Source organism: Thunnus maccoyii, chromosome 20 (genome assembly GCF_910596095.1).
Source record: "Thunnus maccoyii chromosome 20, fThuMac1.1, whole genome shotgun sequence".
Classification (NCBI taxonomy): Eukaryota; Metazoa; Chordata; class Actinopteri; order Scombriformes; family Scombridae; genus Thunnus; species Thunnus maccoyii.
The window spans coordinates 1181615-1253703 of NC_056552.1; the positions used below are offsets into that span (position 1 = coordinate 1181615).

Below are 72089 nucleotides of genomic sequence, written 5' to 3' on the forward strand. Positions count from 1 at the left end.
AGACCAGTCAGTTTTTAATGTTTTCACTTTTATTCTTTGTTGCTGTGTTTTTATGTGATTCTATGTGAATATTATTATTATTATTATTATTATTATTATTATTATTATTATTATTATTATTATTATTGTTAAGTGTTGCCAGGTTTTGACTTCTTCAGACTTTTTTCCTTCTCTATGCACCTTGGTAGCAGGTGAAGTTTTTCTCAAAAATCTGACTCCTCACACAGTTAAAAGAAAGAATTGTAAATGAGAACATACTGTATGTTGTTATGTTACAGTAGCAGCAGCAGATGCAGTAACAGTAATACTAGAAGTACAACTGGTAGCAGAGTACTCATACATACAGTAGTACTAGCTACATGGTTTAAAGTTATATAACATTATATAATATGGTGTCATTAGCAGTAGTGTTGTGATCAGACACTTGTTGTTTTCTTGTGTTTTTGTAGGAGACTCCCTGAGTTCTCCAGAAGTTCTCCTCCTTTGACAAAGATCGGAACTCCTCCACAAACATGAACTGTGCCAGACTCTACTTGGTGACGCTCTGGTATGAGGACCATCACTATGCAAACCCCAGCAGGGTTTATCACTGGAGGGCTGATGATACTATACATGGTGTAGGAGTGGTGTGGTCCCACTGGAAGGGCTTTAACTACTCCTTGAAGACCATCAGCATGGATCTGAGTACTTTCATGGCCACAGATGTTAGGGCAACGGGTCTGAAGTCAATGAGGCAGGTAATCTTTGAGGACTTTGGCACAGGAGTAAGGGACTGTACATTTGTACTTTTTAATCTGTGTGTACACATACACAACTGTTGATTTTGACAGTACGACAAAAAATGTCCCTGCCAAATATGACACCAGACCTACGCCCTTTGTCAACAGGATGTGCTTTCAAATGACTGAATTTATCTGTTGTACAGGTGATGTCACAGACACAAACACTAGAACTAGAAACTAGAATTTAGGTTTATTTCTAAATATGTTGTTGCCTGCTGATAAATGAGATGTTTGTTGATTTGTGTCTTTAAAGGTTTGATTTTGTTTTTGCTGTTTGTTTCCTGAATTTGTTTTTTAACATTTGTTCATTTCTGTGGTTGTTACAGTTTGTTTTTGTTTTAATTTTGTCTTTTAACTTATAAAAAAGAAACTGTGGATGTCTATTGTGGATCAAAATGTGCACATGTTAGGCCTTTAATAACCTGTGAGGTTCAGTTCTTCTGAGGTTAATGTTCAGCTCTTGTTCTTCTGTTGGAGCATGAACTGACTCTGCACTGGACTAAACTAGCTAACTGTATATAAAGTAGTGTAAACTAGCTCCACCTCCAGCAGCTACAACAGTAACATGCTGCTCTAACACTGATGCTTCACTATTAATAATCTAATGATGTCATATATAATAATATATCAGTCAGAGGGACCAAACCACTACTTTTACTGCAATACTTTAACTACATCAAGCTCATAATACTTATGTACTTTTACTGCAATACTTTAACTACATCAAGCTCATAATACTTATGTACTTTTACTGCAATACTTTAACTACATCAAGCTCATAATACTTATGTACTTTTACTGTATTAGGATTTTTCATGCAGGACTTTTACTTGTAATGGAGTATTTTGACATTATTGTTTTGGTGCTTTTACTGAAGCATTTGTTTTTTGGAATTTGATGACCTGGAAATGAGAACAGGTTGGTCGTTTCAGCCCTAACCCTAACCCAAGCACTTCAGGCCTTCCTCCAAGCCTGTAGTAATGCCCTATATGTCCGCAGTATTGTAATCTCTGAAGGTGATTCAGTTTAGTCACTATTTCCACTAAAACAAACAAACAAACAAAAAGCTTTGTTTTATATTGTGGTGTATTTTCATTAAATGTCATTGGTGTGCTTATGGACAATATTAAGCTATGCAGATTGATTTTATAAGTTTACAAGCAATAAGGGCTAGTGTGATACAATTTGTATTGGTGTAGTTATAATGTCATGAACCATATTTAATCACAATGTACGTATAGAGGCATGGTAGAAGAATCATAATCATACACTGGAGAAATTTGAGTGTGTTTGTATTACAAGTCACTTTGCTTGGGTCTGTGTTAAAGTCTTCACCTTTTTTTAAAAAATACTCTCTGGAGGAGATCAAGAAATAAGGGTGTAAAATGACTAGTTTAACTTATAAAAAAATAAAAGGCCAGAAGACAACTTGGCAATAATGGTGTAAAATGATTCCCAATACTTATATAACAATTGGATATAACCAGGTAGAATTGAATATGCCAGTACATATCCTCAAACAGCTCAAAACCTGAAGAGTTTTGACCAACAACGAGTGACGGAGATAAAGATAACAGAATTATTGGCCAAAAATTAGGGAGAGTGGACGATAGGTGTGACCTATGCCGACCCAAGGGAATAAAAACTACACCCAGAAGGAAAAGCCTTCGGAGCGATTTGGTTCGTTGTAAAAGTGCTAATTTGCTCCCCTTTTTTGCCGGCATTAAAGAACCCTTTGCTGCTTGGACCTCTGACTCCCTTTTTATTTTCAAAAGATAGTTTTTTGATCCGGTATATTTTCCTTCAACAATCTGACACAACAATATCTTGGTCCTTCAAAGTGCTCTGAAACTAGGTCTGGGATGGCTTGTGTCCATGAAATGAGCAAATTAAAACTGTGTCATAGAGCTAAAGCAAATACATCATTGGAAAGGTTTCGACCTGGAGAGTAACATATGTCAGGATGAAGATTCTACATGGCTCCTGCTGTGAAATACTGACCTTTGAACCTTGACCTTTGTGCATATTTGAAGGCTTTTAATTCAGCAACATAAGTTTTCCAATTCTAGAAAAAACATTAATATTTAAAAAACCCTACAATTCCTCGGAGCAGTGCCACGCAGCTTGATACAAATCAGCACCACAGTTGTTCTTCCAGTTTGTAAAATAGGTTGTAAATATAGGGTCATAAAATAATATATCTACTGAATATATCAAATATCTAGTAAAGCCGAACTACTTATTAAACTGCATCTAGATCATCTATATCAAGAAAAAGTAAAGATGTTGGTTCATTTCAGATATTTTAGCTACTATTCTAGAAATGGGGTTGTGGGTTGGTGTTCAGTGTCAGTAGGAGTTATGCAGCACTTCAAACTGTTTCGTGACTATTTCACAAATCACTGTGAGACTTGGTTGGGTGTACAGTGAGAATAACCAGGGGGAGCCTGAGGAGCTCGTGTGCTGAGGGTGAGAGGTTGTGAGTTAAGTTATTGACCTTCACCCTCTGTGGCCTGTTCCACAGGAAGCTCCCAGTCCAGTGGCATATGGTCGGGTCAATGTTCATGTCCAAAAATTTGGTTTAGACTTTGAGTACGCTGATGGAATTAAAGGCAGAACTGAAGTCTATGAACAGGATGTGTGTGTAGGTGTTTGGTGATTCCAGGCGTTGCAGGGCGGGGTGGAGTGCTATGCTTACTGCATCTTCAACAGATCGGTTTGCTTGCAAAGCAAACTGATGGGTCCATCAGTGGGGAGGTGCAGGATTTCAAATATGACAGAATGATGCGCTCAAATGCTTTCATGGCCACAGATGTTAGGACAACTGGTCTGAAGTCATTGAGGCAGGTAATCTTTGAGGACTTTGTTGATTTAGACAGTACAACAAAAAATGTCTCTGTCAAAGTTGAAACCAGATCTACAGCCTTTGGTTAATAAGATGTGTTTTCAAATGACGCTGACAGAATTTTATCTGTTGTGCAGGTGATGTTACAGAAATAAACACTTATATTATCAACTTTAATATTTAAGGAAATAATTAGTTTATTGTTAACTGTTTATTGTTGAGGCTGCTTGGGTGGATTCCTTGAACATAAATCACTTCAGATTGTTCCTCAAACATATATAATAATATATCAGTCAGAGGGACCAAACCACTACTTTTACTGTAATACTTTAACTACATCAAACTCATAATACTTATGTACTTTTACTGTAGTAGGATTTTTCATGCAGGACTTTTACTTGTAATGGAGTATTTTTACATTGCTGTATTTGTATTTTTACTGTAGTAAAGGATCTGAATACTTCTTCCAGCACTGTCTATGCATTTACACATAGAACATGAATATAAATAAAAAACTTGTATATTCCTTTATCATTGAAGGATAAGTCTGGTCTATATTTTTCCTCTTCTTAACAAATCCCATGTGCATGTTGATGTTGTATTGGCTCTGCTAATGTGGTTTGTTTACAAGGAGAAAATCCAGATGTATACATTAAAATCCATGCAAAGTTACTTAAACTTAATAGGAGCAAATTTATAATAAATGTCCCAAAACAACAACTGCTCCTGTGACAAGTTAAAAGTATGATACACTAATGGTCTGTTACAAGTTTAAAAAGACATTAAATTCATGGATCTGTAATAAGATAAAACTGCTGTGATAAGGTTAAAAAGATCATACAGTCATGAGAAACAATTCATAAGGTGTTTGAAAACTGTTTAAAAACAGTAAAAACTCATCATGTTAAAAAGGGTTCAAATGCAACAAAGTCTTTAATTCATTTCATTGTTTATTTCATTCTTTATAGTTAAAAGTTAAGTTATATTAGTATTATCAGTGATCTGCAAAGTAGTCTTAGTCTGCCAGCCTGAGATCTATTGCTTTTGTCTCCACCCACATAACCAGAAAAATCAAGTAGTCTAAGTAAGACGTACAATAGACCTACTACATGACACTCCTACAGTACTACAGACACGCCTACTACATGGTGAGGCTGGTTAGGTTTAGGCAGACCCACTGAAAGAATCTCTAGGATATAAATACAGCTCAGAAACATCAGAGCATCCAGACTGATTGACATTAAGATTTTCATCAGATCACCTCAGCTGAACTCTGAAGATGAGGGTAAGTTTGTGACTTTATACTGAATAAATATTAATCAGTAGTTTCAGTATGTTGAAGGACAGGTTCACAACTTTTCAGGTCTGTGTTAAAACAACAGTCAGGAGCCCAAATGAACATTGAAACCTGTTTTTCTTGCTGTAATCATTCCTCCTGTTCATACTGACCATTAGAAGATCCCTTCATAATGAACTTACAATGGAAGTGATGGGAGACAAAATCCACTGTCCTCTTTCTGTAGAAAAATATATTTCAAAGTTTATCTGAAGCAAATATGAAGCTTCAGAGTCCAAATGAGTCAAATCAAGTAGATATCTTTCAACGTTACGGTCTTTTTAGTGCCAAAGTCCCTCTTTTTGTTACTATACTTCCACCGCAGCTCAACAGGGAAACACTGTCCGAGGAAACACAAAGAGGGAATTTGATGCTAAAAAGACTGTAAATGTGTCAGATATCCACTTGATATGACTAACTCAGACTGCTGAAGCTGAATAGAAGCTTCACATCAACTTTTAAATGACTGTGTGGACAAACTGTGGATTTTGGCCTCCATCACTTCCATTGAAAGCACATTTGAAGGATCTTTTAATAGTCAGTTCAAGGCAGTGCAAAGACATGTGGGGGGGGCAGGTGGTCAAGCAAAAAAAAACAACACTTATAACTGAATACATGAATTCACATTACACGTCTACAAACACACATAACATCAATTTTACAATCAATTGATGTTATGTGTGTTGGGGTCTATCTGTGCATGTGGCTGAGCCAGTATTAACAGGAGGAATGATTACAGCAAGGAAAACCTCTTTCACTGTTTATATGGACACCTGACTGTTGTTTAAAGACACTTGATAAATTGTGAAACCGTCCTTTAACAGCCTCTGTTCTGTGTCTGCTGCTGTGTTTCTGTTGCAGCTGGTTTCAGTGGTTCTCCTCCTGCTGGCTCCAGTGTTGACCTCCTGCTTATCTCTCTTCCTCCCGCTGGACTGCAGTGACATCTATAACCATGACAAAAGCCGACCCAGTGGAGTGTACACCATCTATCCCATCGGACCCACATCTGCTGTCCAGGTACACTTCATCCTCTCTGGGACTCAGTTAGAAGATGTTGGTTCAAAGATGAGTCACCATGTGAAGACAGTTCAGGTTGATTCTGCTAAACCAGCAGATATAAGTGGAGGTAGTCGTGTTACTGGTTGGATACACAGACTGTATATAAAGATTGAAGCAGTTCTGACACTTTTAAATGAAGAGGGCTGCCAGTCAGAGTCACATCTGACAAATAATAATTATAAAATAGAAAGAAAATAGCGCCGTCAAACCATAAAGCACTGAATGGTTTATGGCTGAAATACATTTCTGATCCGCTGCTACGTTATGAAGCATCCAGACCTCTCAGGTGGTCTGGATCACGTCTGCTTTCTGTCCCCAGAGTCAAAACTAAACCCCGGAGAAGCAGCGTTCAGTTTTTATGCTCCACATATCTGAACAAACTCCCAGAAAACTGCAGGTCTGCTGCAACTCTCAGTTCTTTAAATCACAGCAGACTTTTCTGTTTGCCTTTTATTAAACCAAACATGAGAGTTAATATCTTACACTGCACTGTAACTTTTATTCTCCTGTTTTATCTCTTATTCTATTTTAGCTTCTTTTTATTTCCAAATTTAACACTTTTTTAATAGTATTTAAATGTCTTTTTACATTGCCTTATTGTTTAAATGTGCTGTACAAATAAACTTGCTTTGCTCTACAAAACAATAAATCAAACAGCAAGTAGCAATTAATTATATGTCACCAAAAACCAGCACTGCAAAAACAAACAGACCACAACTCAGTTCACTTTTCAATAAGTGTATTAAATCAAATAAGCAAAGCAATGTTGGTGTGTGTGTGTCTGTGTGTGAGTGTGTGTCTGAAAAACTCTTCCCACAGTCAATCAATCTTGTTCACAGCCACAAAAAGAAAGACAACTCAAAAGTCTGCTTCAGGTTTTACTGCAGATCCCCACAAAACAAATCAAACCAGGAAATCAAACTGAAATATCAGCGTCTGTTTTCACAGTTCAGTAACAGTGATTATTTACAATATATACACCGGGTACTCACGGTACCTTCGGTCAGTCAGTAGTCAGTCAGGTTTGCAGCGGAGGTGTTACGCTGAGTTCTGTGTGCTCACCGAGAAGTGCATGCACCTCATGGGAGCACATGCAGCTAAAGGGAAAACTACCAGACATTGTAATGATTTTTAAGGCACACATTGTGCTAACTGAACAGGTATCATAATCAAGTAACATTAAATTTAGTGAAATATTGCAACAACAGTCCGATTGAGTGCGAGTCTCGGAGCCGGGAAGAGCAGCAGGTGAGCCAACTGTCAATCACAGATGTCAATCAACGCCCACACGTCAGACATCAAAGCTACTATAAGTCTTCAAATTTTATTAACGGAGCAATAATTTCCAAAATGACCATCAACGCACACCTATTAGAGGGTTTAAATTTAGAGACATGAGACCAGAAGGACTCGTTGAAAACATGATTGACTCAGTATTTCTAGAGAGAAGTTGAGGCTTTTTGAATGGGAGTCAGTTGGAGCAGCTGGATACTCTATCTTTAAAACACTTCAGACTCAAGACGTGGCAGCTGCTGATTGATTGAATGTAGTTTTAGCTAAAGGATCATATTTACTAATGAGTGTATTTGTGTGTAGGTGTACTGTGACATGGACTCAGTAGGAGGACGTTGGACGGTGAGTTTTTTAACTGAAGTCATCAATTCACAGCCAAGTGGTTTTCAGTATCTTGTGTGTTTATTGAGTTAATCCCCCCCCCCTCAGGTGTTCCAGAGGAGGATGGACGGCTCGGTGAACTTCTACAGGTCCTGGGATCACTACAAGAAGGGCTTTGGTATCGCTGCTGGAGAGTACTGGCTCGGTGAGAAATGAACCCAAACTAACAGTCATGTGACTTCATGAAACTGTTCATAAAAACAAACATTAAACTCTGATGTGACTTCATGTTTGTGTGTTTTCAGGTCTTGAGAATCTCTACCATCTGACACGGAGGAAGAAGGTTGAGCTGCTGGTCAACATGGAGGAATTTCAGTGGAAAAAAAGTGTTTGCTCGTTACTCCTCGTTCTCCATTGAATCAGAGTTCTACGGATACAGACTGCATGTGTCTGGATTCAAAAATGGAGGAGCAGGTCAGTTACTGTTAGCAGGTAGTAGTTTTGTTTTTATGATGTTTAGTTTCCACATGGAGACACTGAAGATTTCTGTCCTTATATTGGATTATTTGCTTGATTCTTTGAGCTAAAGACAGATTCACAAAGATTTTCAAGTCAGTAACAACAAATCTGTGGTCTGCTCATGTTTTATTAATTACATGGAAGCTTTTGTTTTTATAAACACATTTAAAGGTAAACTATGTAAATGAGGCGCAGCAGGTTTCAAGTGTTCATGTCCGTTGGACCTTTTGCAGTTCTTGTCTACATGACATACTGTATGTTGTTATGTTACAGTAGCAGCAGCAGATGCAGTACTAGTAGTACTAGAAGTATTTGTACAAGTGGTAGCCATAGCAGTAGTACTGAATTAGTAGTGAAAGTTGTAGTGTTAATAAGTTAATAGTTATATAATATTATTATTAGTTATATAATATTATATAATATGATGTCATTAGCAGTAGTGTTGTGATGAGACACTTGTTGTTTTCTTGTGTTTCTGTAGGAGACGCCCTGAGTTATCACAACAGACAAAAGTTCTCCACCTTCGACAAAGACCAGGACTCCGACATCCACGACAACTGTGCCAAACTCCGCCTGGGGGCATTCTGGTACAACTGCTGTTACAAAGCAAACCCCAACGGGGTTAATCGCTGGGGGGCTGATAAGATTATCTATGCCATTGGAGTGGTGTGGGGCCCATGGAAGGGCGCTAACTACTCCCTGAAGACCATCAGCATGAAGATTCGTCCTGTGCAGTAATTCTCCAGAACGAACGAACAGCAGAATATCTGTTGATCTCTTTCTTTCTTTCTCTCTGATCTAGTCTGTAACTTCACATATACTTCAAATAAATATTTCCAGCATCAATAAAAGTCAGGTGTAGAGTGTGTTTGTGAGCAGCTGCTGGGTGTAAAGTCTTGTGTCAAACAGCTGTTGGTGTAGAGAAATGATTGGACAGGTGGGGAACTTAGTGGAGGATCCAGAGGAACAAATACAGAGCAGCTTCCATCAGAAACATCACATGACATCACTGAAGTGATGAAGAACCAAATGACAGATGGAGTTGACTTGTACTGGAGCTAAAAGCAGCTTGAACTCTGCTGAAATGAACACGTTCCACCACTAGATGTCTCTGTTGTCTGTATTAGTTCCATCTAGTTGTATCCACAGACTGACTGTATATCTGAGCTTTCAGCAGGACACAAACTACACATGAACCCTCACACTGTCACATGATGCTACTGTTTGTTGAGTGTTTGCTTTGTATGTTCTTGGCTGCAGAAGGAGAGAACGTCACTGTGTGAGAAGGTTTTGGTTGGTTTTCTCTTCACACTCTGCTGACTAAGATGTTACCTTCAGTCTGCTAAACACACACTTTAAAGTCAAACTAACTGGTTTCAACAGAGTGTTTGGTGGAGGTTTGACTCTGATGTGAATCATTATCTGCTGCACGCTCACAATTACCTCACCTGTTGAGTCAGTCAGTGCAGAAATAAGAGGCTGAGGGAGATGAATAACCAGGTTTCTCATGTTCTTTGTAAACAGCCTGAATATGATCAAAACCAGAATACAAATGTGCATGTAAACATACTCAATGTCAGGTGAAAACACATGTGACCTGTCTGATGTCATGCACATAAAGCAACAGGTTTAAAATCTCTAATTGACCAGGGATCCATAACTATTTCAACTTTGATTTTAAGGACATTTATGAGCAGCAAATAATGGCTTTACAGCTGCTTAAAGGACAGGTTCATAACTTTTCAAGTGTGTGTTAAAACAACAGTCAGCAGCCCAAATGAACATTGAAACATGTTTTTCTTGCTATAATCATTCCTCCTGTTCATACTGACCATTAGAAGATCCCTTCATAATGACCTTACAATGGAAGTGATGGGAGACAAAATCCACAGTCCTCCTCCTGTGCAAAAATGTATTTCAAAGTTTATCTGAAGCTAATATGAAGCTTCAGCATCCAAATGAGTCAAATCAAGTAGATATCTTTCAACGTTACAGTTTTTTTAGTGCCAAAGTCCCTCTTTTGGTTACTATACTTCCACCGCAAGTCTGTGTTGTGGTTTTTCTGCTCTGGCGGCGACGTCGGCCATCCTCTTCATCCTCTTGATGGCTGTGAGTGTGTCGCTGATCACACTGATGGTTACCTGGAAAGAAGACACAGGTGCGAACACATCTACGCATTTACACATAGAACTGAAAGCATAGAAACTTGAATATTTCTTCATCATGTTCTGATATGTCTGGTCCATATTTTTCTTCTTGTGGACAAATCCCATGTGCATGTTGACGTATTGTTGGCTCTGCTAATGTGATTTGTTAACAAGGAGAAAAATCTAGAACTTAAAATCCACTGAAAGTTAAGCTTTAATAGTTTCAAGTCTCTGTTGATTTTTCATAGAAATTAACTGAAAATAATGGCTGCCTGACAGGAAGAATAACAATATGAATACTGAACGATGCTTTAGAAAGTGGTGATTTAGATAAGATGATTGATGATTTGTAACGAGCTACAACATGAAAGAGCAGCAGTATAGTTCTTTAAAACTTCCTCCTAATTAACTTATTATTCATCTCTTTTTATATTAATCAGATGTGGCTCTGAGCTGCTTCATCATGTGACTGACAGCTAAAGTAAATGAAGGGCGTTTATCCAACGCACCTCTCATTCATACACACTCCAGCCTGTTATTTGCACTGGGGATGGGGGGGGCATCCATTTAGAAAGGTTGGACCAACCAACCAGAACTTGATGTTCACATTTGGTTTGGATCGCCATGACAACACACAACCAATCATGACAGCTCATTTAGATTGTAAGAATCAGAGCTATTGATATGTTGATTGACAGTGAGATGGACCAATCGGTGGGTGTAGCAGCCTCACTTGAACAGCCGGCAGTGAAAGGGTTAATGTGAATCAAATGAAGTGACAGGAAAGAGTAAGATGCAAACTAGATTAGCAAGAATTTCTACTGTAGAAAAAATATTTAACAGTAAAATATTAAATAATTTTAATTTGCCTTAAGATAATACTGGAAAATGTGACGTTGAGTGGAAGAGATAATGTTTTACATTTGTGATAAACAATTTTCATTCAGCAGTAGCTCAGACTGTTGCTTGAATGTACTTCAGTTTGAACAGTCAGCTGTTATATGTTATATTTAATATTATTAGTAGACGGCTGGTAATAAACTTAGTCGTTCATTTAATATGCAGTATGCAGTAAGTACTGATTGAGTGTGTAGTCGGCAGTATGTTAGTATGTGATTTTGAACACAGCTGTTCTCTCTGTCTCCTTTTACAGAGATTCATGTCTTCATTCAGTCAGTTCGTATCAAAGCTCATTCATTAGTGAAGGTTTACTGTCTGTCAGAATCTAAATCCTGGTTGGATATTAGTTTGTTACTCAGGACTTTCTAAAGTTACCACCTTTATACACATCAGTCATTTCTTTGAAGAGCAGTTTTTTCTCTCACAGTCAAATATTACACAGTGTGAATTCATCCTCAGCTCAGAATCAAACCTCTGTGTCCTTCTGTTATAACTCTGAGACTCTGTCAGTTTGTTAGAGCAGCTCCTGACCTGAAATCTTTACTGCACATAATGTGTAATCTCAGTTTAAATTTAAACAATCAGTATGAAGCTTTAGACACAGAGGATCAATGAATAATTATCTCTATCACTCATGATGTGATTGGTCCACTGATGGAACATCATTCTTATAATATTTGAGATTATATGTTAATATTTCTGAGTGAGCAGGATCGTGGTGCAGCTGCAGAATGTAGTTTGAAAGTGAGTTTTTTAAATAGGGAGCAAAGTCTGAACGTGTTTCAACAGCATTTCAGTGACAATGTTTAAATTTACACATTTGTTGAAGCAGCTGAAATAAAATCACTGAATGATGTTGAGCTGAGATACAAATAGACGTCTAAACATTTAAAATTTATTGTATTTTAAACTTTATGCCTTTTCAAGTGCAAATCAGCAAACACATTATCACTGATCAGACTGTGAACTACAGTCATGTCTCTGTGTCTTTGATCTATACATGTTTTAAATCTTTAACTATATTTTTCATCTTCAGTTGCTGCTTCCTGTGTTTTGTCTGTCAGATTAAAGTTGAACAAATACAACAAACAAACAAAATGTAAGTCTGATAAATGAATTAATGGACGACACTGAATAAAACTTTATTGACACTTTTCCCACTCTGACTCAGGCTCTTTTTTTAAAGATAAATGTACATCGTAGATCATGCACTTTTATCTTTGTGCCAGCAGAGGGCGCCAAAGTATTATCCATCATGACTAAAGCCCTTTACAGACATGCAATCTGTAATATTGCAGCTTCTTCCATCTGTTCAAGTGAGGCTTTTTGTCTTTAACCCTCTGCAGTCCAGGTTCAGTTTGGTTTATTGTTGCTGACTTTCTCTGCATTCGTTTTTGTCTTTGTTTAGCACCTTTTAAACTGGCCTTGCCCCACATGCATGCTATCAAACAGCTATATTGATTGATTTGTTTATATATTACATATACATAAGTAAGTAAGTAAAGTTTATTTAGATGGCACCTTTCAGACAACAGTCACAAAGTGCTTCACAGTCAAATAAATAAAGATAAACAACAGATTAAACACACAAGAGGAAACAGACATAAAACACAAGTTAAAACATAAAATACCACATGCTACCTAAACGCCTGTCTGAACAGATGGATTTGAACTGCTTTTTAAAAGAGTCCAGAGACCTCATTTACTTATTGGGAGACTATTACAAAGCTTAGCTACTGCTGACTGGAAAGCACAATCTCCTGGAGTCTTAAAACGTGTCTGAGAGACCCTCAGAAGACCCTCAGAAGACCCTCAAGACCCTCAGAAGACCTTCAGAAGACCCTCAGAAGACCCTGGTTAGAGGACCTGAGGGCTTGGCTCGTGGTGTGGGGGTGCAGAAGGTCCACGATATAATGTTAAACCGGGCCATGTAGGGCTCTATAAGTCATCTCCAAGATTTTAAGATGAATTGTGAAATGAACAGGAAGCCAGTGCAGAGAGGTTAAAATGGGTGTAATGTTTGACCTTCTGTTGGATCGTGTTAAAAGCGTCGCAGCAACATTTTGGACGGTTTGTAAACGGTCCAAAGAAGATTTATTAAGGCAGGAAAAAATAGACAAAAAGACATGATGGCTTACATTCTACTTTTTAACTTGTTTTTGTTCATTTTATTTCTATTTTCATGTAAAGCACTCAGTGATTGTAATGTCTTTGTTGTTCAACACTTTGAGCGGCATTTCTTGTATGAAAGGTGCTATACAAATAAAGTTTATTATTACTATTATGATTATTATTACTATTAAAAGACACTAAATAATAAGCACATGACAGATCATAATGAACACTTTCACAGATTGAAGAGAACATTTTAAAACACTGAGTTTCCATGACAGAAGTGTCCTGTTATGATGGATACAGTGTCCTCTGTCTTAGCTATCAGACATTTTCTATAAATCTCTCCTAAACAAAAATCTCCACATTAAAAAGCCAACTTAACACATCAGACACCAAAACAAATCAGGATTCTTTGACTGAATCTTTTAAACAAATAATTTCTGGAGTCACTGTACAAAGGACAACAGACAACAGCGAGATAAAAAACATGTAGACGTTACTCTTCAGGAATACCTTTATATCTGCCTGCCTCAGCTGCCAAGTACCTGTTCTTAACTGGTGACAAGTGACAGGAAAGAGTCTGAAGACAAACTCACTGATGAGCAGCTGAGATTATACTGCTGTTACCGTGGCGACATCACAACAGTTATTGCGACATACAGCAGTGAAGCTGCAGAGCTGTTTGTGTGTTTGTGTCATTTGGGTCTGAGGAGCAACTTTCTGTTTGAAGGGGGTTAAACAGCGATCAGACCCTCGGACACCAAGCTGTCCCAAACCAGTCAGGTCCCTCAAACCTCCTCAACCACCAGGACCTGGTCTGAGAGGGTCCCATCATTCAGAGCTATGCTTGGTTTTAGATTGGTGGATGAAATAAAAGAAACATGATAGAAGAAATATGCAGACCAGTCAGTTTTAATGTTGTTCATTTTAGCACTTTTATTCTTTTTTGCTGTGTTTTTATGTGATTCTATGTGAATATTATTATTATCATTATTATTATTATTTTTATTATTATTATTATTATTAAGTGTTGCCAGGTTTTGACCTCTTCAGACTTTTTTCCTTCTCTATGCACCTTGGTAGCAGGTGAAGTTTTTCTCAAAAATCTGACTCCTCACACAGTTAAAAGAAAGAACTGTAAATGAGAACATACTGTATGTTGTTATGTTACAGTAGCAGCAGCAGATGCAGTAACAGTAGTACTAGAAGTACAACTGGTAGCAGAGTACCCATACATACAGTAGTACTAGTTGCAAGTTTAATAGTTATATAACATTATATAATATGGTGTCATTAGCAGTAGTGTTGTGATCAGACACTTGTTGTTTTCTTGTGTTTTTGTAGGAGACTCCCTGAGGTCTCCAGAAGTTCTCCTCCTTTGACAAAGATCGGAACTCCTCCACAAACATGAACTGTGCCAGACTCTACTTGGTGACGCTCTGGTATGAGGACCATCACTATGCAAACCCCAGCAGGGTTTATCACTGGAGGGCTGATGATACTATACATGGTGTAGGAGTGGTGTGGTCCCACTTGAAGGGCTTTAACTACTCCTTGAAGACCATCAGCATGGATCTGAGTACTTTCATGGCCACAGATGTTAGGGCAACGGGTCTGAAGTCAATGAGGCAGGTAATCTTTGAAGACTTTGGCACAGGAGTAAGGGACTGTACATTTGTACTTTTTAATCTGTGTGTACACAAACACACCTGTTGATTTTGACAGTACGACAAAAATGTCCCTGCCAAATATGACACCAGACCTACGCCCTTTGTAAACAAGATGTGCTTTCAAATGACTGAATTTATCTGTTGTACAGGTGATGTCACAGACACAAACACTAGAACTAGAAACTAGAATTTAGGTTTATTTCTAAATATGTTGTTGCCTGCTGATAAATGAGATGTTTGTTGATTTGTGTCTTTAAAGGTTTGATTTTGTTTTTGCTGTTTGTTTCCTGAATTTGTTTTTTAACATTTGTTCATTTCTGTGGTTGTTACAGTTTGTTTTTGTTTTGATTTTGTCTTTTAACTTATAAAAAAGAAACTGTGGATGTCTATTGTGGATCAAAATGTACACATGTTAGGCCTTTAATAACCTGTGAGGTTCAGTTCTTCTGAGGTTAATGTTCAGCTCTTGTTCTTCTGTTGGAGCATGAACTGACTCTGCACTGGACTAAACTAGCTAACTGTATATAAAGTAGTGTAAACTAGCTCCACCTCCAGCAGCTACAACAGTAACATGCTGCTCTAACACTGATGCTTCACTATTAATAATCTAATGATGTCATATATAATAATATATCAGTCAGAGGGACCAAACCACTACTTTTACTGCAATACTTTAACTACATCAAGCTCATAATACTTATGTACTTTTACTGCAATACTTTAACTACATCAAGCTCATAATACTTATGTACTTTTACTGCAATACTTTAACTACATCAAGCTCATAATACTTATGTACTTTTACTGTATTAGGATTTTTCATGCAGGACTTTTACTTGTAATGGAGTATTTTGACATTATTGTTTTGGTGCTTTTACTGAAGCATTTGTTTTTTGGAATTTGATGACCTGGAAATGAGAACAGGTTGGTCGTTTCAGCCCTAACCCTAACCCAAGCACTTCAGGCCTTCCTCCAAGCCTGTAGTAATGCCCTATATGTCCGCAGTATTGTAATCTCTGAAGGTGATTCAGTTTAGTCACTATTTCCACTAAAACAAACAAACAAACAAACAAAAAGCTTTGTTTTATATTGTGGTGTATTTTCATTAAATGTCATTGGTGTGCTTAAAGGCAATATTAAGCTATGCAGATTGATTTTATACGTTTACAAGCAATAAGGGCTAGTGTGATACAATTTGTATTGGTGTAGTTATAATCTCATGAACCATATTTAATCACAATGTACGTATAGAGGCACGGTAGAAGAATCATAATCATACACTGGAGAAATTTGAGTGTGTTTGTATTACAAGTCACTTTGCTTGGGTCTGCATTAAAGTCTTCAAATTTTTTTAAAAAATAATCTCTGGAGGAGATCAAGAAATAAGGGTGTAAAATGACTAGTTTAACTTATAAAAAAAATAAAAGGCCAGAAGACAACTTGGCAATAATGGTGTAAAATGATTTCCAATACTTATATAACAATTGGATATAACCAAGTAGAATTGAATATGCCAGTACATATCCTCAAACAGCTCAAAACCTGTTTTGAAGAGTTTTGACCAACAACGAGTGACGGAGATAAAGATAACAGAATTATTGGCCAAAAATTAGGGAGAGTGGACGATAGGTGTGACCTATGCCGACCCAAGGGAATAAAAACTACACCCAGAAGGAAAAGCCTTCGGAGCGATTTGGTTCGTTGTAAAAGTGCTAATTTGCTCCCCTTTTTTGCCGGCATTAAAGAACCCTTTGCTGCTTGGACCTCTGACTCCCTTTTTATTTTCAAAAGATAGTTTTTTGATCCGGTATATTTTCCTTCAACAATCTGACACAACAATATCTTGGTCCTTCAAAGTGCTCTGAAACTAGGTCTGGGATGGCTTGTGTCCATGAAATGAGCAAATTAAAACTGTGTCATATAGCTAAAGCAAATACATCATTGGAAAGGTTTCGACCTGGAGAGTAACATATGTCAGGATGAAGGTTCTACATGGCTCCTGCTGTGAAATACTGACCTTTGAACCTTGACCTTTGTGCATATTTGAAGGCTTTTAATTCAGCAACATAAGTTTTCCAATTCTAGGAAAAACATTAATATTTAAAAAACCCTACAATTCCTCGGAGCAGTGCCACGCAGCTTGATACAAATCAGCACCACAGTTGTTCTTCCAGTTTGTAAAATAGGTTGTAAATATAGGGTCATAAAATAATATATCTACTGAATATATCAAATATCTAGTAAAGCTGAACTACTTATTAAACTGCATCTAGATCATCTATATCAAGAAAAAGTAAAGATGTTGGTTCATTTCAGATATTTTGGCTACTATTCTAGAAATGGGGTTGTGGGTTGGTGTTCAATGTCAGTAGGAGTTATGCAGCACTTCAAACTGTGTTTAAGGAGCTTGTTTGTTCTGGATTGAAAATGTTTTTTCAGTCACATCATGCAGGTATTAAACTGCCTTCTCAATGCTTATCAATATGTTAAAAATTTCAATAGATCAACAGCTAACCTTCCTGCTCTCAGAGCGGTTTCTATGGTAACATACATTGAAATATCTTCATTAACCATGGGGGAAACTGATCTCCTCCGGTCAGCCAATCACAAAGCTTGAAATTTGGGAATTCAAATTCAATTCATCCCTAGGGCACTGTAAAATCTACTTTTTTATTGAATGAACATCAAACAGTTACAACTACATGGTTTTATGATACCAGTGTTCATAGCAACCACCATAGCAACGATAGAAAGCCTGCAAGAATCTCCGTAATAAGTCACAAATTAAATATCATATACATTCACCGAATGAAGATTATGAAAATAAATTGCACATTTCTTGCTAAAAATGTTATCAAAATGCATTTTAATGCCGAAACTATCTAAAGTATTGCATTTTCCATTGAGAATAAAAGGAATGGCAGCCATTTTGTTCGTTTGAGCAGAGAGAAACTGGACAGTCATGTGATGTGGACACAGGCCAAAAGAAGAGAATCGGCCAAAAACACAAAGCAAAACAAAACATAGGCATCTATCTATCTATCTATCTATGTCAGGTTGGGGAAGCAGGAGTGGACCCAAATGCAGAGGCCAGAATGCAGATTTGATGAAAAAAATCTCCTTTAATCGTGGAGGGTCATGAGCAGGAAAACAAAGCTGAACAGAACTAGCAGACCAAACAAAACGAATGATCCAACAAAGACTCAACTCAAAACCAGACCTTAAATACAGACTAAACTAATCAGGGAATGGGGAACAGGTGAAGAGACACAAGGGCAGGCTGGGAGTGATTGGCTGAGGGAAACACAGGAAGCAGGGCAGGGCTGACGAGACTGATACAGGGCAGGTGAGGAGGAGTACATGAACACACAAGGGAAACACAGTAACAAAACCAAAACCCAGAAAACACAATACTCTAAATACAACCCACACCAACCTGTCCAAGAACCATCATGAGCCTGAACTGAAGTATACAACACACCAGGGGTCCGTTTCACAAAGCAGGTTTAGTGAAAACTCAGAGTCTGTTAACCCTGAAATGAGGGAAACTGAGTTTTCCGTTTCAAAAAGGGAGGTAACTCAAACCAGAGAAAGAGGGATAACTCTAGCCTGTTTCACAGAGAGGGGTAACTTAAGCTCTCGGTCAGTTACCGTAGAAACAGACTCTATGAACCTAACCTGGTCGGGACCAGGTTTTTCTCAATGAACCTCGAGTTTCTCTCAGTCTCCGCCCTCTTTCAGAGCCAAACACTCCATTTGATTTCCTCATTCATTCAGTCAGCAGGCGAGTTTTGGCGTAGCCTAGTTCTGTCATTTAAAAAAATCCTTAAAAAAAAAAAAAAAAAAAAATCAGTGTCAGTATATTAGAAGTCCATTAGGCACAGTAAGTGGCGTCTTTTTCACTAACATGGCATGTTCTTTTGATAACGATCCCGTGGATGAAGGTACAGCATTACTGCGCAGAGAATTAAATATTTGTCGAGAGATGGTTATCAGACCGCGCATAGATGTTCTAGCATTTCCAGACAATTATCTTTTTGAGCGGTACCATTTCACGTCACAGTCCATCATCTACATACACAACCTAATCCGTCCTTACATTTGCAACATTACCAATCGTAGTCATGCTCTCACATCCCAGCAGATATTGTGTGTTGCGCTGCGTTTCTTTGCAAACGGAAGTTTTTTGTACAATGTCGGAGCCAGCCACTGGCCTTCCTATAGTCTGGCTTAGGGCCAGCTCCTCTGCCTCCGTTAGAGGTGGCGGTGCTGGACCACCACCCGTTTTACGGACATCTGCCTTCTTTCTGTTGGCTGAGTAGAAGTCTGTGTTAGTTTAAATAGGCTTAATAATTTAACAGAACATGATGTAGATGAGAAGACATTTATGTAGGCCTATGTGAAACCAGCATTACGTTGGGGATAAAACAACTGCACAGTCAAACAGCCACTTAATATTTACTTTACAATGTAAAACATGATCAAAATGAGGTACCCCCATGAGATTATGTCGAGGTCTCACCTGTTTGAACAATGTTTTTAAATTTCATCCTAAACTGCTGCCAAGTGCGCTTCTCCCTCGCGGGATTGGACCTAAATGAAATAAATTAATAGGCGACCATTCAAGCAGTTTTCCTCTGTAATATTATTGTGATTACAAAGGACAACATTTAAACTTACGCACTGACCAAGCAGCAGCCGTCTCCCTCTCTTTTGCAGCTGCAGCGGTGTTGCACTTCTTTCTGAAAACATGTTCAAACTCGTCGTATGAGCGAATCTCCTGAGTCCTAACTGACAGAAAAAAATGTGCTGCAGGCATGAAACCTACTTTCAACTGAAATACATTAGTTTGAAAATCATGCTGACTGTCATGAAAAAAAGGAAAAATCGTGTCCATGTACACAAATAGATAGAGTAAGTTTCGTGACTATTTCACAAATCACTGTGAGACTTGGTTGGGTGTACAGTGAGAATAACCAGGGGGAGCCTGAGGAGCTCCTGTGCTGAGGGTGAGAGGTTGTGAGGTTAAGTTATTAACCTTCACCCTCTGTGGCCTGTTCCACAGGAAGCTCCCAGTCCAGTGGCATATGGTCCAAAAATTTGGACATGAACATTGAAATTTACTTTGAGTACACTGATGGAATTAAAGGCAGAACTGAAGTCTATGAACAGGATGCGTGTGTAGGTGATTCCAGGCGTTGCAGGGCGGGGTGGAGTGCTATGCTTACTGCATCCACAACAGATCGGTTGGCTTACAAAGCAAACTGATGGGTCCATCAGTGGGGAGGTGCAGGATATCAAATATGACAGAATGATGCGCTCAAATGCTTTCATGGCCACAGATGTTAGGACAACTGGTCTGAAGTCACTGAGGCAGGTAATCTTTGAGGACTTTGTTGATTTAGACAGTACAACAAAAAATGTCTCTGTCAAAGTTGAAACCAGATCTACACCCTTTGGTTAATAAGATGTGTTTTCAAATGACGCTGACAGAATTTTATCTGTTGTACAGGTGATGTCACAGACACAAACACTTATATTATCAACTTTAATATTTAAGGAAATAATTAGTTAAAATGTTTATTGTTGAGGCTGCTTGGGTGGATTCCTTGAACATAAATCACTTCAGATTGTTCCTCAAACATATATAATAATATATCAGTCAGAGGGACCAAACCACTACTTTTACTGTAATACTTTAACTACATCAAACTCATAATACTTATGTACTTTTACTGTAGTAGGATTTTTCATGCAGGACTTTTACTTGTAATGGAGTATTTTTACATTGCCGTATTTGTATTTTTACTGTAGTAAAGGATCTGAATACTTCTTCCAGCACTGTCTATGCATTTACACATAGAACATGAATATAAATAAAAAACTTGTATATTCCTTTATCATTGAAGGATAAGTCTGGTCTATATTTTTCTTCTTCTTAACAAATCCCATGTGCATGTTGATGTTGTATTGGCTCTGCTAATGTGGTTTGTTTACAAGGAGAAAATCCAGATGTATACATTAAAATCCATGCAAAGTTACTTAAACTTAATAGGAGCAAATTTATAATAAATGTCCCAAAACAACAACTGCTCCTGTGACAAGTTAAAAGTATGATACACTAATGGTCTGTTACAAGTTTAAAAAGACATTAAAGTCATGGATCTGTAATAAGATAAAACTGCTGTGATAAGGTTAAAAAGATCATACAGTCATGAGAAATAATTCATAAGGTGTTTGAAAACTGTTTAAAAACAGTAAAAACTCATCATGTTAAAAAGGGTTCAAATGCAACAAAGTCTTTAATTCATTTCATCATTTATTTCATTTTTTATAGTTAAAAGTTAAGTTATATTAGTATTATCAGTGATCTGCAAAGTAGTCTTAGTCTGCCAGCCTGAGATCTATTGCTTTTGTCTCCACCCACATAACCAGAAAAATCAAGTAGTCTAAGTAAGATGTACAGTAGACCTACTACATGACACTCCTACAGTACTACAGACACGCCTACTACATGGTGAGGCTGGTTAGATTTAGGCAGACCCACTGAAAGAATCTCTAAGATATAAATACAGCTCAGAAACATCAGAGCATCCAGACTGATTGACATTAAGATTTTCATCAGATCACCTCAGCTGAACTCTGAAGATGAAGGTAAGTTTGTGACTTTATACTGAATAAATATTGATTAGTAGTTTCAGTATGTTGAAGGACAGGTTCACAACTTTTCAGGTCTGTGTTAAAACAACAGTCAGGAGCCCAAATGAACATTGAAACCTGTTTTTCTTGCTGTAATCATTCCTCCTGTTCATACTGACCATTAGAAGATCCCTTCATAATGACCTTACAATGGAAGTGATGGGAGACAAAATCCACTGTCCTCTTTCCCTTTATCTGAAGCCAATATGAAGCTTCAGCGTCCAAATGAGTCAAATCAAGTAGATATCTTTCAATGTTACAGTCTTTTTAGTGCCAAAGTCCCTCTTTTTGTTACTATACTTCCACCTGCAGCTCAACAGGGAAACACTGTCCGAGGAAACACAAAGAGGGAATTTGATGCTAAAAAGACTGTAAATGTGTCAGATATCCACTTGATATGACTAACTCAGACTGCTGAAGCTGAATAGAAGCTTCACATCAACTTTTAAATGACTGTGTGGACGCACTATGGATTTTGGCCTCCATCACTTACATTGAAAGCACATTTGAGGGGGATCTTTTAATAGTCAGTTCAAGGCAGTGCAAAGACATTTGGGGGGGCAGGTGGTCAAGCAAAAAAAAAAAAAACACTTATAACTGAATACATGAATTCACATTACACGTCTACAAACACACATAACATCAATTTTACAATCAATTGATGTTATGTGTGTTGGGGTATATCTGTGCATGTGGCTGAGCCAGTATGAACAGGAGGAATGATTACAGCGAGGAAAACCTCTTTCACTGTTCATATGGACACCTGACTGCTGTTTAAAGACACTTGATAAATTGTGAAACCGTCCTTTAACAGCCTCTGTTCTGTGTCTGCTGCTGTGTTTCTGTTGCAGCTGGTTTCAGTGGTTCTCCTCCTGCTGGCTCCAGCGTTGACCTCCTGCTTCTCTCTCTTCCTCCCGCTGGACTGCAGTGACATCTATCACCATGACAAAAGCCGACCCAGTGGAGTTTACACCATCCATCCCATCGGAGCCACGTCTGCTGTCCAGGTACACTTCATCCTCTCTGGGACTCAGTTAGAAGATGTTGGTTCATATATGAGTCACCATGTAAAGACAGTTCAGGTTGATTCTGCTAAACCAGCAGATTTAAGTGGAGGTAGTCGTGTTACTGGTTGGATACACAGACTGTATATAAAGATTGAAACAGTTCTGACACTTTTAAATGAAGAGGGCTGCCAGTCAGAGTCACATCTGACAAATAATAATTATAAAATAGAAAGAAAATAGCGCCGTCAAACCATAAAGCACTGAATGGTTTATGGCTGAAATACATTTCTGATCCGCTGCTACGTTATGAAGCATCCAGACCTCTCAGGTGGTCTGGATCACGTCTGCTTTCTGTCCCCAGAGTCAAAACTAAACCCGGAGAAGCAGCGTTCAGTTTTTATGCTCCACATATCTGAACAAACTCCCAGAAAACTGCAGGTCTGCTGCAACTCTCAGTTCTTTTAAATCACAGCTGAAGACTTTTCTGTTTGCCTTTTATTAAACCAAACATGAGAGTTAATATCTTACACTGCACTGTAACTTTTATTCTCCTGTTTTATCTCTTATTCTATTTTAGCTTCTTTTTATTTCCAAATTTAACACTTTTTTAATAGTATTTAAATGTCTTTTTACATTGCCTTATTGTTTAAATGTGCTGTACAAATAAACTTGCTTTGCTCTACAAAACAATAAATCAAACAGCAAGTAGCAATTAATTATATGTCACCAAAAACCAGCACTCCAAAAACAAACAGACCACAACTCAGTTCACTTTTCAATAAGTGTATTAAATCAAATAAGCAAAGCAATGTTGGTGTGTGTGTGTCTGTGTGTGTGTGTCTGAAAAACTCGTCCCACAGTCAATCAATCTTGTTCACAGCCACAAAAAGAAAGACAACTCAAAAGTCTGCTTCAGGTTTTACTGCAGAAAACAAATCAAACCAGGAAATCAAACTGAAATATCAGCGTCTGTTTTCACAGTTCGGTAACAGTGATTATTTACAATATATACAACGGGTACCGTCGGTCAGTCAGTAGTCAGTCAGGTTTGCAGCGGAGGTGTTACGCTGAGTTCTGTGTGCTCACAGAAGTGCATGCACCTCATGGGAGCACATGCAGCTAAAGGGAAAACTACCAGACATTGTAATGATTTTTAAGGCACACATTGTGCTACCTGAACAGGTATCATAATCAAGTAAGATTAAATTTAGTGAAATACTGCAACTACAGTCCGATTGATTGCGAGTCTCGGAGCCGGGAAGAGCAGCAGGTGAGCCTGTCAATCACAGCTGTCAATCAACGCCCACATGTCAGACATCAAAGCTACTATAAGTCTTCAAATTTCATTAACGGAGCAATAATTTCCAAAATGACCATCAACACACACCTATTAGAGGGTTTAAATTTAGAGACATGAGACCAGAAGGACTCGTTGAAAACATGATTGACTCAGTATTTCTAGAGAGAAGTTGAGGCTTTTTGAATGGGAGTCAGTTGGAGCAGCTGGATACTCTATCTTTAAAACACTTCAGACTCAAGACGTGGCAGCTGCTGATTGATTGAATGTAGTTTTAGCTAAAGGATCATATTTACTAATGAGTGTATTTGTGTGTAGGTGTACTGTGACATGGACTCAGTAGGAGGACGTTGGACGGTGAGTTTTTTAACTGAAGTCATCAATTCACAGCCAAGTGGTTTTCAGTATCTTGTGTGTTTATTGAGTTAGTCCCCCCCCCTCAGGTGTTCCAGAGGAGGATGGACGGCTCGGTGAACTTCTACAGGCCCTGGGATCACTACAAGAAGGGCTTTGGTAGCGCTGCTGGAGAGTACTGGCTCGGTGAGAAATGAAACCAAACTAACAGTCATGTGACTTCATGAAACTGTTCATAAAAACAAACATTAAACTCTGATGTGACTTCATGTTTGTATGTTTTCAGGTCTTGAGAATCTCTTCCATCTGACTCGGAGGAAGAAGGTTGAGCTGCTGGTCGACATGGAGGACTTCAATGGAAAAAAAGTGTTTGCTCGTTACTCCTTGTTCTCCATTGAATCAGAGTTCTACGGATACAGACTGCATGTGTCTGGATTCAAAAATGGAGGAGCAGGTCAGTTACTGTTAGCAGGTAGTAGTTTTGTTTTTCTGATGTTTAGTTTCCACATGGAGACACTGAAGATTTCTGTCCTTATATTGGATTATTTGTGTGATTCCTTCAGCTAAAGACAGATTCACAAAGATTTTCAAGTCAGTAACAACAAATCTGTGGTCTGTTCATGTTTTATTAATTACATGGAAGCTTTGGTTTTTCTAAACACATTTAAAGGAAAACAATGTAAATGAAGCCCAGCAGGTTTCAAGTGTTTATGTCCGTTGGACCTTTTGCAGTTCTTGTCTACATGACATACTGTATGTTGTTATGTTACAGTAGCAGCAGCAGATGCAGTACTAGTAGTACTAGAAGTATTTGTACAAGTGGTAGCCATAGCAGTAGTACTGAATTAGTAGTGAAATTTGTAGTGTTAATAAGTTAATAGTTATATAATATTATTATTAGTTATATAACATTATATAATATGATGTCATTAGCAGTAGTGTTGTGATCAGACACTTGTTGTTTTCTTGTGTTTATGTAGGAGACTCCCTGAGTAATCACAACAGACAGAAGTTCTCCACCTTCGACAAAGACCAGGACTCCAGCAGCAACAACAACTGTGCCCAACTCTTCATGGGGGGGTTCTGGTTCAACAGCTGTTACAAAGCAAACCCCAACGGGGTTTATGGCTGGGGGGCTTATAGCTCCATCCTTTATACAGGAGTGGATTGGAACCGCTGGAAGGGCGCTAACTACTCTCTGAAGACCATCAGCATGAAGATTCGTCCTGTGCAGTAATTCTCCAGAACGAACAAACAGCAGAATATCTGTTGATCTCTTTCTTTCTTTCTCTCTGATCTAGTCTGTAACTTCACATATACTTCAAATAAATATTTCCAGCATCAATAAAAGTCAGATGTAGAGTGTGTTTGTGAGCAGCTGCTGGGTGTAAAGTCTTGTGTCAAACAGCTGTTGGTGTAGAGAAATGATTGGACAGGTGGGGAACTTAGTGGAGGATCCAGAGGAACAAATACAGAGCAGCTTCCATCAGAAACATCACATGACATCACTGAAGTGATGAAGAACCAAATGACAGATGGAGTTGACTTGTATTGGAGCTAAAAGCAGCTTGAACTCTGCTGAAATGAACATGTTCCACCACTAGATGTCTCTGTTGTCTGTATTAGTTCCATCTAGTTGTATCCACAGACTGACTGTATATCTGAGCTTTCAGCAGGACACAAACTACACATGAACCCTCACACTGTCACATGATGTTACTGTTTGTTGAGTGTTTGCTTTGGATGTTCTTGGCTGCAGAAGGAGAGAACGTCACTGTGTGAGAAAGTTTTGGTTGGTTTTCTCTTCACACTCTGCTGGTTAAGATGTTACCTTCAGTCTGCTAAACACACACTTTAAAGTCAAACTAACTGGTTTCAACAGAGTGTTTGGTGGAGGTTTGACTCTCTGATGTGAATCATTATCTGCTGCACGCTCACAATTACCTCACCTGTTGAGTCAATCGGTGCAGAAATAAGAGGCTGAGGGAGATGAATAACCAGGTTTCTCATGTTCTTTGTAAACAGCCTGAATATGATCAAAACCAGAATACTAATGTGCATGTAAACATACTCAATGTCAGGTGAAAACTCATGTGACCTGTCTGATGTCATGCACGTATGGCAACAGGTTTAAAATCTCTAATTGACCAGGGATCCATAACTATTTCAACTTTGATTTTAAGCATATTTATGAGCAGCAAATAATGGCTTTACAGCTGCTTAAAGGACAGGTTCATAACCTTTCAAGTGCGTGTTAAAACAACAGTCAGGAGCCCAAATGAACATTGAAACATGTTTTTCTTGCTGTAATCATTCCTCCTGTTCATACTGACCATTAGAAGATCCCTTCATAATGCACTTAAATATTCAAGCATAGAAACTTGAATATTTCTTCATCATTTAAGGATAAGTCTGGTCCACATTTTTCGTCTTGTGGACAAATCCCATGTGCATGTTGACGTATTGTTGGCTCTGCTAATGTGGTTTGTCAACAAGGAGAAAAATCTAGAACTTAAAATCCACAGAAAGTTAAACTTTAATAGTTTCAAGTCTCTGCAGGTTGATTTTTCATAGAAATTAACTGAAAATAATGGCTGCCTGACAGGAAGAATAACAATATGAATACTGAACGATGATTTAGAAAGTGGTGATTTAGATAACAAGATGATTGATGATTTGTAACGAGCTAAAACATGAAAGAGCAGCAGTATAGTACTTTAAAACTTCCTCCTAATTAACTAATTATTCATCTCTTTTTATATTAATCAGATGTGGCTCTGAGCTGCTTCATCATGTGACTGACAGCTAAAGTAAATGAAGGGTGTTTATCCAACGCACCTCTCATTCATACACACTCCAGCCTGTTATTTGCACTGGGGATGGGGGGGCTTCCATTTAGAAAGGTTGGCCCAACCAACCAGAACTTGATGTTCACATTTGGTTTGGATCGCCATGACAACACACAACCAATCATGACAGCTCATTTAGATTGTAAGAATCAGAGCTATTGATATGTTGATTGACAGTGAGATGGACCAATCGGTGGGTGTAGCAGCCTCACTTGAACAGCTGGCAGTGAAGGGGTTAATGTGAATCAAATGAAGTGACAGGAAAGAGTAAGATGCAAACTAGATTAGCAAGAATTTCTACTGTAGAAAAAATATTTAACAGTAAAATATTAAATAATTTTAATTTGCCTTAAAATAATACTGGAAAATGTGACGTTGAGTGGAAGAGATAATGTTTTACATTTGTGATGAACAATTTTCATTCAGCAGTAGCTCAGACTGTTGCTTGAATGTACTTCAGTTTGAACAGTCAGCTGTTATATGTTATATTTAATATTATTAGTAGACGGCTGGTAATAAACTTAGTCGTTCATTTAATATGCAATATGCAGTAAGTACTGATTGAGTGTGTAGTCGGCAGTATGTTAGTATGTGATTTTGAACACAGCTGTTCTCTCTGTCTCCTTTTACAGAGATTCATGTCTTCATTCATTCAGTTTGTATCAAAGCTCATTCATTAGTGAAGGTTTACTGTCTGTCAGAATCTAAATCCTGGTTGGATATTAGTTTGTTACTCAGGACTTTCTAAAGTTACCACCTTTATACACATCAGTCATTTCTTTGAACAGCAGTTTTTTCTCTCACAGTTAAATATTACACAGTGTGAATTCATCCTCAGCTCAGAATCAAACCTCTGTGTCCTTCTGTTATAACTCTGAGACTCTGTCAGTTTGTTAGAGCAGCTCCTGACCTGAAATCTTTACTGCACATAATGTGTAATCTCAGTTTAAATTTAAACAATCAGTATGAAGCTTTAGACACAGAGGATCAATGAATAATTATCTCTATCACTCATGATGTGATTGGTCCACTGATGGAACATCATTCTTATAATATTTGAGATTATATGTTAATATCTCTGAGTGAGCAGGATCGTGGTGCAGCTGCAGAATGTAGTTTGAAAGTGAGTTTTTTAAATAAGGAGCAAAGTCTGAACGTGTTTCAACAGCATTTCAGTGACAATGTTTAAATTTACACATTTGTTGAAGCAGCTGAAATAAAATCACTGAATGATGTTGAGCTGAGATACAAATAGACGTCTAAACATTTAAAATTTATAATATTTTAAACTTTATGCCTTTTCAAGTGCAAATCAGCAAACACATTATTACTGATCAGACTGTGAGCTCGTTTTTGTCTTTGTTTAGCACCTTTTAAACTGGCCTTGCCCCACATGCATGCTATCAAACAGCTATATTGATTGATTTGTTTATATATTACACATACATAAGTAAGTAAGTAAAGTTTATTTAGATGGCACCTTTCAGACAACAGTCACAAAGTGCTTCACAGTCAAATAAATAAAACAAAGATAAACAACAGATTAAACACACAAGAGGAAACAGACATAAAACACAAGTTAAAACATAAAATACCACATGCTACCTAAACGCCTGTCTGAACAGATGGATTTGAACTGCTTTTTAAAAGAGTCCAGAGACCTCATTTACTTATTGGGAGACTATTACAAAGCTTAGCTACTGCTGACTGGAAAGCACAATCTCCTGGAGTCTTAAAACGTGTCTGAGGGACCCTCAGAAGACCCTCAGAAGACCCTCAAGACCCTCAAGACCCTCAGAAGACCTTCAGAAGACCCTCAGAAGACCCTGGTTAGAGGACCTGAGGGCTTGGCTCGTGGTGTGGGGGTGCAGAAGGTCCACGATATAATGTTAAACTGGGCCATGTAGGGCTCTATAAGTCATCTCCAAGATTTTAAGATGAATTGTGAAATGAACAGGAAACCAGTGCAGAGAGGTTAAAATGGGTGTAATGTTTGACCTTCTGTTGGATCGTGTTAAAAGCGTCACAGAAACATTTTGGACGGTTTGTAAACGGTCCAATGAAGATTTATTAAGGCAGGAAAAAATAGACAAAAAGACATGATGGCTTACATTCTACTTTTTAACTTTATTATTATTATTATTATTATTATTATTATTATTATTATTCAGTGGGATTTATCTTCCCTCTTATGTTACATTCATGTTTTTTTTTTTTTTACATGTTTTTGTTCATTTTATGTCTATTTTTATGTAAAACACTCAGTGATTGTAATGTCTTTGTCTTTGTTGTTCAACACTTTGAGCAGCATTTCTTGTATGAAAGGTGCTATACAAACAAAGTTTATTATTACTATTATGATTATTATTACTATTAAAAGACAGTAGATAATAAGCACATGACAAATCATAATGAACACTTTCACAGATTGAAGAGAACATTTTAAAACACTGAGTTTCCATGACAGAAGTGTCCTGTTATGATGGATTCAGTGTTCTCTGTCTTAGCTATCAGACATTTTCTATAAATCTCTCCTAAACAAAAATCTCCACATTAAAAAGCCAACTTAACACATCAGACACCAAAACAAATCAGGATTCTTTGACTGAATCTTTTGAACAAATAATTTCTGGAGTCACTGTACAAAGGACAACAGACAACAGCGAGATAAAAAACATGTAGACGTTACTCTTCAGGAATACCTTTATATCTGCCTGCCTCAGCTGCCAAGTACCTGTTCTTAACTGGTGACAAGTGACAGGAAAGAGTCTGAAGACAAACTCACTGATGAGCAGCTGAGATTATACTGCTGTTACCGTGGCAACATCACAACAGTTATTGCGACATACAGCAGTGAAGCTGCAGAGCTGTTTGTGTGTTTGTGTCATTTGGGTCTGAGGAGCAACTTTCTGTTTGAAGGGGGTTAAACAGCGATCAGACCCTCGGACACCAAGCTGTCCCAAACCAGTCAGGTCCCCTAAACCCCCTCAACCACCAGGACCTGGTCTGAGAGGGTCCCATCATTCAGAGCTATGCTTGGTTTTAGATTGGTGGATGAAATAAAAGAAACATGATAGAAGATAAATAAATAAATATGCAGACCAGTCAGTTTTAATGTTGTTCATTTTAGCACTTTTATTCTTTGTTGCTGTGTTTTTATGTGATTCTATGTGAATATTATTATTATCATTATTATTATTATTTTTATTATTATTATTATTATTAAGTGTTGCCAGGTTTTGACCTCTTCAGACTTTTTTCCTTCTCTATGCACCTTGGTAGCAGGTGAAGTTTTTCTCAAAAATCTGACTCCTCACACAGTTAAAAGAAAGAACTGTAAATGAGAACATACTGTATGTTGTTATGTTACAGTAGCAGCAGCAGATGCAGTAACAGTAGTACTAGAAGTACAAGTGGTAGCAGAGTACCCATACATACAGTAGTACTAGTTGCAAGTTTAATAGTTATATAACATTATATAATATGGTGTCATTAGCAGTAGTGTTGTGATCAGACACTTGTTTTCTTGTGTTTTTGTAGGAGACGCCCTGAGTTCTCCAGAAGTTCTCCTCCTTTGACAAAGATCGGAACTCCTCCACAAACATGAACTGTTCCAAACTCTACTTGGTGACGCTCAGGTATGAGGACCATCACTATGCAAACCCCAGCAGGGTTTATCACTGGAGGGCTGATGATACTATACATGGTGTAGGAGTGGTGTGGTCCCACTGGAAGGGCTTTAACTACTCCTTGAAGACCATCAGCATGGATCTGAGTACTTTCATGGCCACAGATGTTAGGGCAACGGGTCTGAAGTCAATGAGGCAGGTAATCTTTGAGGACTTTGGCACAGGAGTAAGGGACTTTACATTTGTACTTTTTAATCTGTGTGTACACAAACACACCTGTTGATTTTGACAGTACGACAAAAAATGTCCCTGCCAAATATGACACCAGACCTATGCCCTTTGTCAACAGGATGTGCTTTCAAATGACTGAATTTATCTGTTGTATAGGTGATGTCACAGACACAAACACTAGAACTAGAAACTAGAATTTAGGTTTATTTCTAAATATGTTGTTGCCTGCTGATAAATGAGATGTTTGTTGATTTGTGTCTTTAAAGGTTTGATTTTGTTTTTGCTGTTTGTTTCCTGAATTTGTTTTTTAACATTTGTTCATTTCTGTGGTTGTTACAGTTTGTTTTTGTTTTGATTTTGTCTTTTAACTTATAAAAAAGAAACTGTGGATGTCTATTGTGGATCAAAATGTACACATGTTAGGCCTTTAATAACCTGTGAGGTTCAGTTCTTCTGAGGTTAATGTTCAGCTCTTGTTCTTCTGTTGGAGCATGAACTGACTGCACTGGACTAAACTAGCTAACTGTATATAAAGTAGTGTAAACTAGCTCCACCTCCAGCAGCTACAACAGTAACATGCTGCTCTAACACTGATGCTTCACTATTAATAATCTAATGATGTCATATATAATAATATATCAGTCAGAGGGACCAAACCACTACTTTTATTGCAATACTTTAACTACATCAAGCTCATAATACTTATGTACTTTTGTTGCAATACTTTAACTACATCAAGCTCATAATACTTATGTACTTTTGTTGCAATAGTTTAACTACATCAAGCTCATAATACTTATGTACTTTTACTGTATTAGGATTTTTCATGCAGGACTTTTACTTGTAATGGACTATTTTGACATTGTTGTTTTGGTGCTTTTACTGAAGCATTTGTTTTTTGGAATTTGATGACCTGGAAATGAGAACAGGTTGGTCGTTTCAGCCCTAACCCTAACCCAAGCACTTCAGGCCTTCCTCCAAGCCTGTAGTAATGCCCTATATGTCCGCAGTATTGTAATCTCTGAAGGTGATTCAGTTTAGTCACTATTTCCACTAAAACAAACAAACAAACAAACAAAAAGCTTTGTTTTATATTGTGGTGTATTTTCATTAAATGTCATTGGTGTGCTTAAAGACAATATTAAGCTATGCAGATTGATTTTATACGTTTACAAGCAATAAGGGCTAGTGTGATACAATTTGTATTGGTGTAGTTATAATCTCATGAACCATATTTAATCACAATGTACGTATAGAGGCACGGTAGAAGAATCATAATCATACACTGGAGAAATTTGAGTGTGTTTGTATTACAAGTCACTTTGCTTGGGTCTGTGTTAAAGTCTTCACCTTTTTTTAAAAAATACTCTCTGGAGGAGATCAAGAAATAAGGGTGTAAAATGACTAGTTTAACTTATAAAAAAATAAAAGGCCAGAAGACAACTTGGCAATAATGGTGTAAAATGATTCCCAATACTTATATAACAATTAAATATAACCAGGTAGAATTGAATATGCCAGTACATATCCTCAAACAGCTCAAAACCTGAAGAGTTTTGACCAACAACGAGTGACGGAGATAAAATTAACAGAATTATTGGCCAAAAATTAGGGAGGGTGGACGATAGGTGTGACCTATGCCGACCCAAGGGAATAAAAACTACACCCAGAAGGAAAAACCTTCGGAGCGATTTGGTTCGTTGTAAAAGTGCTAATTTGCTCCCCTTTTTTGCCGGCATTAAAGAACACTTTGCTGCTTGGACCTCTGACTCCCTTTTTAAGATAGTTTTTTGATCTGGAATATTTTCCTTCAACAATCTGACACAACAATATCTTGGTCCTTCAAAGTGCTCTGAAACTAGGTCTGGGATGGCTTGTGTCCATGAAATGAGCAAATTAAAACTGTGTCATAGAGCTAAAGCAAATACATCATTGGAAAGGTTTCGACCTGGAGAGTAACATATGTCAGGATGAAGATTCTACATGGCTCCTGCTGTGAAATACTGACCTTTGAACCTTGACCTTTGTGCATATTTGAAGGCTTTTAATTCAGCATCATAAGTTTTCCAATTCTAGGAAAAACATTAATATTTAAAAAACCCTACAATTCCTCAGAGCAGTGCCACGCAGCTTGATACAAATCAGCACCACAGTTGTTCTTCCAGTTTGTAAAATAGGTTGTAAATATAGGGTCATAAAATAATATATCTACTGAATATATCAAATATCTAGTAAAGCCGAACTACTTATTAAACTGCATCTAGATCATCTATATCAAGAAAAAGTAAAGATGTTGGTTCATTTCAATTCAATTCAATTCATCCCTAGGGCACTGTAAAATCTACTTTTTTATTGAATGAACATCAAACAGTTACAACTACATGGTTTTATGATACCAGTGTTCATAGCAACCACCATAGCAACGATAGAAAGCCTACAAGAATCTCTGTAATAAGTCACAAATTAAATATCATATACATTCACTGAATGAAGATTATGAAAATAAATTGCACATTTCTTGCTAAAAATGTTATCAAAATGCATTTTAATGCCGAAACTATCTAAAGTATTGCATTTTCCATTGAGAATAAAAGGAATGGCAGCCATTTTGTTCGTTTGAGCAGAGAGAAACTGGACAGTCATGTGATGTGGACACAGGCCAAAAGAAGAGAATCGGCCAAAAACACAAAGCAAAACAAAACATAGGCATCTATCTATCTATCTATATATCTATCTATCTATGTCAGGTTGGGGAAGCAGGAGTGGACCCAAATGCAGAGGCCGGAATGCAGATTTGATGAAAAAAATCTCCTTTAATCGTGGAGGGTCATGAACAGGAAAACAGAGCTGAACAGAACTAGCAGACCAAACAAAACGAATGATCCAACAAAGACTCAACTCAAAACCAGACCTTAAATACAGACTAAACTAATCAGGGAATGGGGAACAGGTGAAAAGACACAAGGGCAGGCTGGGAGTGATTGGCTGAGGGAAACGCAGGAAGCAGGGCAGGGCTGACGAGACTGATACAGGGCAGGTGAGGAGGACTACATGAACACACAAGGGAAACACAGTAAAAAAACCAAAACCCAGAAAACACAATACTCTAAATACAACCCACACCAACCTATCCAAGAACCATCATGAACCTAAACTAAAGTATACAACACACCAGGCTAAACAACAAAAGGCAGTCCAAACCCACCACCCAAACATAACAAGAAAACCCATATGAACGGAAGGACTAAACAGAAGTGCAAACCAGGAGACCCCAAAGAACACAAGAACATAAAAAGAGCAAAAAACACACAAAGTCCAGGCAGGGTGTGACAGTCTATCTATCTATCTATCTATCTATCTATCTATCTATCTATCTATCTATCTATCTATCTATATGTAAGATGGATAGATTGATAGATTGATAGATTGATAGATCAATCAATCAATCAATCAATTTTTATTTATATAGCGCCATATCACAACAAAAGTCATCTCAAGGCACTTTTCACATAGAGCAGGTCAAGACCGTACTCTTTAATTTACAGAGACCCAACAATTCCCCCATGAGCAAGCCCAAATACCCCTGTGCTTATTGGCTCGCAAATAATAAATAAATAAACAATAAATAAATAAATGAATAATAATAATAATAATAATAATAATAATAATAATAACAATAATAATAATAATAACAATAATAATAATAATAATCATCATCATCATCATAAAAATAATAACTTGAAAAGTAGGCCTACAAATAAATCCAACATACAAAGGTAGAGGGGTTACGTCGGGCAGCTCGGGTTCTGGAAGTTATCCCATACATTTAAAAAAAACAACAACTTTTTATTTATGCTATTTTTTTCTTTTTTTTTTCTTTTTTAACAAAAAAGAGGTGTAATAACAATTGTCATACAAAAACAGTAAAAGAAGAAAAAGTAATCCATTCATTTTCCTAGATGAACTGTTTCATGTCCAAAAATTTGGTTTAGACTTTGAGTACACTGATGGAATTAAAGGCAGAACTGAAGTCTATGAACAGGATGCGCGTGTAGGTGATTCCAGGCGTTGCAGGGCGGGGTGGAGTGCTATGCTTACTGCATCCACAACAGATCGGTTGGCTTGCAAAGCAAACTGATGGGTCCATCAGTGGGGAGGTGCAGGATTTCAAATATGACAGAATGATGCGCTCAAATGCTTTCATGGCCACAGATGTTAGGACAACTGGTCTGAAGTCATTGAGGCAGGTAATCTTTGAGGACTTTGTTGATTGGAAAGGTTTCGACCTGGAGAGTAACATATGTCAGGATGAAGATTCTACATGGCTCCTGCTGTGAAATACTGACCTTTGAACCTTGACCTTTGTGCATATTTGAAGGCTTTTAATTCAGCATCATAAGTTTTCCAATTCTAGGAAAAACATTAATATTTAAAAAACCCTACAATTCCTCAGAGCAGTGCCACGCAGCTTGATACAAATCAGCACCACAGTTGTTCTTCCAGTTTGTAAAATAGGTTGTAAATATAGGGTCATAAAATAATATATCTACTGAATATATCAAATATCTAGTAAAGCCGAACTACTTATTAAACTGCATCTAGATCATCTATATCAAGAAAAAGTAAAGATGTTGGTTCATTTCAATTCAATTCAATTCATCCCTAGGGCACTGTAAAATCTACTTTTTTATTGAATGAACATCAAACAGTTACAACTACATGGTTTTATGATACCAGTGTTCATAGCAACCACCATAGCAACGATAGAAAGCCTACAAGAATCTCTGTAATAAGTCACAAATTAAATATCATATACATTCACTGAATGAAGATTATGAAAATAAATTGCACATTTCTTGCTAAAAATGTTATCAAAATGCATTTTAATGCCGAAACTATCTAAAGTATTGCATTTTCCATTGAGAATAAAAGGAATGGCAGCCATTTTGTTCGTTTGAGCAGAGAGAAACTGGACAGTCATGTGATGTGGACACAGGCCAAAAGAAGAGAATCGGCCAAAAACACAAAGCAAAACAAAACATAGGCATCTATCTATCTATCTATATATCTATCTATCTATGTCAGGTTGGGGAAGCAGGAGTGGACCCAAATGCAGAGGCCGGAATGCAGATTTGATGAAAAAAATCTCCTTTAATCATGGAGGGTCATGAACAGGAAAACAGAGCTGAACAGAACTAGCAGACCAAACAAAACGAATGATCCAACAAAGACTCAACTCAAAACCAGACCTTAAATACAGACTAAACTAATCAGGGAATGGGGAACAGGTGAAGAGACACAAGGGCAGGCTGGGAGTGATTGGCTGAGGGAAACACAGGAAGCAGGGCAGGGCTGACGAGACTGATACAGGGCAGGTGAGGAGGACTACATGAACACACAAGGGAAACACAGTAACAAAACCAAAACCCAGAAAACACAATACTCTAAATACAACCCACACCAACCTGTCCAAGAACCATCATGAACCTAAACTAAAGTATACAACACACCAGGCTAAACAACAAAAGGCAGTCCAAACCCACCACCCAAACATAACAAGGAAACCCATATGAACGGAAGGACTAAACAGAAGTGCAAACCAGGAGACCCCAAAGAACACAAGAACATAAAGAGAGCAAAAAACACACAAAGTCCAGGCAGGGTGTGACAATCTATCTATCTATCTATCTATCTATCTATCTATCTATCTATCTATCTATCTATCTATCTATCTATCTATCTATCTATATGTAAGATGGATAGATTGATAGATTGATAGATTGATAGATCAATCAATCAATCAATCAATTTTTATTTATATAGCGCCATATCACAACAAAAGTCATCTCAAGGCACTTTTCACATAGAGCAGGTCAAGACCGTACTCTTTAATTTACAGAGACCCAACAATTCCCCCATGAGCAAGCCCAAATACCCCTGTGCTTATTGGCTCGCAAATAATAAATAAATAAATAATAAATAAATAAATTAATAATAATAACTTGAAAAGTAGGCCTACAAATAAATCCAACATACAAAGGTAGAGGGGTTACGTCGGGCAGCTCGGGTTCTGGAAGTTATCCCATACATTTAAAAAAACAACAACTTTTTATTTATCCTATTTTTTTCTTTTTTTTTCTTTCATAACGGCCTGTTTAAACATTTCCAACAGTTGTGTGAAACCAGCTGATCAGTTCATCAGTACAAACAAACTGTGTTGAAATAAAAAGTCTAGAGGACTGTGTAGGCTACATGATAAAGCTTTAGTCAACTAAGAGTCCCAAACTGCATTGCCTCAAGAAATCAGTCAAAGCTTCAAATTCTGTGAACTGCACAATTTATGGCTGAGCGAGTTTATTATACATACAAACAATATTTTCTTTACATTTCAATATACAGTACAGTGTTTTGTTCCTGATGGTAACCACCAATCTGCAGTACTACATAATGTTATACTGAATACAGGTTATGTCATGGCTTTAGCTGGATTCTTCACCATAGTAACGGTTGCTAAGGATCATGGGTAGGCTAATGTAGCTGCTATCATACAAAACTGACAAGAAACTTGATTTCTCAGCCTCTGATCTCCTGAGTCCTAACTGACAGAAAAAAATGTGCTGCAGGCACGAAACCTACTTTCAACTGAAATACATTAGTTTGAAAATCATGCTGACTGTCATGAAAAAAAGGAAAAATCATGTCCATGTACACAAATAGATAGAGTAAGTTTCGTGACTATTTCACAAATCACTGTGAGACTTGGTTGGGTGTACAGTGAGAATAACCAGGGGGAGCCTGAGGAGCTCCTGTGCTGAGGGTGAGAGGTTGTGAGGTTAAGTTATTAACCTTCACCCTCTGTGGCCTGTTCCACAGGAAGCTCCCAGTCCAGTGGCATATGGTCGGGTCAATGTTCATGTCCAAAAATTTGGTTTAGACTTTGAGTACACTGATGGAATTAAAGGCAGAACTGAAGTCTATGAACAGGATGCGTGTGTAGGTGATTCCAGGCGTTGCAGGGCGGGGTGGAGTGCTATGCTTACTGCATCCACAACAGATCGGTTGGCTTACAAAGCAAACTGATGGGTCCATCAGTGGGGAGGTGCAGGATATCAAATATGACAGAATGATGCGCTCAAATGCTTTCATGGCCACAGATGTTAGGACAACTGGTCTGAAGTCATTGAGGCAGGTAATCTTTGAGGACTTTGTTGATTTAGACAGTACAACAAAAAATGTCTCTGTCAAAGTTGAAACCAGATCTACACCCTTTGGTTAATAAGATGTGTTTTCAAATGACGCTGACAGAATTTTATCTGTTGTACAGGTGATGTTACAGAAATAAACACTTATATTATCAACTTTAATATTTAAGGAAATAATTAGTTAAACTGTTTATTGTTGAGGCTGCTTGGGTGGATTCCTTGAACATAAATCACTTCAGATTGTTCCTCAAACATATATAATAATATATCAGTCAGAGGGACCAAACCACTACTTTTACTGTAATACTTTAACTACATCAAACTCATAATACTTATGTACTTTTACTGTAGTAGGAATTTTCATGCAGGACTTTTACTTGTAATGGAGTATTTTTACATTGCTGTCTTTGTATTTTTACTGTAGTAAAGGATCTGAATACTTCTTCCAGCACTGTCTATGCATTTACACATAGAACATGAATATAAATAAAAAACTTGTATATTCCTTTATCATTGAAGGATAAGTCTGGTCTATATTTTTCTTCTTCTTAACAAATCCCATGTGCATGTTGATGTTCTATTGGCTCTGCTAATGTGGTTTGTTTACAAGGATAAAATCCAGATGTATACATTAAAATCCATGCAAAGTTACTTAAACTTAATAGGAGCAAATTTATAATAAATGTCCCAAAACAACAACTGCTCCTGTGACAAGTTAAAAGTATGATACACTAATGGTCTGTTACAAGTTTAAAAAGACATTAAAGTCATGGATCTGTAATAAGATAAAACTGCTGTGATAAGGTTAAAAAGATCATACAGTCATGAGAAACAATTCATAAGGTGTTTGAAAACTGTTTAAAAACAGTAAAAACTCATCATGTTAAAAAGGGTTCAAATGCAACAAAGTCTTTCATTCATTTCATTGTTTATTTCATTTTTTATAGTTAAAAGTTAAGTTATATTAGTATTATCAGTGATCTGCAAAGTAGTCTTAGTCTGCCAGCCTGAGATCTATTGCTTTTGTCTCCACCCACATAACCAGAAAAATCAAGTAGTCTAAGTAAGACGTACAATAGACCTACTACATGACACTCCTACAGTACTACAGACACGCCTACTACATGGTGAGGCTGGTTAGGTTTAGGCAGACCCACTGAAAGAATCTCTAGGATATAAATACAGCTCAGAAACATCAGAGCATCCAGACTGATTGACATTAAGATTTTCATCAGATCACCTCAGCTGAACACTGACAATGAAGGTAAGTTTGTGACTTTATACTGAATAAATATTGATCAGTAGTTTCAGTATGTTGAAGGACAGGTTCACAACTTTTCAGGTATGTGTTAAAACAACAGTCAGGAGCCCAAATGAACATTGAAACCTGTTTTTCTTGCTGTAATCATTCCTCCTGTTCATACTGACCATTAGAAGATCCCTTCATAATGAACTTACAATGGAAGTGATGGGAGACAAAATCCACTGTCCTCTTTCTGTACAAAAATATATTTCAAAGTTTATCTGAAGCTAATATGAAGCTTCAGCGTCCAAATGAGTTAAATCAAGTAGATATCTTTCAACTTTACAGTCTTTTTAGTGCCAAAGTTCCTCTTTTTGTTACTATACTTCCACCTGCAGCTCAACAGGGAAACACTGTCCGAGGAAACACAAAGAGGGAATTTGATGCTAAAAAGACTGTAAATGTGTCAGATATCCACTTGATATGACTAACTCAGACTGCTGAAGCTGAATAGAAGCTTCACATCAACTTTTAAATGACTGTGTGGACGCACTGTGGATTTTGGCCTCCATCACTTACATTGAAAGCACATTTGAAGGGGATCTTTTAATAGTCAGTTCAAGGCAGTGCAAAGACATGTGGGGGGGGCAGGTGGTCAAGCAAAAAAAACCAACACTTATAACTGAATACATGAATTCACATTACACGTCTACAAACACACGTAACATCAATTTTACAATCAATTGATGTTATGTGTGTGGGGGTCTATCTGTGCACGTGCCTGAGCCAGTATTAACAGGAGGAATGATTACAGCGAGGAAAACCTCTTTCACTGTTTATATGGACACCTGACTGCTGTTTGAAGACACTTGATAAATTGTGAAACCGTCCTTTAACAGCCTCTGTTCTGTGTCTGCTGCTGTGTTTCTGTTGCAGCTGGTTTCAGTGGTTCTCCTCCTGCTGGCTCCAGTGTTGACCTCCTGCTTATCTCTTGTCCTCCCGCTGGACTGCAGTGACATCTATCACCATGACAAAAGCCGACCCAGTGGAGTTTACACCATCTATCCCATCGGAGCCATGTCTGCTGTCCAGGTACACTTCATCGTCTCTGGGACTCAGTTAGAAGATGTTGGTTCATAGATGAGTCACCATGTGAAGACAGTTCAGGTTGATTCTACTAAACCAACTTTTAAATGAAGAGGGCTGCCAGTCAGAGTCACATCTGACAAATAATAATTATAAAATAGAAAGAAAATAGCGCCGTCAAACCATAAAGCACTGAATGGTTTATGGCTGAAATACATTTCTGATCCGCTGCTACGTTATGAAGCATCCAGACCTCTCAGGTGGTCTGGATCACGTCTGCTTTCTGTCCCCAGAGTCAAAACTAAACCCCGGAGAAGCAGCGTTCAGTTTTTATGCTCCACATATCTGAACAAACTCCCAGAAAACTGCAGGTCTGCTGCAACTCTCAGTTCTTTTAAATCACAGCTGAAGACTTTTCTGTTTGCCTTTTATTAAACCAAACGTGAGAGTTAATATCTTACGCTGCACTGTAACTTTTATTCTCCTGTTTTATCTCTTATTCTATTTTAGCTTCTTTTTATTTCCAAATTTAACACTTTTTTAATAGTATTTAAATGTCTTTTTACATTGCCTTATTGTTTAAATGTGCTGTACAAATAAACTTGCTTTGCTCTACAAAACAATAAATCAAACAGCAAGTAGCAATTAATTATATGTCACCAAAAACCAGCACTGCAAAAACAAACAGACCACAACTCAGTTCACTTTTCAATAAGTGTATTAAATCAAATAAGCAAAGCAATGTTGGTGTGTGTGTGTCTGTGTGTGTGTGTCTGAAAAACTCGTCCCACAGTCAATCAATCTTGTTCACAGCCACAAAAAGAAAGACAACTCAAAAGTCTGCTTCAGGTTTTACTGCAGATCCCCACAAAACAAATCAAACCAGGAAATCAAACTGAAATATCAGCGTCTGTTTTCACAGTTCAGTAAAAGTGATTATTTACAATATATACAACGGGTACCGTCGGTCAGTCAGTAGTCAGTCAGGTTTGCAGCGGAGGTGTTACGCTGAGTTCTGTGTGCTCACAGAAGTGCATGCACCTCACGGGAGCACATGCAGCTAAAGGGAAAACTACCAGACATTGTAGTGATTTTTAAGGCACACATTGTGCTAACTGAACAGGTATCATAATCAAGTAAGATTAAATTTAGTGAAATATTGCAACAACAGTCCGATTGAGTGCGAGTCTCGGAGCCGGGAAGAGCAGCAGGTGAGCCACCTGTCAATCACAGATGTCAATCAACGCCCACACGTCAGACATCAAAGCTACTATAAGTCTTCAAATTTCATTAACGGAGCAATAATTTCCAAAATGACCACCAACACACACCTATTAGAGGGTTTAAATTTAGAGACATGAGACCAGAAGGACTCGTTGAAAACATGATTGACTCAGTATTTCTAGAGAGAAGTTGAGGCTTTTTGAATGGGAGTCAGTTGGAGCAGCTGGATACTCTATCTTTAAAATACTTCAGACTCAAGACGTGGCAGCTGCTGATTGATTGAATGTAGTTTTAGCTAAAGGATCATATTTACTAATGAGTGTATTTGTGTGTAGGTGTACTGTGACATGGACTCAGTAGGAGGACGTTGGACGGTGAGTTTTTTAACTGAAGTCATCAATTCACAGCCAAGTGGTTTTCAGTATCTTGTGTGTTTATTGAGTTAATCCCCCCCCTCAGGTGTTCCAGAGGAGGATGGACGGCTCGGTGAACTTCTACAGGCCCTGGGATCACTACAAGAAGGGCTTTGGTATCGCTGCTGGAGAGTACTGGCTCGGTGAGAAATGAAACCAAACTAACAGTCATGTGACTTCATGAAACTGTTCATAAAAACAAACATTAAACTCTGATGTGACTTCATGTTTGTGTGTTTTCAGGTCTTGAGAATCTCTTCCATCTGACTCGGAGGAAGAAGGTTGAGCTGCTGGTCGACATGGAGGACTTCAATGGAAAAAAAGTGTTTGCTCGTTACTCCTTGTTCTCCATTGAATCAGAGTTCTACGGATACAGACTGCATGTGTCTGGATTCAAAAATGGAGGAGCAGGTCAGTTACTGTTAGCAGGTAGTAGTTTTGTTTTTCTGATGTTTAGTTTCCACATGGAGACACTGAAGATTTCTGTCCTTATATTGGATTATTTGTGTGATTCCTTCAGCTAAAGACAGATTCACAAAGATTTTCAAGTCAGTAACAACAAATCTGTGTTCTGCTCATGTTTTATTAATTACATGGAAGCTTTTGTTTTTATAAACACATTTAAAGGAAAACAATGTAAATGAGGCCCAACAGGTTTCAAGTGTTTATGTCCGTTGGACCTTTTGCAGTTCTTGTCTACATGACATACTGTATGTTGTTATGTTACAGTAGCAGCAGCAGATGCAGTACTAGTAGTACTAGAAGTATTTGTACAAGTGGTAGCCATAGCAGTAGTACTGAATTAGTAGTGAAATTTGTAGTGTTAATAAGTTAATAGTTATATAATATTATTATTAGTTATATAACATTATATAATATGATGTCATTAGCAGTAGTGTTGTGATCAGACACTTGTTGTTTTCTTGTGTTTATGTAGGAGACGCCCTGAGTAATCACAACAAACAGAAGTTCTCCACCTTCGACAAAGACCAGGACTGCAGCAGCAACAACTGTGCCAAAGTCTTCCTGGGGGGGTTCTGGTACAACAACTGTCAAAAAGCAAACCCCAACGGGGTTTATCACTGGGGGGCTGATAAAACTATGAGGCCCATAGGAGTGGAGTGGTACCAGTGGAAGGGCTCTAAATACTCCCTGAAGACCATCAGCATGAAGATTCGTCCTGTTCACTAATTCTCCAGAACAAACGAACAGCAGAATATCTGTTGATCTCTTTCTTTCTTTCTCTCTGATCTAGTCTGTAACTTTACATATACTTCAAATAAATATTTCCAGCATCAATAAAAGTCAGGTGTAGAGTGTGTTTGTGAGCAGCTGCTGGGTGTAAAGTCTTGTGTCAAACAGCTGTTGGTGTAGAGAAATGATTGGACAGGTGGGGAACTTAGTGGAGGATCCAGAGGAACAAACACAGAGCAGCTTCCATCAGAAACATCACATGACATCACTGAAGTGATGAAGAACCAAATGACAGATGGAGTTGACTTGTATTGGAGCTAAAAGCAGCTTGAACTCTGCTGAAATGAACATGTTCCACCACTAGATGTCTCTGTTGTCTGTATTAGTTCCATCTAGTTGTATCCACAGACTGACTGTATATCTGAGCTTTCAGCAGGACACAAACTACACATGAACCCTCACACTGTCACATGATGTTATTGTTTGTTGAGTGTTTGCTTTGTATGTTCTTGGCTGCAGAAGGAGAGAACGTCACTGTGTGAGAAGGTTTTGGTTGGTTTTCTCTTCACACTCTGCTGACTAAGATGTTACCTTCAGTCTGCTAAACACACACTTTAAAGTCAAACTAACTGGTTTCAACAGAGTGTTTGGTGGAGGTTTGACTCTCTGATGTGAATCATTATCTGCTGTATGCTCACAATTACCTCACCTGTTGAGTCAGTTGGTGCAGAAATAAGAAGCTGAGGGAGATGAATAACCAGGTTTCTCATGTTCTTTGTAAACAGCCTGAATATGATCAAAACCAGAATACTAATGTGCATGTAAACATACTCAATGTCAGGTGAAAACACATGTGACCTGTCTGATGTCATGCACGTATGGCAACAGGTTTAAAATCTCTAACTGACCAGGGATCCATAACTATTTCAACTTTGATTTTAAGCATATTTATGAGCAGCAAATAATGGCTTTACAGCTGCTTAAAGGACAGGTTCACAACCTTTCAAGTGTGTGTTAAAACAACAGTCAGGAGCCCAAATGAACATTGAAACATGTTTTTCTTGCTGTAATCATTCCTCCTGTTCATACTGACCATTAGAAGATTCCTTCATAATGCACTTACAATGGAAGTGATGGAGGACAAAATCCACAGTCCTCCTTCTCTGCAAAAATGTATTTCAAAGTTTATCTGAAGCTAATATGAAGCTTCAGCATCCAAATGAGTCAAATCAAGCAGATATCTTTCAACGTTACAGTCTTTTTAGTACCAAAGTCCCTCTTTTTGTTCCTATACTTCCACCGCAAGTCTGTGTTGTGGTTTTTCTGCTCTGGCGGCGACGTCGGCCATCCTCTTCATCCTCATGATGGCTGTGAGTGTGTCGCTGATCACATGGTCATTCTGCTGTATTGGTTACCTGGAAAGAAGACACAGGTGCGGACACATCATTTACACATAGAACTGAAAGCATAGAAACTTGAATATTTCTTCATCATTTTAGGATAAGTCTGGTCCATATTTTTCATCTTGTGGACAAATCCCATGTGCATGTTGACGTATTGTTGACTCTGCTAATGTGGTTTGTTAACAAGGAGAAAAATCTAGAACGTAAAATCCACAGAAAGTTAAGCTTTAATAGTTTCAAGTCTCTGCAGGTTGATTTTTCATAGAAATTCACTGAAAATAATGGCTGCCTGACAGGAAGAATAACAATATGAATACTGAACGATGATTTAGAAAGTGGTGATTTAGATAACAAGATGATTTATGATTTGCAACGAGCTACAACATGAAAGAGCAGCAGTATAGTACTTTAAAACTGACAAGTACCATGTTTCTGTTGTCCTGTCAGGTCCAGAGTCGACCCTTCCTCCCAGTCCAGAGCCGATTTATATCCAAGTCATTGTATTTGTCCGTTCCTTTATATCAGGGATGGCGATAACTATACTCAGAGTTCATGACTTTCAGATATAAGACTTATTAATTTTATTTAATTAGTTTTCCTCCTAATTAACTAATTATTCATTAATTAATCAATGGACATGGTGCCCCTTATCATTCTATGAGTGCTTAATATTCATTTCCAAGTGTAGTGTTATTCCTACAAATGTAAAATCCAAACATCCTAAATAAACAGGTCCAACAATCCACAGTCACCCATCTAATAATGAACACAGAGGTAGAATAATAAAAAGTCACTTATTAAATGAGAAAAGTCCAAAAAGAACCTCCTCACAAATGAAATTCAGCTGCATCTTTTTTATTTTCAGGTCTATGTTTAGCTTTCGCCACCAGATGTCACAATTTCATTATTAAACGAGGGTCTTCCTCATGTGTTGCTCATGTCCTGTGTTGTGGATTTTCGGAGCTGATGCACTGGCAGTTGTCAGTTTGAAGAAGAGAAGACCAAACCAAACTTCGTATGATGATTCTGGGAAAACTTTAATGAAGAACCTTGCAAGGGAGAGCGACTCAAGGGACACCTCCTGTTCGTACGGTGTCCCCAAACTCGTCTGACCCACACAGTCCAAAACCAGCCTTTAAGCCAATCATAGAAACTAGTTCGTCAGTTCCGAATCATAAACCTATGACCTAAATCTGTATCTTTGGTTTGTCTTGTTGCGTCTGATGATGACCTGCATTCTGGCCTTGGTTCGCCTGTGAGGCTCCTGGTTTATTAAACAACATGTGTTATCTTCTGTTTGAGAGAACAGAGGAGTACAGCTTGACATTCTGTTGTCCTGGTCAGTTATGGAATATCCATAACAATCCCCTCTTATTGATCAAAAGATCAATACAAATTACCAATTTATGACTGGACTGGTGGACTGTAAGGGCACAAACAGAGTAGAAACAACATCCGCACAACAGATAACAATTCTCACACAAAAGTAATACAAGAATCAACAATTGCATTGAACAAAATCAAAAGTAAAATCATCAAAACACATAATCATTTAAACACATAATGCAATAACAATAAAAGCAAACAATCAGTAAATTAGATAAAAAACCCCTCTTATGTACCCCTTTAAAACAACTGTCATGTGACCCATGAGTTCTGTCTTCCAACCACCAGGGGCAGTAGTGAGGCAAATCCTCAAAGAAGATCTCCTAGAACACCAAAGCGTTAAAGGAGGTCATTGACAGAGGTCACCAGTCACATGCGCAAACAACCTAAGACAAGACACTTCCTGCCTCTTACTAGATGAAATCCTAGCAACTTAAAGGGGAGTCATACAAACATTTGATTACATCATAACAATAAAACAAATCAATCACAAAGTGAAGTCTTCAACCCATGCACTTTGCGTACAGTAGAGGGCCATCACCATGGAGAGGTTACTAGCACATACGATGCATGGTGATGTGGAATCCATCCTCCTGGAGTGATCCTCTTCATTTTCATCAATTTTCAAACACACATTTCAAAAATAATTAAACATTCAATCACATTAATGAAAAACATATAAGATGACTAGATATTTAGGAGATTAATCATTAACACTACTCTATTTCTACAACTTTTCTCAAACTAAAAATGCATAAGATTAATAATCACATCATTAAAGAATCAAAAAATTATTCTAAGATGTCACCTGTAAATAGAAAATGATATGTTTCTTCAACTTTATGAAGTACAAACAAACATAACTCTATTCAATTTAGCACGGTGTGAGTGATTTATACCAAGAAAGCTTTTAGAAACATTAAACCTACAGATTTTGAGTTTCCTCCTCCTCATCTGAAATGATACCTGGGTGAAAACGCCTCATCCAGTCCTGGAAAGTTTCAAAATCATAATACCTCAAACCTGTGTGATTATGATCTGCAGTGTTTCCAGTGACATGCACCTGGGCTGCTTGGAGTACAGACCCTGTGGTCTTTTTCACTACCAGCTTGATTATCAAACCTACACATGAGCAGAGGAGGATGAAAAGGAAGACAGCAACAGCAAGAGTGGTCAGGAACCTGACCAATCCGGACCCCCATGACCCAAAGACACCTGAAAAATCACCAAGGTTAAAACCATGACTATCATGCAATTCTTTGATACCCAGTGCTGTGTCAACAAGCGAAAACCAGCCATGTCCATGACGTCAGCAGTTGCATCAGAGATGTAGGAACAACATTCAGAGCCTATGAGCTTACAAGTTCCTCCTTGAGCCGCTAACAGGAGATCAAGAGCCATGCGATTCTGTAGAGCTACTGTTTTGACTTCCTGCAACTCTTTGTGTTCGGCTAACATAGCTCTGCTTGAGGCATTAAGATGATTTTCTAGGACTTTGGAGAGAGATGAGAGCTCTTGCTGGGACACATACACACCATACCAAGGGAGAAGGAAGCTGGCTACTTTCTGAGTTGATGAGATTTCTCTCTTGTATATGTGTAACGGTGGATACAGTGAAGCTATCTCAGTAGATTCTACTTCTCTGATTAGGGGAATTAAGTACGCCAAATAACAGACACCGCGTGAGTCTTCATACGGCACGCACCGATAGGCCCTGTCACCACAAACTAGATACACTCTCTCAGGCAGTGGGGACTGTTTAAGAGTGACATCTACCACAGTGTTACAGCTACTTTGTCCTAAGTCTTCATGTCCCTTCCCTATCCCTCTGAAACATAAAGAAACATTTTGTAGCTCATGAGTGAAGACAGGGGGAAGATAAGTTGAGCAGTCACGCTGAGGTCTTTGCTCGTTTTGTTGTGGCGCCGAACAGTTGCGTAACTGAATCTTGACTGGCCCTATGGATAAGGTGCCAGCCCATGGTTGCACATAAACTAGAGCTTCAGCCATAGCAGTGGTTGTATATGGTTGGGGAACACACACTTGATTTTCAGAAGGTTTTGAACAGTTAGTTTGAGCTAGAGAAACCTGAACTCTGTACTCAAAGCCTAGTTTCACATATCTTTGTATGTGAATGATGCGGAGAAGAGTGGTGAAATTAAATCCGCTTGGCAGATATTTGTCATTTACCGTTCTTACAACGTATAGAGCAATATCTGTATTTTGTGATGACTTAACATCCACAGGATATGTTGGAGTATAGCAATCGTCTGCTTCTTCTCTAAATCTTGAAGCAAGATCATTCCAATTGAACGTCTCATAATCAGCTTTGGTGAATGGAATTGGATTAGACATTGGAGAATGTATTGAAGCTGGCATATTTTGACATAGCCAACACTTACTGAGATTACGATCACGCGCATAATCAAGCATAAGACTAAGGGCTGAATTTTCTTTTCGCACTACTGGTTGCTGAGCGCTACGCAGTAATTTGTTTTGCACCCTTGGTTCAGATTTAGTTGGAGCAATTGTGTTAGTGGATGCAAAGTAACCACTCCAGGGGTAATCATCATTCTCCATGAACTTACAGCTTACCAGTTCTCCCCCCTTCTCCTGGAAATTTGCACTCCAAGATCTACAATCAGGAGAACCTCTCAGTTGCTGTCTGGTGAAACACCACAATTCCAGAGGTCTGCTTAGTGGTCTAACAAGTGAAAACGTTACCTTCGTCGACGTGGATGAACTCTGCTTCGTCTCAAACAGTGTTTTATCATATGTAGACCACCGCCATCTACCTCGAGAAAAAGTAACTGGATATGCAATATTACAATCATTCATTTTACATCTGTCAATAGGACATTTAAAAACAATAGAATTCACAATTCGTTTAACTCGGGAGAGAGCTGGTAAAATATGTCCATCAGTCTTTTCTGACTCTTTTTCTTCAGACTCTCTCATTGCAGCATTGTCAATGTATCTCACTGTTTTGTCAGGACTTACAGTGTTGTAGAGTCCCAATGGGCTCATTGATTTGTCCGTATGTCCAAGATCTGGCTCTTGGTCTGCATTTTCTGGATCATTCTGCAAAGGGCGCCCCTGTCCATGGGGCACTGGGTTCATGGCACCGACTGTGTCATGAGAAGGAAAGCCTTTCCGCTCTCCTTCGCCTGGAATCAGAGAGACTCCTGTCTCTCTCTCATTTGGACCGACTTGACCTGTCCCCTGCCCGAACCTACTAAACAGGAGAGAAAAAAGGAGTAACCATCCGGTTACCTGCCAGGGCTCTGCTCTCCTCCGCCAGTGGTTGGGGGGGCCAGTCTGCACCTTGTGGCGTGGATCCATTCTGCTCTGCCTTCGACCTTCAGGGCCGTCCTAGTAGTCAGCAGCACCTGGTATGGACCTTTCCACCTAGGAGACAAAGACACTTTTTCCAGAGATTTGATTAATACCAGGTCACCTTCTCGAAAGGAATGAATTGGTTCTTCCGATGGTTTGGGGAGTCTGTCAGCCACCTGTAAATGATACTTTCTCAAAATCTCTGTTAGTCTTTTCACATACTCAGTCATGAACTCATCCGTCCAAAGCAGAGTAGCTTTGTGTGGTGTCAGTGGGGGACTTGTCCCTGTGGACATTGGTCTTCCCATCAGCACCTCGTGAGGACTCAGTCCTGTAGTTGCACTTGGTGCACTCCGAATGGAGTACAGCACAATCGGCAGTGCATCAGGCCATTTCAGGCCTGTGGCTAGGACTGTTTTGGTCAATCTGTCTTTGATAGTTGCATTCATTCTCTCAACTTGACCTGAACTCTGTGGATGATAAGGAACATGTAACTGCCACTTAAATCCTAAGATTTCTGACAGTCCCTGAGTGATTTTTGACACAAAAGCTGGACCTCTGTCGCTATCTATTCCCTGCGGCACTCCGTACCTAGGGATTACCTCTTTTAGCAGACACTTTACAACTGTTCTTGCATCTTCTTTTTTCGTTGCAAAAGCTTCTACCCACTTCGAGAACCTGTCGGTTATGACTAGCAAGTATTTGAAGCCTTGTGAGCTTGGCATATGTACAAAATCTATTTGCATATTTACAAAAGGACCTGATGGGGGTTCTAAGTGGTCATGTTTCACTGTGCTATTCTTTTTTCTGGTCTGTTGACATATCATACAACTATCCACAAGTGTTTGTGAAACTTGAGTAATGCCTGGAGCAAACCACTGTGAGCGAATAACATCATTCATCACCCCTCTTCCAACATGCGCTGGACCATGCGTCACACGTGCCAGTACATGAAGGAGAGCTCGAGGGCAAACCGGTCGACCATCAGGGTGGAGCCACAAGCCAGACTCCGCGTCAACTTTACAACCTTTACGCAACCAAAGACTTCGCTCCCTGTCATCAGCGTGATTTTGCATTGTCACGACATCATTAGCGGAAGGAACTGGAATTGGATTGGTAGGTTGTGTGGAGGCACATTGAAGTACCAAAGAGGGAGAGGAAAGTGCCGCTTGTTTGGCTGCAGTGTCAGCCATTGCATTTCCTCGTGAAACAGGATCAGTTCCATTCGTGTGAGCAGCACATTTGATGATTGCAAGCTGAGATGGGCGCAAAATAGCATCTAACAGGTCATTAACCAAAGTGTGATGCTGTAGTGGTTTTCCAGAAGATGACACAAAACCTCTCATCTTCCATAACTGGCCAAAATCATGAGCAGCGCCAAATGCATATCTTGAGTCAGTGTAAATAGTAGCCACCTTACCAGAAGCAAGAATACACGCTCTAGTTAGAGCATACAGTTCTGCTGCTTGAGCAGAGGTACCTGGAGGCAGTGCTTTTGCCTCTACTACCCCCCAATCGTTAACTACTGCATAGCCAGCTAGATGTGTGCTATCAGATGGTCTGCTAGCTGAACCATCAGTGTAAAAAATCAAATCAGAATTGGGTATTGGTGTCTGCAACAAGTCTGGCCTTGGGGATGTACACAGGTCAATAGTTGTGATCTTGTATGTCTTTCCAGATGTGAATGTGTCATTCTAGTTGTACCTCGTCTCTGAGTTTTGCTACTTGCAGTGTGGGGTCGTCTCTGTGTCATCTTTGGCCTGACTGCAGGTTCTGTGTCGTCACTATGATCTGTGTCAGACTCCTCCCCCTTACCTCTGGCTCCTTGTAACTCAAGTTCTACCTCACTTTCTCCTGAGCTGTCCTGAGTGTCTATCTCTGTTTCTTCAGCAACGGCAGCTAAATGTCTTTTCTTTTCCTTTCTTTTCTGGCTTTTTACCTGTTTGAATGACAAATTAGCTTTCTTTTCTTTTTCTGCAGCTTTCCTAGCTTTTTCTTCGTCGGCTCTATCTTTCTTTTCCTGTTTAACTCTTTCCCTTTCTCTAGCAGCCTGACTGTCTCTTTCCCTTTCTCTAGCTGCTATCTGCTCTTCTCTATTTTCTACTTCAGTCTGTAGTCTTTGTCCCTCAACAGCTGCGGCTAGTAAGAGAAATTCATCGTCAGTCTTTGCTTGTTGTGAAATGGTTTGATCAGTCATGTTAGCAGCTGAAAAGGGGTTTGAAGGTGAAAGTTGTGGAAAAATTGAAATCATTGTTTTGTTTGTGTGTGACTCTTGCAAAGGCACTCCAGCTTTGGATACAATGGTCAACAAAGTTTGTGGAGAGGGAGCATCAGTTTGCCGTTTTGCCCAACCGTATATGATAGCTTTGGAAATGGCCTTCACATTCTCACCATGCCTCTGTTTAATTTTCATCATTTCTGTAGCTCTGGTTTGCAACTCTGCTTCCAACATAGGCAAGTGACATGCTGTCACACATTTAACACAGTTCTCCACTGCTGCTCTGAACTCATCAGAAAAACGATCAACTCTTTTTTCATCCAGACTCACTCCACACCTCTGACGAGCAACAGTTAACCACACATTTACACAATCTTTCATATACGCACTATCCCAAGATGGATTTCCAAAATCTGGGTTAACATTGTACTCAGCAATCTGAAGCTTATCTCTATCAAACGCTCCTTCGTATGGCCATTCGCCATCTGTCCACTGATTCATAAGGGAAGAAAATGGAAACACAAAAGTCCATCCTTTCAATCTACCAACAACTCCCGCCGGAGATTGTGGAGAAAACATCGCTCTATATTGTGCATCTGTGAGTGTGTGGGGGTTTGCTTCGGGAAGCTTATCAATGGCAGATTGACCTTTTACTTCTGAATTGGTGCGTTTGTTTCCTACTGAAACAGATTTGTTCTTTCTCTTGTGTTTTGGTGAATGAATTAATTTTGTAGTAGATTGTGTTCTACTCACTGCTTTAGACGTGTTGTTGCCCATTTTAACACATTTACATTAAAAACATCACACAAACAAACACATCAAACACAAAACAGACACATCAAAACTTTCCCAGCATCACCGAAGTTCTTTTTTTACACCTCTCTTCCTGGTGCAATAGCAGTGATCTGAAGCCAAACCGACGAAGCAACTCTTCGTCTTGTGTACACTGTTTATTGTTTGAAAAAATTTTTACCGGCGCCCGACTCTAGGACTTAGAATCCCAAGTCTGAAAACATTTCTCACAGGACACAGAGTGGATGATCCCCGATCTTGGCTTAAACGAAATAGGCCAAATCCTACCCCGAAAACGTCTTTTCTATAGTTTAAACCTCAGGTGGGTCCCCCTGTGCCGGACGTAGCCCGAAGCTAGCCCAGAAATCCCAGCCACTTTTGTGGCACTGCAGGAGTTAAGACTCACTCAACTCTGCCTTTTTTTACCTCTTCACAACCACATGCTTTGCACCTGCTTATCACTGCACAGTTTCAACACATTTTCATGTGTTTAGATTCTTTAACCATCAGCTTTTTGCTTTTTTTTTTTTTTTTGTTCACTCTGTGACCACCTTTAAAGTGAAAGTGATGCACAGTTTCTTTGTGATTTCGTCAAACGCAGACATGGTAAGGCACAATAATAAAATAAAATTATGCACTTACCACGTCTTTGTTGTGTTGAAATCCTGTTCGTGACGCCAAATTGTTGTGGATTTTCGGAGCTGATGCACTGGCAGTTGTCAGTTTGAAGAAGAGAAGACCAAACCAAACTTCGTATGATGATTCTGGGAAAACTTTAATGAAGAACCTTGCAAGGGAGAGCGACTCAAGGGACACCTCCTGTTCGTACGGTGTCCCCAAACTCGTCTGACCCACACAGTCCAAAACCAGCCTTTAAGCCAATCATAGAAACTAGTTCGTCAGTTCCGAATCATAAACCTATGACCTAAATCTGTATCTTTGGTTTGTCTTGTTGCGTCTGATGATGACCTGCATTCTGGCCTTGGTTCGCCTGTGAGGCTCCTGGTTTATTAAACAACATGTGTTATCTTCTGTTTGAGAGAACAGAGGAGTACAGCTTGACATTCTGTTGTCCTGGTCAGTTATGGAATATCCATAACATCCTGCACCGGCCTGTCAATCAAACCTGCCTTCAAAGTCCCTCCCTGTTCTTCTTAATGTACCCACAGTCCCTGCATGGTGACGGTCACGTGACCCACGAACAGCCTGAAGACGTCAGCAGGATTTTACATTTATATGCTTTGAATTTTCATTATTAGATGATGAACACATGAATTATTGGTTTGTTATTAGAAGTTAAAGAGATAAAACTCATTACAGCAAGTATCAGAACTTTTACTGAACACACTTCACTACATTTTACTGACCATGTTGACTTTTACTGCAGTTTTCAAAGCTGCTGTTTGACTTGAACTCAGTATTTTTACATTACAGCAGAGTCTTACCTGAGCTCCACAGCAGCAGCAACAGCATCAGCAGGTGATCCATGTCCAGGTAGACGTCCGTCTCCGTCTCTGTGTCGTCTCTCTCTGCTCGTCTGTTGGACTCATCGTGTCTTGTTATATTAATCAGATGTGGTGTTTCCTTTGAATCCTTTATCTCCTCATCAGCTTCATGTGCTTTCTGACAGGACGCTGCTGGCAGAAATGGCTCTGAGCGGCTTCATCATGTGACTGACAGCTAAAGTAAATGAAGGGTGTTTATCCAACACACCTCTCATTCATACACACTCCAGCCTGTTATTTTCACTGGGGATGGAGGAGCATCCATTTAGAAAGGTTGGACCAACCAACCAGAACTTGATGCTCACATTTGGTTTGGATCACCATGACAACACACAACCAATCATGACAGCTCATTTAGATTATAAGAATCAGAGCTATTGATATGTTGATTGACAGTGAGATGGACCAATCGGTGGGTGTAGCAGCCTCACTTGAACAGCTGGCAGTGAAGGGGTTAATGTGAATCAAATGAAGTGACAGGAAAGAGTAAGATGCAAACTAGATTAGCAAGAATTTCTACTGTAGAAAAAATATTTAACAGTAAAATATTAAATAATTTTAATTTGCCTTAAAATAATACTGGAAAATGTGACGTTGAGTGGAAGAGATAATGTTTTACATTTGTGATGAACAATTTTCATTCAGCAGTAGCTCAGACTGTTGCTTGAATGTACTTCAGTTTGAACAGTCAGCTGTTATATGTTATATTTAATATTATTAGTAGACGGCTGGTAATAAACTTAGTCGTTCATTTAATATGCAGTATGCAGTAAGTGCTGATTGAGTGTGTAGTCGGCAGTATGTTAGTATGTGATTTTGAACACAGCTGTTCTCTCTGTCTCCTTTTACAAAGATTCATGTCTTCATTCATTCAGTTCATATCAAAGCTCATTCATTAGTGAAGGTTTACTGTCTGTCAGAATCTAAATCCTGGTTGGATATTAGTTTGTTACTCAGGACTTTCTAAAGTTACCACCTTTATACACATCAGTCATTTCTTTGAACAGCAGTTTTTTCTCTCACAGTTAAATATTACACAGTGTGAATTCATCCTCAGCTCAGAATCAAACCTCTGTGTCCTTCTGTTATAACTCTGAGACTCTGTCAGTTTGTTAGAGCAGCTCCTGACCTGAAATCTTTAATGCACATAATGTGTAATTAAAAGTTTAAATTTAAACAATCAGTATGAAGCTTTAGACACAGAGGATCAATGAATAATTATCACTCATGATGTGATTGGTCCACTGATGGAACATCATTCTTAGAATATTTGAGATTATATGTTATTATCTCTGAGTGAGCAGGATCGTGGTGCAGCTGCAGAATGTAGTTTGAAAGTGAGTTTTTTAAATAAGGAGCAAAGTCTGAATGTGTTTCAACAGCATTTCAGTGACAATATTTAAATTTACACATTTGTTGAAGCAGCTGAAATAAAGTCACTGAATGATGTTGAGCCGAGATACAAATAGACATCTAAACATTTAAAATTTATTGTATTTTAAACTTTATGCCTTTTCAAGTGCAAATCAGCAAACACATTATTACTGATCAGACTGTGAGCTACAGTCATGTCTCTGTGTCTTTGATCTATACATGTTTTAAATCTTTAACTATATTTTTCATCTTCAGTTGCTGCTTCCTGTGTTTTGTCTGTCAGATTAAAGTTGAACAAATACAACAAACAAACAAAATGTAAGTCTGATAAATGAATTAATGGACGACACTGAATAAAACTTTATTGACACTTTTCCCACTCTGACTCAGGCTCTTTTTTTTAAAGATAAATGTGCATCGTAGATCATGCACTTTTATCTTTGTGCCAGCCGAGGGTGCCAAAGTATTATCCATCATGACTAAAGCCCTTTACAGACATGCAATCTGTAATATTGCAGCTTCTTCCATCTGTTCAAGTGAGGCTTTTTGTCTTTAACCCTCTGCAGTCCAGGTTCAGTTTGGTTTATTGTTGCTGACTTTCTCTGCATTCGTTTTTGTCTTTGTTTAGCACCTTTTAAACTGGCCTTGCCCCACATGCACGCTATCAAACAGCTATATTGATTGATTTGTTTATATATTACATATACATAAGTAAGTAAGTAAAGTTTATTTAGATGGCAACTTTCAGACAACAGTCACAAAGTGCTTCACAGTCAAATAAATAAAAGAAAGATAAACAACAGATTAAACACACAAGAGGAAACAGACATAAAACACAAGTTAAAACATAAAATACCACATGCTACCTAAACGCCTGTCTGAACAGATGGATTTGAACTGCTTTTTAAAAGAGTCCAGAGACCTCATTTACTTATTGGGAAACTATTACAAAGCTTAGCTACTGCTGACTGGAAAGCACAATCTCCTGGAGTCTTAAAACGTGTCTGAGAGACCCTCAGAAGACCCTCAGAAGACCCTCAAGACCCTCAAGACCCTCAAACCCTCAGAAGACCTTCAGAAGACCCTCAGAAGACCCTGGTTAGAGGACCTGAGGGCTTGGCTCATGGTGTGGGGGTGCAGAAGGTCCACGATATAATGTTAAACCGGGCCATGTAGGGCTCTATAAGTCATCTCCAAGATTTTAAGATGAATTGTGAAATGAACAGGAAACCAGTGCAGAGAGGTTAAAATGGGTGTAATGTTTGACCTTCTGTTGGATCGTGTTAAAAGCGTCGCAGCAACATTTTGGACGGTTTGTAAACGGTCCAAAGAAGATTTATTAAGGCAAGGTGATTCTATTATGATTATGATTATGATTATGAGTATGATTATGATTATTATTGATAATGATAATGATAATAATAATGCAAGTTTTATAGTTATATAACATTATATAATATGGTGTCATTAGCAGTAGTGTTGTGATCAGACACTTGTTGTTTTCTTGTGTTTTTGTAGGAGACGCCCTGAGTTCTCCAGAAGTTCTCCTCCTTTGACAAAGATCGGAACTCCTCCACAAACATGAACTGTGCCAGACTCTACTTGGTGACGCTCAGGTATGAGGACCATCACTATGCAAACCCCAGCAGGGTTTATCACTGGAGGGCTGATGATACTATACATGGTGTAGGAGTGGTGTGGTCCCACTTGAAGGGCTTTAACTACTCCTTGAAGACCATCAGCATGGATCTGAGTACTTTCATGGCCACAGATGTTAGGGCAACGGGTCTGAAGTCAATGAGGCAGGTAATCTTTGAGGACTTTGGCACAGGAGTAAGGGACTTTACATTTGTACTTTTTAATCTGTGTGTACACATACACACCTGTTGATTTTGACAGTACGACAAAAAATGTCCCTGCCAAAGTTGAAACCGGACCTACGCCCTTTGTTAACAGGATGTGCTTTCAAATGACTGAATTTATCTGTTGTACAGGTGATGTCACAGACACAAACACTAGAACTAGAAATTAGAATTTAGGTTTATTTCTAAATATGTTGTTGCCTGCTGATAAATGAGATGTTTGTTGATTTGTCTTTAAAGGTTTGATTTTGTTTTTGCTGTTTGTTTCCTGAATTTGTTTTTTAACATTTGTTCATTTCTGTGGTTGTTACAGTTTGTTTTTGTTTTGATTTTGTCTTTTAACTTATAAAAAAAAAACTTTGGATGTTTATTGTTGATCAAAATGTACACATGTTGGGCCTTTAATAACCTGTGAGGTTCAGTTCTTCTGAGGTTAATGTTCAGCTCTTGTTCTTCTGTTGGAGCATGAACTGACTCTGCACTGGACTTAACTAGCTAACTGTATATAAAGTAGTTGAAATTAGCTCCACCTCCAGCAGCTACAATAGTAACATGCTGCTCTAACACTGATGCTTCACTATTAATAATCTAATGATGTCATATATAATAATATATCAGTCAGAGGGACCAAACCACTACTTTTACTGCAATACTTTGGCCCTGTTTACACCTGGCATTAACATGCGTCTCCACATCCGTCTTGAGTGACCACTTGTGATCAAATCTCTCCTGTACTTCCTCCTGTACTTAGAGCTTGTGTTCGGATCACCTGAGGTTCAGGTTAATGCCAGGTCTAAACAGGGCCTTTAACTACATCAAGCTATCATCAATACTTATGTAGTTTTACTGTAGTAGGATTTTTCATGCAGAACTTTTACTTGCGGTGGAGTATTTTTACATTGTTGCATTGATACTTTTACTGAAGTAAATGATCTGAATACTTATTCCACCTCTGTATTAGGTGCATATTCAATGCATATTCAAAACAATTCTCAAGATCTTTATGTGTGCACTCTAAAAATCACTGGATCAAAATTTACCCAGCATGTGCCAATATAGCACTAACACAATACTGTGATGGTGTTTGGATAATATCATGGTTTTTGCCTTCAGATAACCGATACCCCTGCTAGTATGGATAAGGCACTGGCAGGTGGCTGTCCTCTACCTCTGACCTTATATGATCTGCTGACTTAGCCTGCTTAGGGGATCAAAATTCAGCCTGACTTCTATAATCACCAGCTGTCACTGAACCACTCTAAAACAGGCCTATTTAGTCAGAAATGACTGACAGTGGGGTCACAACAAAAATGTGTGGGTGCAAATAGGTGTCGGAGGTTTGAAAGTATTCCAAGATAGCCCTTTAACAGGCTATCTCTGGAGGAGGCCCACTCTGTTGTTCGAGGGCACTCGCCTGGTTTTATAGGGCAGCTTCAATGCCCTGACCCTAACATTTAAGCCAATTAAACACATATAGTAAACCTGTCAATCAGATATGCTTGTTATAGATTCTGTACTGAAATTATACCTCTATCACAGGTGCATCAGGTTAATTTAAATCAACAAAACTAAGCCTGTCCAAGTCTGTTAATTAATAAACATTGCATGTTTATCCTTAGCAATTTCCATTATAAATTTTCAATATAAATAAATTTAGATTTCACGTCAGCCATATCTCAGGGGGGCATACCTTGAAGGAGCTACCAGCCTTAGAGGCAAAAAGACAAAAAAACAAACAAAAGGACACCCCTGAAGACAACCAGAAACCCCAGCGGGGTCAGTTGAAGATTGTGACAAAAAATGGAGAGACTGGGGTTGGAAGAGGGTCGGAGGCTAGAGCTAGCTGTCTGAATTACTGAAACGAGAAATGAGAGAGTGAATCAGCAACTCGGACAATGAACTGGTGCTGGGGTTAAATCAGTGTAAGCTTCTGCATGAACTGCATGATGTCCAGACAATGTGACTGGCCTTTGTTGAGGATGTCAATGACGGCGCTGTTATCAGAGTAGATGGCAATGGTCTTCTCGGACCATTCAAGCCCTGAAAGAATGGCTGCAATGCCAATTAGGTACATTTCACAGATAGTGGAGGAATGGGCGAGAGAAAAGAGGTCAGGTGGCCATTTGGCTGCAAACCACCATAGTAGCTGCTAAATCCGACGAAGGGGCTGCAACTGTGAACAGCTAGATGACATCAGCCTCAGTGACATGATCATCATAAAAGAAAGAGATACTATTCCAGGAGGAGAGGAATTGGAGCCACAGTTTCAGTTCCATTTTGCATGTGTCATGAATGGACGGGGCAGTGGTGGCAATAGAAAGAGGGCGCGACAAGAAGGATCGGCCCTGAGGGATGATACGGTCGGCATAATTGAAATGGCCCAGCAGCAAAAGCAATTGGTGCTTGGTGCATGTGTCAGCCAGAAGAAAATTTTGAATGAGCAAAGAAAGCTTCTCAGTAGGCAAAGATTCTTGGAGTGAAATGGAGTTGAGGGTAATGCCAAAGAATTCCAGAGACATGCTGGGGCCTTCTGTTTTCTCTGGAGACAGAGGAACACCAAGATCGGTGAATGCAGAAATCATGGTGGTGAGACTGTATGATGGGAGTGAAGATGGCGGTGTAATGGTGAGGAAGTCATCAAGTAGGTGAATGAAGTACGGGAGTTTGTAGTTGCTTGACAGGATCCAGCAGAGGGCCTCGGATAAGGTGTCAAAGACTTTTGGGCTACTCTTGCAGCCAAAGGTCAGGCGCATGGCAAAATAGAGTGCGCCCTTCCAGAAGACTCCAAAAAAGATGCCAATAATGAGGGTGGATAGGGAGGACCTTGAACGTGCTAGTAATGCCCACCTTGGACAACCAGGATCCTAGACTTGCGAGGCAGCTGAGGGAGATGGCATGATCTATTGTGGCGTACTGCATGGACAAGTACGGGCTGGGAATCAGGCTGTTGATGCTCAGGATTGCAGAACTGTAGGGGGATGAGAGGTCGATGATGAGTGTCTTTTTCCCGGAATGCTTCCTAGTTGCTACTCCAATTGGACTGACCCTGAAAGATGGGAAAGGAGGGCTGGAGAACGGGCCGATCATGAAAGCATCATCAACTTCTTTTTGTAAGAGTTTGTCCACCTTGTCTGTGTTGGACAAGGCTGACTGTAAATTGTGGCATATGTATGTGGAAATGGGCATGATCTGCAGAGGGGCAGAGGAGCAGAAAGAGTACATGCTGTGGCAAGATGGGAAGGGGCACTGCACAAGGTTGCAGCAGAGAGATGAGCGAGCTGCAAAGCCTCAGCAGTACAGTTCAGGATCCAATGATCCCCAGTACGTGCCCTGGTTGAACTGTTGCAGGTGTCCGGCAGCTTGGGAGGTGAAAAGGACATGGTAGGAATAAAAGCCATTGCTATCTGAGGCCAGGTCAAACATCAACAACAGGTAATCATCAAAGCCAGACCCACAGTCGGGGAGCGGATGATGTCTCAATACAACAAGAATGAGAAAACAAATTCGGCCACCATGAGGTCCTTGGAGCGAGTCGGAAGTGGCTGTTTAAGTTCCAAGTGAGCAATTCCCTGGGGACATGAGGATTGGTTGAAGAAGGGTGTGAAGTTGGGCGAGGTCAACCTGTGGTCAATGGGATGCATGTGCATGGGTTAAGTGAAGCTAGAGCTAGAGAAAAATTAGGTGGAAGAGGTGGCTGTGGGGCAGAGAGATTCTGGGCAGGGTTAGAAGCAGCCTGGCCTACAGAAATGGATGAAGTGGCTGAAGAAGGATGTGCACGTCCAGCAGAATGACGTGGCGTGACATCATGGGCATCATCACGGACACCGAGAACCCAGAAGATCATGAGAAGATCGATGGGAGAGAGTAGTGTCCTGCAGGAAGTTCATGCACAATTGGAAAAGTCTTGCCTTATTGTCATTGCACTGGAAAGGGACGTTTCTCTGGCTGAGGACATGCCTCAAGCAAGCAATGGTCTACTCGGACATGTTTGGTGCTGAGGGGCGGTTAGTCCACTGGCAGTGAGGAGATCATTGCTCATGGCGGCTACTCCTGTTGGGCTGGCTTCGGGATCTCGAGCGAGAGTGAGATGGGCACCAGGAACAAGCGGCGTCCCTTGGATGCTGAAGACAGGAGCTGCTGGGAAGTGAGGGTCAAGTGAAGCTGGTGTCAATGGAGGATGGAGGCTGAGAATCCAAGACGCCCGTGTGATGGAGACCGACGAGCACAACTGGGGTTGCCAGAAAGATCGGACACCGGGAGAAGACTCTGTTATGTCGAACAAGTCCTTGTCGGGTGCATTAAGGAGCACCTGGGGAACCACACTTGCGGGTAAGCTAGAAATTTGTATGATGCAAGTTTGTCACAGAGTACATGGAAACTGAGACAAAAGGGGAGAGGAGCAGATGAGTTGTGCCTAAATACTCTCTGGTGCGGAAATGGGATATTTGCAAGGCATGGTCTTTGTTCCCAAACTTTCTTTATAAATATATAAACTTCATTTCATGGAACTCTGGCAGTTAAGATACTTAGACATTTTTAATGATTGAGGTTAAAATATATATATAAGGGTGTCAGCAAGGTGCAGGAAACCACAGCTTCTTCGTGGGCCTCAGGCTCTCTACTGGTGTTTGTCTATTTCCACAGTAACAGTTTGCACCTTGCATGACAGTTAAATTGCAGTTCAGCACAAACAGTGCAAATTCAGCACACACAGTATAAGGCATGTTGCCATGTATTAGTTGTATCAGTTTGTCATCAATTTAGATAGATACTTTTGTTAGCAGTAGGTTTGAATGGAATTTGTCTCGGCCACTTATGGTGAAGCTTTTAAACAATGTTAACCAGAAAGCCACTCAGACAAGGGGTTGTCCTGAGCCTGTTTTATCCTTATTTTTTGTTACTGATCCAAACTAAAGCTTGTTATGATCCACTCCACTCATTTAAATTTACATGTCAATGTTTGTTATTGAGTGTTAATAACTTGTGTATCTTAAATAACATAATATACACATCATTTTGAACATCTTTTGAATAGAATATACTTTTACATAGATAGACTCAGCATCACAAATACATAAATGGATAACAGCAGACAATCCACATATACAATACAATACAGAGATACAGTCAACATATCATCATAGAAACATAGTGCACACAACCATATACAGTAGGTGCATAGCATAGTGGACAGTGAGCTGTAGCGCCTCCCTGAGGGAAGGAGCTGGAAGAGATGATGAGCAGGATTTGATGGGTCAGCGTTGATTTTCTTTGCTTGCTTTACAGTTCGGTGAGTATGTAGAGATTCAACTGAGCGGAGTGGGCTGCCTATGATTTTGGATGCCTTGTTGACAATTTGTTGTAGTCTTTTCCATGTTTGACTGTCTGTGTTGCTGTACCATACTGTAATAGAGGATGTGATGATGGACTCCATCATGGCTGAGTAGAACAGAATGAGAAGTTGATGCTTGACTTTTTTTAAAGCTGTTTTTTTTTAAGTTGTTGAGCTTTTGCAATGATGTGCTCAGTGTTAGTTTTCCACTTCAGGTTATTGCTGATGTGTGTTACAAGTAATTTGGGTATTTTTGGATTTGGCATGCATCGGAAGTCAATAATGATTTCCTGGGATCTGGCTGTATGCCTTTTATGCCTTTTATGCTCTATGTAAAGCACTTGAATTGCCTTGTTGTTGAAATGTGCTATACAAATAAACTCGCCTTGCCTTGCCTTGCCTTGCCTTGTTTTAAGCAGGAGGTCACTGTTTGTGCACCATATTTTATGTGGCAGCATGGAGGGTTGGGACGAGAGCCCAGTATTTGTATTTGTATCTGTATTTGTCAAGGTAGCAAAATTATTTGTATTTGTATTTGAATAGAAGTAGAAAGAGGCTTAAAAATCCTGTTTTTGTTTTTTATTTGCTTGTAATTTTAGAAAATTAAAATGTTATAACAAGTGTTCATGAATAAACTACCTTACAAAGGAGGTCCCCACACCAGGTCTCAAACTGGAGTCTCCTAGATCATAGATTGCTGCGCTGACTATTGAGCTAAAACTTTACTCATCGCCTCATTGCAGACAGACCTCTACCTATTTATACACCCATAACACAGAGACAGCACAGCGTGTAACATGTAGAAGAACTTCAGAGGTGATTCTTGCTTTGCACCTTTCATTTGTTGCCAAACCTAAGTGTGTGGAAAGGAGAAGGGGAACAACAGGTTATGGAGAGTCCCTTGAGAGCACTTCGCTTGTGTCAGTAGCTCAGCTTTATCTTTGGCGTCTTCACCAAGGTAACGGTTGCTGAGGATCATGGGTAGGCTAATGTGCTGAGGTTAAGAGGTTGTGAGGTTAAGTTAGTAACCTTCACCCTCTGTGGCCTGTTCCACAGGAAGCTCCCAGTCCAGTGGCATATGGTCGGGGCAATGTTCAAAAAAGTTTGGTAAAGAGTTTGAGTGGGTTGATGGAATTAAAGGCAGAACTGAAGTCTATGAACAGGATGCTTTTGTAGATGTTTGGTGATTCCAGGCGTTGCAGGGCGGGGTGGAGTGCTATGCTTACTGCATCTTCAACAGACCGGTTGGCTTGCAAAGCAAACTGGTGGGTCCATCAGTGGGGAGGTGCAGGATTTCAAGTATGATGGAATGATGGATTCAAATGCTTTCATGGCCACAGGCAGGTAATCTTTGATGACTTTGGCACAGGAATAGGGGATTGTACATTTGTACTTTTTAATCTGTGTGTACACATACACACCTGTTGATTTTGACAGTATGACAAAGTTGAAACTAGACTTACACACTTTGGTTAACAGGACGTGTTTTCAAATGAATTTTATCTGTTGTGCAGGTAATGTCACAGAAATAAACACTTATATTATTAACTTTAATATTTAAGGGAATAATCAGTTAAAATGTTTATTGTTGAGGCTGCTTGGGTGGATTCCTTGAACATAAATCACTTCAGATTGTTCCTCAAACGTTACTTTATGTTGGAAGGATGTTTTCAGACACAAGTAGTGTTACTAAAAAGCATCTTGAAAGATCAGAGACTTCATTATTGATACATTTGCTTCAGATAATAATACCATTACTTTGAATATGAGAATTAGAATTTAGGTTTATTTCTAAATATGTTGTTGCCTGCTGATAAATGAGATGTTTGTTGATTTGTGTCTTTAAAGGTTTGATTTTGTTTTCGTTGTTTGTTTCCTGAATGTGTTTTTTAGTATTTGTTGATTTCTGTGGTTGTTACAGTTTGTTTTTGTTTTGTTTTAATATATAAAAAAGAAACTGTGGATGTTTATTGTGGATCAAAATGTACACATGTTAGGCCTTTAAGAACCTGTGAGGTTCAGTTCTTCTGAGGTTAATGTTCAGCTCTTGTTCTTCTGTTGGAGCATGAACTGACTCTGCACTGGACTAAACTAGCTAACTGTATATAAAGTAGTGTAAACTAGCTCCACCTCCAGCAGCTACAACAGTAACATGCTGCTCTAACACTGATGCTTCACTATTAATAATCTAATGATGTCATATATAATAATATATCAGTCAGAGAGACCAAACCACTACTTTTGCTGCAATACTTTAACTACATCAAGCTCATAATACTTGTATTTTTACATTGCTGTATTTGTACCTTTAGTAAAGTAAAGGATCTGAATACTTCTTCCAGCACTGCCTATGCATTTACACATAGAAGCAGTAATACAGTATAAATAAAAAACTTGTATATTCCTTTATCATTGAAGGATAAGTCTGGTCTATATTTTTCTTCTTGTTAACAAATCCCATGTGCATGTTTATGTTCTATTGGCTCTGCTAATGTGGTTTGTTTACAAGGAAAAAATCTAGATTTATACATTAAAATCCATGCAAAGTTAAACTTAATAGGACCAAAAGTAATTTATAATAAATGTCCCAAACCAACAACTGCTCCTGTGACAAGTTAAAAGTATGATACACTAATGGTCTGTTACAAGTTTACAGTAAATTCATGGTCTGTAATAAGATAAAACTGCTGTGATAAGGTTAAAAAGATCATACAGTCATGAGAAACAATTCATAAGGTGTTTGAAAACTGTTTAAAAACAGTAAAAACTCATCATGTTAAAAAGGGTTAAAAATCAACAAAGTCTTTAATTCATTTCATTGTTTATTTCATTCTTTATAGTTAAAAGTTAAGTTATATTAGTATTATCAGTGATCTGCAAAGTAGTCTTAGTCTGCCAGCCTGAGATCTATTGCTTTTGTCTCCACCCACATAACCAGAAAAATCAAGTAGTCGACGTACAGTAGACCTACTACATGACACTCCTACAGTACTACAGACACGCCTACTACATGGTGAGGCTGGTTAGGTTTAGGCAGACCCACTGAAAGAATCTCTAGGATATAAATACAGCTCAGAAACATCAGAGCATCCAGACTGATTGACGTTAAGATTTTCATCAGATCACCTCAGCTGAACTCTGAAGATGAAGGTAAGTTTGTGACTTTATACTGAATAAATATTGATCAGTAGTTTCAGTATGTTGAAGGACAGGTTCACAACTTTTCAGGTCTGTGTTAAAACAACAGTCAGGAGCCCAAATGAACATTGAAACATGTTTTTCTTACTGTAATCATTCCTCCTGTTCATACTGACCATTAGAAGATCCCTTCATAATGACCTTACAATGGAAGTGATGGAGGACGAAATCCACTGTCCTCCTTCTGTAGAAAAATATATTTAAAAGTTTATCTAACGCTAATACGAAGCGTCAAATCAAGTAGATATCTTTCAACGTTACAGTCTTTTTAGTGCCAAAGCTCCTCTTTTTGTTACTATACTTCCACCTGCAGCTCAACAAGGAAACACTGTCAGAGGAAACACAAAGAGGGAATTTGATGCTAAAAAGACTGTAAATGTGTCAGATATCCACTTGATATGACTAACTCAGACTGCTGAAGCTGAATATAAGCTTCACATCAACTTTTAAATGACTGTGTGGACGCACTGTGGATTTTGGCCTCCGTCACTTACATTGAAAACACATTTGAAGGATCTTTTAATAGTCAGTTCAAGGCTGTGCACAGACATTTTGGAGGGGCAATCAAAAAAAAAATCACTTATAACTGAACACATGAATTCACATTATATGTCTACAAACACGCATGCACAGCGAGTGGAGGAACCAATCAGAACAACTTTGATCAATTTTACAATCAATAGGTAATCAATCAAACTGTGTCTCATCAGAACAAATCCTGCAGTTTTTAAAGAATGAAATCAACCTGAGCTAGATCTAAATCTACACTTTGACACTCATTTGAGTCCTTTTTACCATCACCATCAGTCTCATCGTTCTGCTTCAGCTGCACCAGAGAGGAAACTGCAGACAGAGACGGGACGGAAAGAGGAGGAAGAGGAAGAGGGTCATACCACCTTAAAGATGGCTGGCAGAGTGTGATTCATGAGCAGGGTGTGAAGGGGGAGGAGGGGGAGAAGAGAAAGAGGAGGAAACAATAGATAAGAGTAAGGAGGAGAGGAGAGATATCCAAATATGATTGTATAGACTATCAACTACTTAATACATATTGATTTGTTTGAGTTTCCTGAAAAAGGAACTAACGAGCCCACCAGAGTTCACTGGTTTTCACTGATGACAGTATTTCAGGCCAGACCATCTTGCTTGTTGTTAATATTAATGGTGGACTGTTGCCTACTGTGAGTCAGGCTGGCTGCTGTACTGAGATGTTTTAATAATGGTTTAAAAACAGAGACAAACAATGTCAGGGCTTCCAGCAAACACTATGGTTACCTGGCTGTCACCAGTGAAGGCGGGTCAGGGAGACGTGGATCATGCATCGATTTGCGTCATTAACTGTGGCGACTGTGACAAGTCAAAGAGGGAGGGAGAGGGCCTCATGAGGTCTCAGAATCACAACTATAATACAGTTGTTGGGCATTACAACACACTTTTAACTGAGAATTGATGCCATGGGCCAAATTTAAAAACTAAAATACAAAATTAGAAAAAGAAATAGAAAAAAATGAGCACCACCTGGAGTATATCTGTGCACGTGCTTGAGCCAGTATGAACAGGAGGAATGATTACAGCAAGGAAAACCTCTTTCACTGTTCATATGGACACCTGACTGCTGTTTAAAGACACTTGATAAATTGTGAAACCGTCCTTTAACAGCCTCTGTTCTGTGTCTACTGCTGTGTTTCTGTTGCAGCTGGTTTCAGTGGTTCTCCTCCTGCTGGCTTCAGTGTTGACCTCCTGCTTATCTCTTGTCCTCCCGCTGGACTGCAGTGACATCTATCGCCATGACAGCAGCCAACCCAGTGGAGTTTACACCATCTATCCCATCGGACCCACATCTGCTGTCCAGGTACACTTCATCCTCTCTGGGACTCAGTTAGAAGATGTTGGTTCATAGATGAGTCATCATGTGAAGACAGTTCAGGTTGATTCTACTAAACCAGCAGATATAAGAGGAGGTAGTCGTGTTACTGGTTGGATACACAGACTGTATATAAAGATTGAAGCAGTTCTGACACTTTTAAATGAAGAGGGCTGCCAGTCAGAGTCACATCTGACAAATAATAATTATAAAATAGAAAGAAAATAGCGCCATCAAACCATAAAGCACTGAATGGTTTATGGCTGAAATACATTTCTGATCCGCTGCTGCGTTATGAAGCATCCAGACCTCTCAGGTGGTCTGGATCAGGTCTGCTTTCTGTCCCCAGAGTCAAAACTAAACCCGGAGAAGCAGCGTTCAGTTTTTATGCTCCACATATCTGAACAAATTCCCAGAAAACTGCAGGTCTGCTGCAACTCTCAGTTCTTTAAATCACAGCTGAAGACTTTTCTGTTTGCCTTTTATTAAACCAAACATGAGAGTTAATATCTTACGCTGCACTGTAACTTTTATTCTCCTGTTTTATCTCTTATTCTATTTTAGCTTCTTTTTATTTCCAAATTTCACACTTTTTAATAGTATTTAAATGTCTTTTTACATTGCCTTGTTGTTTAAATGTGCTGTACAAATAAACTTGCTTTGCTCTGCAAAACAATAAATCAAACAGCAAGTAGCAATTAATTATATGTCACCAAAAACCAGCACTGCAAAAACAAACAGACCACAACTCAGTTCACTTTTCAATAAGTGTATTAAATCAAGTAAGCAAAGCAATGTTGATGTGTGTGTGTGTGTGAGTGCATATGCATGAAAAACTCGTCAAACCAGGAAATCAAACTGAAATATCGGCGAACTCTTCTGTGTTCTTTGTCGATGTGTTTTTAAGCAAAGGATTTCAGGTACTATACTATAATTAGGTTTTTAAATGAGGAAAAACGAATGTGGGGTGTCAAATTCAATCTGTCAGAATCGTTCAAATAAAGTGTGTTCTGATAAAACCATTTGATTCAGAGTCCTTCCGAAATAAAGTTACAGTGTGGATGCATTATTCAGCAGAGGTGTATTTTATTACTTGCTGACAGCCGCATCCCCTCCTTTCTCAGACCAGGTGAGTGTTACATGTATGAAATTCTTGGTCTCCGATTTAATTCAGCCATACAAGTGTAATACCAATAGTTGCCCAGCAGTTGTCATCATTTTGACTGTATCACATGTTTTGAAACAGTGAACAATTTTCAATGCAACTGCTTCATATTGACTCAATGCTTCAGAAAGGTTTGTATCTCTCTTCTCTACTGACCAACCACACTGTCAGCTCTGAGACACACTAATATAAATTTAGCACAAAAAGTAAGAAATTTGTGTTTGGTAGATTATTTCTGTGTTGTAACAATGCTTCTTGGCAATAAATCTTATACCGTTGGAAAGCCTGTTTATTTCCCTTTTAAATGGTGCCACATTTGCAAGGAACATGCATTTGTGGAATGAGCAGCAGAGCTGAGTATGTGGGTTGCGCCCATGAAAAATCGATATGAGATTCTGCAACCAGTGGCAATCCCATATCTCCACAGTCTGGGACCGAACTCTATCCTCCAAGATGACAACGCTCACCCCCACAGAGTGGGGTTCATCAGAGACTACCTCCAGAATTTGGGAGTGGAGAGGATGGAACAGCCTGCCAGCAGTCCTGACCTCAACCCCATTGAACACTTGTGGGATCAGCTTGGGCGTGCTGTTCATGCCAGAGTGACCAACACAACCACGTTGGCTGACTTGTGACAAATGCTGGTTGAAGAATGGGATGCCATCCCACAGCAGTGTGTGACCAGGTTGGTGACCAACATGAGGAGGAGGTGCCAGGCTGTTGTGGCTGTGTATGGTTCTTCCGCACGCTACTGAGGCTAAATGAATGAATTGTTAAATTGCCAATATGTCTTGTTTCTTCAAACTTCAATCATCCAATCCACCAAACACCAAACAAGAGTCAATGGCAGAATAAGCTGTTTGGCATCGGCAGAGAAGACTTGGCAAATTTTTCATGGGCGCAACCCACATACTCAGCTCTGCTGCTCATCCCACAAATGCATGTTCCTTACAAATGTGGCTCCATTTAAAAGGGAAATAAACAGGATTTCCAACAGTATAAGATTTATTACCAAGAAGCATTGTTACAACAAAGAAATAATCTACCAACAAATTTCCTTACTTTTTGTGCTAAGTTAATTTCCCAGAGGTTGGTTTCACACTATGCAGGTTTTTTGGGGGTTGTGATTGGATTATTGGAAGATTGTTAGTGTTAATAGTGGGAAATATAAATCTTGACAGGTGGGCAGTGAGGTAATTCTGGCTGCTGGTCGATACAAGATGGACATAGCGAGGTGTAACGTCACCTGTTGGTTTCATTGGAGCTGGTTTGAAGCCCAGAGTTGCAGCTTCTGGTCGGCTCCATCTTTTTCATTTGCAGCCAAAGGCTTCCAGATAAGGAGTGCAGGGTGTTGCCTTTCATGCTCTGGAAACACATCCGCTACCTTGGACCCAAGCTAGCGCTAGCTTACGGGGAACACTGAGCATTGCATATTTGGGATAATGCTGGATACTTTAGCTACACTGTGCTAACAGGGCAGGTGTCATAATCAAGTAAATTTAAATTTAATTAAATATTGTAACAACAGTTCAATTGAGTGCGAGTCTTGTAACCGAGAACAGCAGCAGGTGAGCCAACTGTCAATCACAGATGTCAATCAATGCCTACACATCAGACATCAAAACTATAAGTCTTCAAATTAAATGGAGCAATAAATTCTAAAATGACCACCAGCATTCTTATCAGAGGGTCTGAGTTTAGAGATTGAGACCAGAATGGCTCTTTGAAAACATGATTGACTCAGTGTTTCTAGAGAGAAGTTGAGGCTTTTTGAATGGGAGCGAGTTACAGTAGCTAGCGGCCGTCGGCTACATTTTAAGATACTTCAGCCTCAAGATGTGGCAGCTGCTGATTGATTGAATATAGTTTTAACTAAAGGATCATATTGACTAATAAGTGTGTTTGTGTGTAGGTGTACTGTGACATGGACTCAGTAGGAGGACGGTGGACGGTGAGTTTCTGAACTGTAGTCATCAATTCACAAGTGGTTTTCAGTATGAACTGATTTATTATTTATTATATTAAATCATGAGCTGTCAGAGATCTTGTGTGTTTATTGAATTAATCCCCCCCAGGTGTTCCAGAGGAGGATGGACGGCTCGGTGAACTTCTACAGGCCCTGGGATCACTACAAGAAGGGCTTTGGTAGCGCTGCTGGAGAGTACTGGCTCGGTGAGAAATTAAACCAAACTAACAGTCATGTGACTTCATGAAACTGTTCATAAAAACAAACATTAAACTCTGATGTGACTTCATGTTTGTGTGTTTTCAGGTCTTGAGAATCTCTTCCATCTGACTCGGGGAAAGAAGGTCGAGCTGCTGGTCGACATGGAGGACTTCAATGGAAAAAAAGCATTTGCTCGTTACTCCTCGTTCTCCATCGAATCAGAGTTCTACGGATACAGACTTCATGTGTCTGAATTCAAAAATGGAGGAGCAGGTCAGTTACTGTTAGCAGGTAGTAGTTTTGTTTTTCTGATGTTTAGTTTCCACATGGAGACACTGAAGATTTCTGTCCTTATATTGGATTATTTGCTTGATTCTTTCAGCTAAAGACAGATTCACAAAGATTTTCAAATCAGTAACAACAAATCTGTGGTCTGCTCATGTTTTATTAATTACATGGAAGCTTTGGTTTTTATAAACACATTTAAAGGGAAACAATGTAAATGAGGCCGAGCAGGTTTCAAGTGTTTATGTCCGTTGGACCTTTTGCAGTTCTTGTCTACATGACATACTGTATGTTGTTATGTTACAGTAGCAGCAGCAGATGCAGTACTAGTAGTACTAAAAGTATTTGTACAAGTGGCAGCCAAAGAGTAGTACTGTATTAGTAGTGAAATTTGTAGTGTTAATAAGTTAATAGTTATATAATATTTTTATTAGTTATATAATATTATATAATATGGTGTCATTAGCAGTAGTGTTGTGATCAGACACTTGTTGTTTTCTTGTGTTTCTGTAGGAGACGCCCTGATTCATCACAATGGACAGAAGTTCACCACCTTCGACAAAGACCAGGACTCCAGCAGCAACAACTGTGCCCAACTCTACCTGGGGGGGTTCTGGTACAACAACTGTTTCTATGCAAACTCCAACGGGCTTTATCGCTGGGGGGCTTATAGCACCTTGATTTATACAGGAGTGGATTGGTACCAGTGGAAGGGCTGGAACTACTCCCTGAAGGCCATCAGCATGAAGATTCGTCCTGTGCACTAATTCTCCAGAACGAACAGCAGAAT

At 39.0% G+C, this 72089-nt stretch overlaps 4 protein-coding genes and 1 pseudogene across 15 annotated transcripts in view; 4 read left to right on the plus strand and 1 right to left on the minus strand.

Annotated features, from left to right (window-relative positions):
• The first annotated feature begins 7568 nt into the window (after nt 1-7568).
• Nucleotides 7569-8893, plus strand: LOC121886801 (annotated as a pseudogene).
• A 12626-nt stretch (nt 8894-21519) lies between these two features.
• LOC121886795 (microfibril-associated glycoprotein 4-like) lies at nt 21520-25895 on the plus strand. The gene is made up of 6 exons (XM_042397126.1): nt 21520-21641; nt 22538-22693; nt 24309-24347; nt 24434-24530; nt 24631-24798; nt 25325-25895. Exons 1-6 carry the CDS (start codon nt 21636-21638, stop codon nt 25579-25581), a joined length of 723 nt encoding a protein of 240 aa, XP_042253060.1. The 5' UTR covers nt 21520-21635; the 3' UTR covers nt 25582-25895.
• A 16198-nt stretch (nt 25896-42093) lies between these two features.
• Nucleotides 42094-43412, plus strand: LOC121886800 (microfibril-associated glycoprotein 4-like). Its single transcript, XM_042397133.1, has 4 exons — nt 42094-42182; nt 42268-42364; nt 42465-42632; nt 43159-43412. The coding sequence occupies exons 1-4, from the start codon at nt 42156-42158 to the stop codon at nt 43410-43412; spliced, it is 546 nt and encodes a 181-aa protein (XP_042253067.1). The 5' UTR covers nt 42094-42155.
• A 2672-nt stretch (nt 43413-46084) lies between these two features.
• On the minus strand, nt 46085-53325 carry LOC121886787 (protein NYNRIN-like). 12 transcript variants are annotated; one of them, XM_042397104.1, is made up of 5 exons: nt 49205-53325; nt 48969-49014; nt 47331-48267; nt 47134-47195; nt 46085-46810 (listed from the first exon to the last, which is right to left on the minus strand). In XM_042397104.1, the coding sequence occupies exons 1-3, from the start codon at nt 49544-49546 to the stop codon at nt 47378-47380; spliced, it is 1278 nt and encodes a 425-aa protein (XP_042253038.1). In that variant the 5' UTR covers nt 49547-53325; the 3' UTR covers nt 46085-46810; nt 47134-47195; nt 47331-47377. The 12 variants fall into 12 exon arrangements, with proteins under 12 accessions (XP_042253038.1, XP_042253039.1, XP_042253034.1 ...); XM_042397105.1 differs by having other exon boundaries at nt 46085-48267; nt 49205-49612; nt 53193-53325; XM_042397100.1 differs by lacking the exon at nt 47331-48267 and having other exon boundaries at nt 47171-47195; nt 48929-48995.
• A 16954-nt stretch (nt 53326-70279) lies between these two features.
• Nucleotides 70280-72089, plus strand: part of LOC121886799 (microfibril-associated glycoprotein 4-like) — a 1877-nt gene continuing 67 nt past the window's right edge. The window contains exons 1-4 of the mRNA XM_042397132.1: nt 70280-70798; nt 70923-71019; nt 71120-71287; nt 71813-72089. The exon at nt 71813-72089 is cut by the window's right edge and continues 67 nt beyond it. Coding sequence (XP_042253066.1) covers nt 70772-70798; nt 70923-71019; nt 71120-71287; nt 71813-72066 — 546 coding nt within the window. The 5' untranslated portion in view covers nt 70280-70771 and the 3' untranslated portion in view covers nt 72067-72089. The remainder of the gene's footprint in view (nt 70799-70922; nt 71020-71119; nt 71288-71812) is intronic.

Coding starts and splice junctions, on each gene's coding strand:
- LOC121886800 (XM_042397133.1), top strand. CDS start 42,156: ATGGACTCAGTAGGAGGACGTTGGACG. Junction 42,183..42,267: donor CAGTAGGAGGACGTTGGACG/GTGAGTTTTTTA, acceptor CCCCCCCCTCAG/GTGTTCCAGAGGAGGATGGA. Junction 42,633..43,158: donor ATTCAAAAATGGAGGAGCAG/GTCAGTTACTGT, acceptor GTGTTTATGTAG/GAGACGCCCTGAGTAATCAC.
- LOC121886795 (XM_042397126.1), top strand. Junction 22,694..24,308: donor GAGCCACGTCTGCTGTCCAG/GTACACTTCATC, acceptor ATTTGTGTGTAG/GTGTACTGTGACATGGACTC. Junction 24,799..25,324: donor ATTCAAAAATGGAGGAGCAG/GTCAGTTACTGT, acceptor GTGTTTATGTAG/GAGACTCCCTGAGTAATCAC.
- LOC121886787 (XM_042397101.1), bottom strand. CDS start 50,886: ATGAGAGGTTTTGTGTCATCTTCTGGAAAACCACTACAGCATCACACT.